The sequence below is a fragment of the Molossus molossus genome, unplaced genomic scaffold, assembly GCF_014108415.1.
Source record: "Molossus molossus isolate mMolMol1 unplaced genomic scaffold, mMolMol1.p scaffold_m16_p_2, whole genome shotgun sequence".
Taxonomy (NCBI): domain Eukaryota; kingdom Metazoa; phylum Chordata; class Mammalia; order Chiroptera; family Molossidae; genus Molossus; species Molossus molossus.
The window spans coordinates 17,206,323-17,278,411 of record NW_023425355.1 but is presented as its reverse complement, the minus strand read 5'-3'; the positions used below and the strand labels follow the sequence as shown (position 1 = coordinate 17,278,411).

Sequence of the window (72,089 nt, the reverse complement as noted above, 5' to 3'; positions counted from 1 at the left end):
AGACTATTATGGTCATTATAGTCCATATATAAGTGAGCCATGTGGTATTTGTCTTTTTCTGCTTGGCTTGTTTCACTTAAGATAATACTTTCCAGGTCCCTCCATGTCGTCTCAAAAGATAAGAGATCTTTCTTTCTTACAGCTGCGTAGTACTCCATTGTGTATATGTACCACTGCTTTTTTTATCCATTCATCTACTGATGGACACTTGGGCTGTTTCCAGATCTTAGCTATTGTAAATAGTGCTGCTATGAACATGGGGGTACATATATTCTTCTTGATTGATGTTTCAGGCTTCTTAGGGTATATTCCTAGAAGCAAGATCGCTGGGTCAAATGGAAGTTCAATTTTTAATTTTTTGAGGTAACACCATAGTTTTTTCCATAGTGGCTGCACCAGTCTGCATTCCCACCAGCAATGTACTAGAGTCCCCTTTTCTCCACACCATCGCCAACACTTGTTGTTTGATGATTTGTTGATGGCAGCCATTCTGACAGGTGTGAGGTGATACCTCATTGTTGTTTTAATTTGCATCTCTCTGATGATTAGTGATGTTGAGCATTTCTTCATATGTCTCTTGGCAATTTGTATGTCCTGTTTGGAGAGGTGTCTATTCAGCTCCTCTGCCCATTTTTTAATTGGGTTCTTTGTCTTCCTTTTTTTGAGTTGTATGAGTACTTTATATGTTTTGGAAATTAACCCCTTATCTGATGTATCATTCATTGGCAATGATGTTCTCCCATACAGTGGGTTGCCTTTCCATTTTGATGATTGTTTCTTTTGCTGTGAAGAAGCTTTTTAGTTTGATGTAGTCCCATGTGTTCATTTTTATCTATTGCCTTAGTTGATGTATAAGTGAAAATTCTGCTGCGTATGATGTCCAAAATTTTGATGCCTACATTTTCTTCTAGAATTTTTATGGATTCACGGGTCACATTTAAGTATTTTATCCATTTTGAATTTATTTTTGTGTATGGTGTAAGTTGATGGTCTAGTTTCATTTTTTTTGAATGTAGCTGTCCAATTTTCCCAACACCATTTATTAAAAAGACTTTCTTTACTCCACTGTATGTTCTTGCCACCTTTGTCAAATATTAATTGAGCATATTGCCTTGGGTCCATTTCTGGGTTCTCTGTTCTCTTCCACTGGTCTATATGCCTGTTCTTGTGCCAGTACCAGGCTGTTTTGATTACAGTCGCTTTGTAGTATAATCTGATATCTGGTATTGTGATCCCACCTACTTTGTCCTTCTTTTTCAAAATTTCTGTGGCTATTTGGGGACTTTTTTGGTTCCACATGGACTTTTGAAGTATTTGTTCTAGTTCTGTGAAATATATTGTTGGTATTTTGATGGGGATTGCGTTGAATCTTTAGATTGCATTTTTCATACATACTTAATATTAATTACACAGATGTGTCTACATAAGTAAAAACGGGTCAACTAATTTGTGAAATTTTTAACATGCACATGTGTAAAATCTACTTTATTATATAACGAACTTTTGGCTTTAACCAACACCCCGTCACCCAAATTAGTCCATTATATTGAGGTTTTACTGTATCACTACCTGTGACTTACCCTAATCCATTTGCTGCCTGGTTTTTGATATCATTACCTATTTTTGCAAAATATGATGCAGTTTCGGTACTATGTCTGTGTCTTACTTATCAGGCAGGCTCAGAAATGTAGGTTTTGCCTTCCATGGTGGGAGGTGGTTTTTGCCTTATTAGGTGAGAAATTTCCAAATCATGCAAAAAGCATTCACAAGTATTGAATATTCAAAATGAATTATATAAAACCAACACAGCCTTCAATGTTTTCTCCCCAAATTTTATAGCCCTCAGCAATGGGCACTGATCTGGATAAATAAGCCAATATGGACTATTGTCAATGATGCATTGTTGTAAATTCATCTGGATAAAAGAATATCTTAAGGACTAAGATACACAGTTTGAAGGGATATCTAAGAAGACTAATTTTCAGAGTAAACTTCTAACACATAATTTTTTATAGTGCATTTCAAAATCAAGGTTTTTTGAAGTTGTTTTGTTTTTAGTTCTACCAGATGGGAAACATAATGGTAGAGGGTGGTCTCTAATAACAAAATTATTAACTTTTTTATTTGCACCATTGGTTTATCAAACACTGTTACTTGTCATAGACTAAGACAGGAAATAAATGCATTCCATGAAAAGCACATTTTAAAAACATGATTTTATTATTACCATTGATATCCTTTTATCTCTTCTTATTATCATGCTTTTATATTTTCAGTCCATGCTAGTGGTGATGCATACAAATTACATCATGGCTGGTGTAGTTCCTATCAGTCTTCTTCTGAATATAGAAGAAAGCTAAGCCCTATCTTTTCATTTTTAAAATTTTCTATTTGAAATGCTAAAGCAAGTGATGTTGAGACTGTCTCATATACCCAATGTCTATGTCGTTACCAGTCTGTGAATATCTTTGAAGATACGACTTCCTGGTTGGCAGATTATCCAAACTTAGGTTTATTAAGAGAATTAAAATTTTTTCTACCAGATTTCCTGGCCTATTTCTTTTTAATCTATTGCCAAGATCAAATATATGAGTGTGTTAACCATGCTTCTATGGTAACAGTCAATAATGCCTCAACTACTTCTGTTCAGCTAAGCATGGAGAAAGGGAAAAGCTGTCATAGTGTGAACACTACCAAGAATTGTCCAGAAAGGAGTTTTAATCTTTCTCTTATTATATAGTGTATGGCATAAAACTGCAATGTTATCATTCTTTCTGAAGTCTCAGCAGAAATCTTTGCATTTGTTATTCTGCTTTTGTTCCTAAGGTACCTCTTTATTTCATGTACTGGGAAAACTGGTATCTCAAATAAATTATACATGTGATAGACAAAGATTACATTGGAAACCTAGCCAGTTAATGTAAATTAATGATAAAATCAACACACACACACACACACATCACTTAACATACATAGAAAGAAGGGGAATAGTGAAGAGATGTAGTAGAAAAGGGGAAAAAAGTAAAATGTTAGAAAAGTTTTAAAAAGTGTAGATTTCTACCCGGCCGGTGTGGTTCAGTGGTTGAGCCTCGACCCATGCACCAAGAGGTCACCAGTTCGATTCCCGGTCAGGGCACATGCCCAGGTTGTGGGCCCGATCCCCAGTGGGGGGGCATGCAGGAGGTGGCCAATCGATGTTCTCTCTCATCGATGTTTCTAGCTCTTTCTCCCTCTTACTTCCTAGCTCTTTAAAATCAATAAAAGAAAATAATTTTTTAAAAGAAAAGCTGTTATATTACTTAAAATGAAGAAATAAATTTCACTTAGGGTTCAATGTCAGTGAGACATCATGTTCACAAATTTGAAAAAAATTTTTGTAACAAATCAAAGAGGAAAAAATGTTATGAACATTTTTGAGTTCTGAGTTATACATCAGTTATTGATAGAATTATTTCTGTTAATAGTTGACAATTAGAAACGACTTCAGTCTGTCCATATAAAAAGTTTTCGATCATTTACCCATTGCACAAATAGTTATCACATGCCCATGTTGTGGAAATCATTATGGTAGACAACAGCCTGGAGCTAGTCCTTGGTTTCAAAAATAGACATAATCACAACATAGGAAAGCTAACTTCAAACTCTCTACTCATGTGATATCAGTCAGTGTAGATGGTTGATGAGAAAGCATGAAACACTCACTAACTAGCATTGTAGCAAAGGAATACTGCCCCGAAAACTGTCCTCAAACAAAGCTGAAGTGCCCTGGCTGGCTTGGCTCAGTGGTTAGAGCGTCAGCCTATAGTCCGGAGAGACCTGGGTTCAGTTCCCACTAAGGGCATGTACCTCAGTTGCAGTTTGTCTGCGGCTCTGGTTGGTCGTGCGGGTGGCAGCCACTTGATGTGTCCCTTTCACGTCGATGTTTCTCTCTCTCTCTCTTCCTCTCTCTCCCTCCCACTCTATCTGAACAAAAAATGGAAAAAAATGCCCTCGGGTGAAAATAAAAAAATAAAATAAAAAAGAAAGGCTGAAGTTAGAAGAACCAACTTTGGAAAAACATTAACAAAAGTGGTAAAAATAAACTGAGCACAAAAATTCTTTAACAATTCGCTATAATAATTTTGCATCATACTATTTTTTCTTTTTTTTAATTCAATTTTTTAAAAACCCTATCCGGAAGTTATTTCTTCATTTATCCTCAGACAGAGTGGAGAAAGAGAGAGAGAAATATCGGTGCAAGAGAGACACATTGACTGGTTGCCTCCTGCATGATCCCAATCAGGGCCGGGGAGGAACCTCAACCGAGGTATGTGCCCTTGACCAGAACCATCCCGCGACTCTTTGGTCCCTGGGCCAATGCTCTAACCACAGAGAAAAACTGGCCAGGGCATTTATTTTTTTCTTTTTGAAATGAATTGTGAAAAAGTATAAATCTATGAAAGAAGGTAAAAATAATGATGATGATGATGATATAAAGAATGTCTTTGTATGTAACACTCAGTCTAAAAATTAAACTTTACAATGTTATTGAAGTTTATAGTACACATACCCTGTTTATAACCCCATTCTTCATTAGAGATAACAACTCTAATATTATTATCACTGTCACATCTTTCTCCATATTTCATTGAATTAACATGTGTCTCTAAACAATAGGTAGCATGTTTTGCGTCATTTGAAAAGTGTATGTGTAAAAGAGCATGTGTATTTTTCTGCAAAACATTTTTAAAGTCAGCATTATGTTCGTGAGAGTAATATAACATTTATAGTACAGAATTATTTCATTCACTTAAATTGTTCAATAGAATTTAATTTTAAAATTTATTGATTTTTTTCTTTATTGGTGTAGATTCAGGTAATTTTTAGCTATTTGTAAATATCAAAAACTGAAGTGGACATTATTGAATATATATTCCTGGGTATGCATTTGAGAGTACCCTAGGACTGGAATTGTAATGATAGGTACATTGTATACTCAACTAGAATTTGCCTGGTTATTTTTATTTTTTATTTAATTTTTTTTCTTTATTGATTTTAGAGAGAGTAGAAGGAAGAGGGAGAGAGACATAAAAACATTGACAAGAGAGAGCATCATTGGCCGCCTCCTGCATGCCCCCCACTGGGGATTGGGCCCACAACCTAGGCATGTGTCCTGACCAGAATTCAAACCGGCGACCTCTTGGTGCATGGGTCAATGCTCAACCACTGAGCCATACTGGCCTGGCTGCCAGGTTAGTTTTTAAATTTTCAAAACTAATTTACTTCTCCTTAGGAATTTCTAAGAACCTTTTTATTAATTAATTTTTGTTACAGATGTTTCTCCTTTTTCCCCCACTGATGCCCCCCTCCCCCTACCTCCCTGCCCTTTCCCCAGTTTGTTGTCCATGTCCACTGTTCATGCATACATGCATATAAGTTCTGTGGTTTATCTCTCCCCCGCCACCTCATCTTCTGGGGATTGTCAGTCTGTACCCTACTTCCACGTCTCTGGGACTACCCCATTCCTCAGACTGTTATGTTCATTATATTCCACAAATAAGTGACATCATATGAAACTTGTCTTTCTCTGTTTGGCTTGTTTCACTTAGGATGATACTTTCCAGGTCCCTCCATGTAGTCTCAAAGGATAAGAGATCTTTCTTTCTTACAGCTGCGTAGTACTCCATTGTGTATATGTACCACAGCTTTTTTATCCATTCGTCTACTGGTGGACACTTGGGCTGTTTCCAGATCTTAGCTATTGTAAATAGTGCTGCTATAAACATGGGGGTACATATATTTAAATTTTTTTTCCTTTATTGTTTTTGCAGAGAGAGGAAATGAGACGGAGAGAGACAGAAACATCAATGAGAAAGAACATCGATTGGCCACCTCCTGCATGCCCCCCACTGGGGTTTGGGCCCACAACCGGGGCATGTGCCCTGACTTGGAATTGAACCAGTGACCTCTTGGTGCATGGGTCAATGCTCAACCACTGAGCCAAACCGGCCGGACTCTAAGAACTCTTTTAACTTCACATTATGGCCAAGACTTGCATTTGAGGTTTTCAAAAGTAAGTTTTATACTCACATGGTTCAAATATCAAAACAATATAAAAATATATACATTGATGTATTAGTTGTTAATAGCTTAAATGCAGAGCTCAGGACAAGCCAATCATTGTAATAGATTATGTGGGAATTGAGTCCATTAGACAGCAACGAGAGAGCAGTGATAGTATCCTTCAGGAAAAGATCTTAAAAAATGTAAATGGTGCATTATTATTATTATTATTATTATTATTACTAATTCTCACCTGAGGACACTTTTGCATTTATCTACAGATAGAGCGGGAGAGAGAGAGAGAGGAAGAGAGAGAGAGAAACATTGATGTGAAAGAGACTCATCGAGTGGTTGCCACCCACACAGGGCCGGGGACAAACTGCCACCGAGGTACGTGCCCTTAGCGGGAACTGAGCTCAGGACTCTCTGGTTCGCGGGCCAACACTCTAACCACTGAGTCAAACCAGCCAGGGCATTATTGAACTGATTACTGGTGTAGGCTACTAGAACTCACTCCTTGTGGGTGTCATATGATGTACCAGTGGAATATGCTTCAATATTGTTGAATGGATGATTCGGAGCAGTCTCTGGGGACATGAACTGCTCTAATCCTGAGCTGAGGTATCTGATAGGGTTTCATAGAAAATCTCCAGTGGTAAGATACAGGCCTTAGGTGGGACTCTCTCAATTTGCACAGAAGCTCTCCAAACAAGTTCAAGCTGAAATCAGAGGTGGGTTGAGGTGGTATGGCATCGGATACAAAGCATTTATAACTACACTGACTCCCTTTCCATATCAAAAGCATTTCCTAATCCCTACACATCACCATCCTTAATAGTGTTCTGTATATCGTTATAAAAAATTGTATACATGATCAAGCAAAGGGAATATATATTCTGTTTTCCCCCATTTCTCTAGCAAATCTTTCTACAGTACAACATATTTTGTATTTTTTCCCATTAGAACCTGGCAAGATTTCTTATTCTTTTTAGCAGCTGCATTGAGTAGATATGCTATAATTTTTAACTGGTGCTTTACAGATGTTCAATTGGGGATTTTACACATTTTTCTATTATACTATTGCAGTAAATAACCTTATTCATAAGATGTTTTATAGGCACACATGTAAAATAGACCCTCAGTAGTGAATTACTTGATCCAAGGATAAATGCATTAGCAATTTGGACAATTATTTTTAAAATTGTCTACTAAGGGTTCATATCATATCATACTGCATAAGGAAAGTGTGAAAGAACCTGTTTTCCTACAGCTTCATACACATTACATATTGTTATGCTGATATATTTTTGCTAATCTCATGGATTAAATTGTTATGTCAATGAAGACTAAATTGCTTATCTTTTATTATGGACAATGTGAAATTTCACATCTGCTTTATGTGTTTGAAAAACAATTAAAAAATTAACCTCTGTGTCTTTGCCTGTATTTTTATTAAATTGTTTCTATTTATTTGCTTATTTTTCTGATACATAGAAAAAATGGAGAGATAGGTGGGTATGAAGATAGGCAGGTGATAGATGATAGATAGATAGATAGATAGATAGATAGATAGATAGATGATAGATAGATAGATAGATAGATAGATGATAGATAGATAGCTGATAGATAGATAGATAGATAGATAGATAGATAGATAGATAGATAGATAGATGATAGATAGATAGATGATAGATAGATAGCATATAACCTCATATTTGTATGAGTTGCTGTTTGGGTTGGTCTCAGCCTATAGATTGTAATACTATCAGCTATAGATGCCTGGGGACATTCCTCTGGGCTCCTACTTTTGAAGTTTCCACAGACTTGACTCCATTTGGAGCCAATATTGTAACTGGACTGGACTTTGTAGTTCTTATCATGATTGGAAGATGCACCTCAGCAGCCACCATCGGGGAAATTTGAAAAAGCAAAGGTTATTACTCACAGGTCCTGTAGGGTACACTGCACACATGTAGCCACACAGTGAGGTCACTGGCGTTGAGAGAGAGAAAGAACAGACCTGGGGTTCCACCTTTATTGGAATCTAGGGCATGGTGCCTCAGGTTTGGTTCCCTCCTTATTGTGAATTTAAAACATAAGAGCAAGAAATAAAGCACAGGAAGGGAAAAGCAAGTGGTCAGTCAAACAGTGAGTTATCTAAGCCACCCAGGGCTTTCAAAACAGGGCAACTTCATGACTGGAGTGGACTGCGTCTTTGCTAGTCGCATAGCTGCCGATGAAATTATTAGAAACCATGTCTCTGAAGTGGATGACTTAACAATCAAAAGTTTAATATCTGAAACTGGCAGTACAGTAAAAAAGCTACCTGTCGAGCACTTACAGCCAAGTTTCACAAAATAGCATTTGTCTTTTGACTTTTTGCTTTGGTGTTTTTCACCGTGGAGAAATTGCCATTATTTTTATGTAGCTGAATGTATTAATTATTTTTTATATATTGAGTCATAATTAGAAAGACCAGAATTTCAAAGAATGTTCCCTTATTTTTGTCTCATGCATTTGCAGGCTTCTTTCGGTTATATTCGTATATTTTCTCTAGTGGAATCTTTCCTTGTGTACAGAAGGTATAAATCCAACTGGTTGTCCCAATATTATTTATTAAAGTGTCCATCTTACCCTTCAGGAAAATGCATAAATCACTTTTCTTATTCCTTGAGTAAGTAGGTATACTGGATATATACTGCTGTATAACATATTACCACAAACTTAGTGGCTTAAAACAACACACATTTGTTACATTACAGTATCTATGATTCAGGAATCCAGCATGTTTACACTGGGTTCTATTCTCAGAGTTCCACTGGAATAAAGTCAAAGTGTTAGCTGGACTATGTCCTTATCTGGAGGCTCAATTAAGGAAATGTCTGCTTATAAACCCTATCAGGTTTTGTTTTTTAACTTTTCTTCTTTATTGATTTTAGAGAAAGAGTAAGGGAGAGGGAGAGACAGAAACATTGATGACAGAGAACATCGAGTGGCCGCCTCCTGCATGCTCCCCACTCGGGATCGGGCCCACAACCTGGGTATGTATCCCAACCAGGAATCGAACTGGCGACCTCTTGATGCATGGGTCGATGCTCAACCACAGAGCCACACCAGCCAGACCAGAAATTATTTTCTTAGGATTGTAAGGCTGAGGTTTTCATTGTTATGCTAGCTGTTGATGGGAGCTGCTCTCAGCAACTAGACCACTATCGGGTGCTTGCCATATGGTTCCCTCCATTTCAGCAATGAAGAACTTCCCATGCATCATGTCTCTTGAATGCCTTGAATATCCTTACCTCTTCTGCAACTAGCTGGACAAAAGATAATCTCCCTGTCTTAAGCTCAACTGATTATTAAGCTTGATTTCATTTGCAAAATCCCTTTAGCCATGCAGCATAACATAATCACAGGAAAAACACCAGAGGTTGGAGATCAGAGAGACACATTAAATTTCTGTCTATCATACTGATACTATTGTAATTAGCTAGTCGTTAATAATAGGGGAGGAGCAAAGGCAAGACAGACGTTATAGGCATGTTATTTGGGCAGCTTCACCAGGAAACTGCAACTTTGCACTCTCCAAGGAACCACCAGCCTATTCCCTGTAAAACACTGGGGGAAGGAATCCAACAAAGGGAAGATAGATGCATGCCCAGTAAAGTTGGGGTAACAGAGGGAAAGTACTTGCCTGTCAGTTAAACCTCAGGAAAGAGTTCATTGGCCAGAATGGGTGTGGCCACTGCAAGCATTTGAAAATTTAGGAATACAAAATCTCTGAAACAAATGAGTTCTCTCTCATACTCTTGGTTTCTCTTGCCTGATGGGTGTCTGTTGTTGTTGCCTTTTTTTGTTTGTTTGTTTGCTTGTTTTTTTTTTTGTTGTTTGTTTGTTTTTTGGTACCTGCTCATAGTGGGAACCGAACCCGGGACTCTCTGTTCCGCAGGCCAATGCTCCAACTGCTGAGTCAAACCGGCCAGGGCTGGAGCTCTATTATTTTGCTCCTGCCTGTGTTTTGTCCACAGCCATGTGGCCCTGTGGATCCCACATGCAATGGATAATGAGCTGTAGTGGGGAAAAACATGTTAAGCCAGCCTGATGCTAGATTGGACGGTGCAGACATGGAAAAGAAACTGTGGACACTGGCTCTGATTTTACTTCTACTCAGATTATACCAAAGCTTCAGCTACACTTGTATGACTAGGCAAAGGGAAATGGGAACTTGGAAATTCAGGGATTTAATTCCATGGAAATAACATTTTCTGTGATACCTCATCTTCTGGGAAAATTATTGTTCTTGGGATACTGCAAAAAATTCACCCGGAATAGCAACTAGGAGAGATGAGGATCTCTCCCTTCCATTAAAAATACTATTTTGGTCCAGCTGGTATGGCTCAGTGGTTGAGTGTTGACCCATGCACCAAGAGGACACCAGTTCGATTCCCAGTCAGGGCACATGCTCAGGTTGTGGGCCCGATCCCCAGTGGGGGGCATGCAGGAGGCGGCCAGTTGATGTTCTCTCTCATCAATGTTTCTATCTCTCTCTCCCTCTCTCTGTAAAATCAATAAAGAAAAAAATTTCAAAAAATTAAAGATTCACTTTATTTTTTGACCATGAAATTTTGTCTTTTACTTTGGTAAAACTGTAGCTATACATTTAATTATGTTTCTTTGTTTCAACTGAAACTTCTAGTCTTAGAAACCTTTTGTTCTGGTTATCTATTTTACTATAAGGTACAACTCAGGACACTCAATTATGCTCTTTGATTTCCATTATTATCTGGATTATACAAGTTTTTGAAAATACATTACGTTAGCAATTTCACAAAATTCACATATGTAGTTATACCAGTTTTAGTGGCTGATGTCACCAGATTTTATTTGTAGATGATTGTATATTTGTTTTGCAGTCGGCAATTCAAGCCCACTTTTTTTCTCATATTCAAGCATTTTCATATATATGAAAAAAATACTTTGTAGTAGAGAAAAAAGTGTCATTTCAGGTGAGAAAAATAACTGTGTTATTGCAGACACACTGAGAAGCAGGTTGCCAGTTATATCATCTCAGAATATTTTCAACTTAGGAGCCTTTTGGAAAACACAGTAGCTGCCACACAGGGGCACACACACTAGCAATTACTATGGGGCAAAGCATTTCCCAGTTTTATCCTATCAAAATACTCATTTGTGTTTACAAGTAACGGGGCTAAGTGGTAGAAAGTGAAAACAGTTATTTGGGTAATAATTACAGCTACTCTATGAAAATGTGCTCATGTCTCATGTTGAACAATTTAAAATCACTATTTTTATACTTTAATGGATATCAATGATTGGAAATTTTATGTGGGTTAATATACTTAATATAGTTACTATAACATCCAGTAAACATTTATTGACAAAGTAGGCATCTTCTTTTATTTTAATAGAGACTACGGTGTTTTATAATGATAACAACCTATTTGATTGTTGTATCTATACTATAATAAAACATTCATGTGGCATGAAATATTCAAACAATTCTCTGGATATCATATCTACCAGAAAAATAACATTATCTTTGTTTGTGTTTTTTTTTTTTTCAATATTTGAATTATATTTAAGACTTTAGGATAAACTTGACCAAATATTATTTTGGGTTCTGATGTGCTGTCTAAATAATTTCTGGTCTGGCCCTGGCAGGTTTGGCTCAGGGATTAGAGCGTCGGTCCATGGACTGGGGAGTCCCGGGTTCAATTCCCACTAAGGGCAGCGACCTCGGTTGTAGTTTGTCCCCAGCCCTGGTTGGGGATATGTGGGTGTCAACCAATCCATGTGTCTCTTTCACATAGATGTTTCTCTCTTCCTCCTTCTCTCCTTCCTGCTCTATCTGAAAATAAATGCAAAAAAAAAAAAAAATCCTCCAGTGAGGATAAAAAAATAAATCAATAATTTCTGGTCTGTATTTTGTGGGCCACAATTCTAAGACCATTTACCAATCCTAAATCCAGGTAATACAAATCTGTTTTTGTTTTTATAGTTTTTATTTTATTTTATTTTTTTATTAATTTATTTTTGTTATAGATCTTTCTCTTTTTTTCCTCATTGACACCCTCCTCCCCATTCCCCACCAACCCCGTCCCCTGCTTTGTTGTCCATGTGCATCGGTTATGCATACATGCATATAAGTTCTGTGGTTTATTTCTTCCCTCCCCGCCACCTCCTATTCTGAGGGTTGTCAGTCTGTAACCTACCTGCACGTCTCTGGGTCTACCCTGTCCCTCGGATTGTTATGTTCATTATATTCCACAAATAAGTGAGATCATGTGGTATTTGTCTTTATCTGCCTGGCTTGTTTTGCTTAGGATAATACTCTTCAGGTCCCTCCATGTCATCTCAAAAGATAAGAGATCTTTCTTTCTTACAGCTGCATAGTACTACACTGTGTATATGTACCACTGCTTTTTTTACCCATTTGTCTACTGATGGACACTTGGGCTGTTTCAAGATCTTAGTTATTGTAAATAGTGCTGCTATGAACATGGGGGTACATATATTCTTTCTGATTGGTGTTTCACGCTTCTTAAGGTATATTCCTAGAAGTGGAAACTCTGGGTCAAATGGCAATTCAATTTTTAATTTTTTGAGGTAACACCATAGTGTTTTCCAAGGTGGCTGCATCAGTCTGCATTCCCACCAGCAGAGTACTAGAGTCCTCTTTTCTCCACACCCTCGCCAACACTTGTTGTTTGATGATTTGTTGATGGTGACCATTCTGACAGGTGTGAGGTGATACCTCATTGTTGTTTTCATTTGCATCTCTCTGATGATTAGTGATGTTGAGCATTTCTTCATATGTCTCTTAGCCATTTGTATGTCCTGTTTGGAAGGGTATCTATTTAACTCCTCTGCCCAATTTTTAATGGGTTCTTTGTCTTCCTTTTGTTGAGTTGTATGAGCACTCTATGTATATTGGAAATTAGCCCTTTATCTGATGTATCATTGGCAATAATGCTCTCCCACACAGTAAGTTTCCTTTCCATTTTGATGGTTATTTCTTTTGCTGTGCAGAAGCTTTTCAGTTTGATGTAGTCCCATGTGTTCATTTTTTTCCTTTGTTTCTGTTGTCTTAGGTGATGTATCAGTGAACATTCTGCTGCATATGATGTCTGAAATTTTGTTGCCTACATTTTCTTCTAGGATTTTTGTGGATTCGCAAGCCACGTTTAAGTCTTTTATATATTTTGAGTTTACTCTTGTGTATGGTGTAAGTTGATGGTCTAGTTTCATTTTTTTTGCATGTAGCTGTCCAATTTTCCCCACATCATTTATTAAAGAAGCTGTCTTTACTCCATTGTAAGCACTTGTCACCTTTGTCAAATATTAATTGAGCGTAATGTCTTTATTTCATTACTGGGTTCTCTGTTCTGTTCCACTGGTCTATATGCCTGTTCTTGTGCCAGTACTAGGCTGTTTAGATTACAGTCGCTTTGTAGTATAACCTGATATCTGGTATTGTGATCCCACCTACTTTATCCTTCTTTTTAAAGTTTGCTGTGGCTGTCCGGGATCATTTTTCATTCCCTATGAACTTTTGAAATATTTGTTCTAGTTCTGTGAAATATGCCATTGGTATTTTGATGGGGATTGCATTGAATCTATAGATTGCTTTGGGTAGTATGGACATTTTAATGATGTTAATTCTTCCAATCCATAAACAAGGTATATGCTTCCACTTTTTTATATCTTCCTCTATTCCTTTTTTCAATGTCCTGTAGTTTTCTGCAAAATAGACTCTTTCCGTCTTTGGTTAAGTTTATTCCTAGGTATCTTAATTCTTTTGCTGTGATGATAAATGAGATTGTAATTTTAGTTTCCCTTTCTGTGAGTTCATCATTGGTGTATAAGAATGGCATCGATTTCTTGACGTTAATTTTGTATTCTGCTACTTTGTCAAATTCATTTATTAAGTCTAGTAGATTTTTGATGGAGTCTTTAGGGTATTTTATGTATAATATTATGTCATCTGTGAATAATGACGGTTTCACTTCCTTCTTTCCAATTTGGATCCCTTTTATTTTTTCTTCCTGTCTGATTGCTGTGGCTAAGACTTCCTGTACTGTGTTAAATAAGAGCGATGAACGTAGGCATCCCTGGCTTGTTCCTGTTCTTAATGGAACTGCTTTTAGTTTTTGCCCATTGAATATGATGTTGGCTGTAGGTCTTTCATATTTGGCCTTTATTATGTCAAGATATGATCCCTCTATTCCCACATTGCTGGGCGTTTTTATCAGAAATGGGTGCTGGATTTTGTCATATGCTTTTTCACCATCTATTGACATGATCATGTGGTTTTTATCTTTCATTTGGTTTATATGGTGTTTAAAATTTATTGAGTTGCAAATATTTTACCAGCCTTGCATCCCTGGGATGAATCCCACTTGGTATGGTGAAGAATTTTTTTTTTATGTATTGCTGGATCCAATTTGCTAGTATTTTGTTAAGAATTGTGACATCTATGTTTATCAGGGACATTGGCCTGTAGTTTTCTTTTTGTAGTGTCTTTTTCTGGTTCTGGAGTTAGAATTATGCTGGCCTCATAAAATGAATTTGGAAGTCTTCCTTCTTCTTGAATTTTTTGGAATAGTTTCAGGAGAATGGGTGTTAGTTCTTCTTTGAATGTTCGGTTAAATTCCCCTGTGAAGCTGTCCGGGCCTGGGCTTTTGTTTCCTGGGAGAATCTTGATTACATCTTCAATTTCTTCTGCTGATATTGGTCTGTTCAAGTTTCCTATCTCTTTCTGGTTCAGTTTTGGGAGACCATGTATTTCTAGAAATGTGTCCATTTTGCTTAAATTGTTCAATTTGTTGCCATATAATCGTTCATAGTATTTGTTAATGATTCTTTGTATTTCTGTGGTGTCAGTTGTTACTTCTCCTCTTTCATTTCTAATTTTGTGTATTTGGGTTCTCTCTCTTTGTTTCTTGGTGAGTCTAGCTAAGGGTTCACCAATCTTGTTTATCTTTTCGAAAAACTAGCTCTTTGTTTCATTGATCCTTTGAATTGTTTATTTGGTCTCCATGTCATTTATTTCTGCTGTGATCTTTACTATTTTTTTCCTTCTACTTGCTGTGGGTTTTTGTTTGTTTGTTTGTTTGTTTGTTTTCTCTCTAGTTCTTTAAGTTGTGAGGTTAGATAGTCAATTAATTTTTTTTTCTTGAGGTAGGCCTGTAGTGCTATGAATTTCCCTCTCAGAATTGCTTTTGCTGCATTCCATAGATTTTGTGGTGTTGTGTGTTCATTTTCATTGGTTTCCAGGAAGTTTTTAATTTCTTCCTTGATCTCCATGGTAACCTATTCATTGTAATCTGAGAAGATGTTTGATATGATTTCAGTCTTCTTGAACTTGTAGAGACTTAGTTTGTGTCCTAACATGTGGTCTATCTTTGAGAATGTCCCATGTGCACTTGAGAAGAATGTGAATTCTGCAATTTTGGGGTGTAATTCTCTGTAAATATCTATAAAATCCATTTGATCTAGTGCTTCATCTAGAGTCTGTGTTTCCTTGTCAATTTTTTGTCCAGATGATCTATCTAGTGATGTCAGCCGGGTGTTGAAGTCTCCTGCTATGATTGTATTGCTGTCAATTTCACCTTTGAAGTCCACCAGAAGATTTTTAATATATTTTGGTGCTCCTATATTGGGTGCATATATGTTTACCAATGTTATATCTTCCTGTTGGATAGATCCTTTCAATATTAGGTAGTGACCTTCTTTGTCTCTAGTTATGGTCTTCATTTTGAAATCTGCTTTATCAGATATGAGTATTGCTACCCCAGCTTTTTTTTTTTTTTTTTCTGTTTGCTTGGAAGAGTTTTTCCATCCTTTTACTTTCAACCTATGTGCGTCCTTTGTTGTGAGGTGGGTCTCTTGTTAACAACATATATGTGAGTCATGCTTTATATCCAATCAGCTATTCTGTCTCTTTTTATTGGAGCTTTCAATCCATTTACATTTAAGGTGATTATTGATATGTACTTATTTATTGCCGCTTTTGTTTAGTGTAGTTCTATTTTTCTTCCTATTTTTTCTGCTAATCACAGCAATCCTTTTAACATTTCTTGCAGTGCTGGTTTGGTGCTAATTTATTTCCTTAAACTTTTTTTTTTTTTTTTTTTTTTTTTTTTGTCTGGGAAGCTCTATTTTGAATGATAGCTTTGCTGGATAGAGTAGTCTTGAATTCAGATTCTTATTTTTCCTTACCTTGATTACTTCATGCCATTCCTTTTTGGCCTGTAGTGTTTCTGTTGAGAAGTCAGATGATAGTCTTATGGGGGTTCCTTTGTAGGTAACTTGTTGCTTATCTCTTGTTGCCTTTAGGATTTTCTCTTTGTGTTTAATTTTTGATGTTTTCATTACTATACGTTTTGGTGTGGGCCTGTTTGGGTTCTTCCTACTTGGGGCTCTCTGTGCTTCTTGAACTTGAATGCCTTCTTCCTTTATCAAATTAGGGAAGTTTTCTGTCACTATTTCTTCAAATATATTCTCTAACCCTTGCTCATTTTCTTCCTCATGGACTCCTATGATGCAGATAGTATTATGTTGCTAGTTGTCCCACAGTTCTTTTAAGTGTTTTTCTGTTTTTTTAATTGTTTTTTTTTTTCCTTTTGGTTTTCTGATTGTTGATTTTTTTTTCTTTCCTGTCTTCTAATTCACTGATCCGGTTTTCAGCTTCCTCTACTATGCTGTTTAGTCCTTCCAATTTATTCTTTATTTCTAGTATGGTTTTTTGTTTTTTTTTTTCATTTCTTCTTGGTGGTTTTCATTTCCAATTGGTTGATTTTCAATGTTTTTATATCTTTGTTCATGGTGTTGATGTCTTCACTCATGCTGTTGAGCTTCATCAAGATCATGGCTCTCAACTCTACCTTTGATAACTTGCTTAACTGCAGTTCATTTATTTCATCTTTGGTAGAGGCCATTTGTTCTTTCATTTGGGATTTCTTTATGTCACCATTTTGGCTATCTCAGTGGGTTTTGGGGCCTGCTAAATTGTCCCTGTGGGTGTTGGTGTTCTGCTGTTTGTGGCTCCTTCTACTGGGTTTGGATGAGTGTGGGAGGACCCACGTTAAACACCATTGTTAAGTTTCACTTTCCTTGGTAGATTTTCAAGGCCAGGAAAGGTTCAGTTTTCCTGTAGTTTTTTGCCTGGAGGCTATTAGTTTTATTTACTTGAAGAGACTTGGGTTCCTAGTTGAATGAAAAACTCACTCAGGTGTTCAGTGTAAGAGGATTTCCAGAGGGTGGAGCAGATGCTGGTTGTTATTGAGCCTCAATTTGCATTTCTTTGGTCCAGGTGGGTGGAGTTGAATCTCTGAAGGAGAGGTTGCTGCTTCCCCAGAGCTCTGGGAAGGAGCAAGAGGGCCACCATCCTGTGTGGCCGCAACTCAGCAAAAACTCTGAGCGCCCTCCAAATCCCAAGTGTCTCTACACAGTTCCAGTCCAGTCCACCCTCCCTCTGCCAGAGCCCAAGGTGAGTGGCTGTAGCTAATTTAGCACTCTGTGCCTGCCCTCTGCACTGTGAAGCTGGCTTGAGATTTTAACCCCGAGGGAGCTGCTCACAGCTAAGACCTCTGCTGTCCGTGGCTTACAGTCCACATCTTGCACTTTTGCAGATCTACCAGGCTCGATTCAATGTCCCTGGTTATATTGTCCTCTCAAGCTGCTTTCCTGTTGCTTTTTCCCCATGATTTGTTTTTATTTTAGTTGGAAATCCAATTTGGTCCTGGTAGATCATCTGTGTAGCTTCCATTCACTCTGTTGCCGTTGTGGAATCTCCACAAATCTGTTCTTTTACTTTTTTTTTTTTGGCACGTGCCCCCAGCAGGAAATGAACCTGGGACTCTCTGGTCACAGGCCGATGCTCCAACTGCTGAGCCAAATTGGCCAGGGCTTACAAATCTTTTCTTTAAGCTAAAGGTCTTCGTCTGTAGCCCAAAGTCACAAGGATTTTTGTTTGTTTTTAGAGGATCGTGTTTTGCTTTAGTATTTCAGATTTTATAATCATAGCCCTACAACATTGGGAAAGCTACAATTACTCTCAGGTTTTTCCATCATGAATAAGGTGAATTGTTTGGACAAGTTTATACTTAAGGTATGCTGGATTCTAATACACTGTGGATGCATGGCTATTTTTTTTCTTTTTTTTTATTTTTATTAGTGTTAGAGAGGAAGGGAGAGGGAGAGAAAGACAAATACATGGATGAGAGAGACTATCAATTGGCCACCTCTGGCATACCCCCCCCAACTGGGGATTGGGCCAACAACCTGGGCATGTGCACTGACTGGGAATCAAACTGGTGACCTCTTGCTGCAGGAATCCATGCTCAACCACTGAGCCACACCAGCCTGGCTGCGTGACTATCTTTACAATACATTCTATACCTGGGGAAAAACAGTTGGGTGATATATCTTAATGCATGTAAACCTACATATTTGTCAAATTACAAAATATAATTATCATCTTTTATTCTTTCATGGTCCTTTACCCACAAACCAAGCTCTTGTAGCTTCTAAAATAAAGCTTCCATACATACAAACTCATCAGGCTAGTGATATGCAATTAATGTAGGTTTTTTATAATAGGATCATATAGCACCTCATATTTTTCCTACTTAGTACTTCAATGCTTACCATAAAGTAATTATTTGATGACTCTCTTTCAAAGGTCTTTTTGTATTTAAAATCTTTATATAAATTGGCAACTTTCTGTGTAAGGGTTATATAATTGTTATTTGTCACGCTAATGAACACAAATATATTTCATATTGTAAAAGCACACACATATAATCAAATGAATTAGCCATGAATGTGTGCTTTATTTATTCCTAAGTGAAGTATTTCCTTTTGTAAAAAGTTAATTGAAAATATTTTCATTCACAATAGGTGGTTAAGTTTTGAAATTGTGCACTTATAATTAAATAGAATCAAGATAACATTTTAAAAATAACATTTCAGATATTTTGTTCTCTCATTTGTACTTTGTATGATACTACAACGGAGCACATAAACTCCTATTATTTGTGTATCACTTTATTCCCTTCATTAAAACCATTATTTGCAATAGAAAAATTAAATTGCCCAGTTGTTGCAAGAGAAATGTTATTTTTAAAGGTGTCTTAAGGTATACGGTTACATCCCATATGTTTCTAAAATAGTTGTATTTAAACAGCATAATTACCAAACCGATTTGGAAGGAACTATTTCCATATGTCATCATTTCTGATAATAAAGGGGAGTTAGCCTAGGCCTGCATGGCCAAGGTTTACCTGGACATGCTCATGCACTTTAATGTCCTATGTCCTGTAATAATGTATGGGGGTGGATATTATTTTAAAAGTTTTTTTTTTTAATATATATATATACACACACACATTGAAAATGCATCTTGAGGTAATTGGCAGTAAATTTACAGGTAAGGAAAACTTTTTTTTTTTTTGCATGTTTCAAAAAAGAACTAGGACTTTATGTCATGTATACAGTATTAATTATTCCTTCCAATTGGAGTAATAGAATAGTATGTTGTTTGTGAATCTGCTAAAATGGCCCTCTTTATTGGTCTGTCATGGTTCTTTATAGTTTCTAATAAGTAGGATTAAAAATAGTTTCAGCCTGGCTGGTGTGACTCAGTGGATAGAGTGTCAATCCATGGCCTGAGAGGTCCCAGTTCGATTCCTGGTCAGGGCACACACCCGGGTTGTGAGTTCCATCCCTAGCAGGGCCGTGCAGGAGGCAGTCGATCAATGTTTCTAGCTCTATTTTCCTTCCTCTTTCTCAGTCTCAATGTGACTTCTTCTTTAATTTTGTAGTTGCAGGACTTTTATTCAGTTCTATTTCAGGTGGTTCTGAATGATGGTTGTGCTGTAGTTTAGTTGTAATTTTGATGTGGTTGTGGGAGGAGGTGATACCACATTTACCTGCGCCGCCATCTTGACCGGAAGTCCAAAGAAAATTTTTGTTAGTCATATTCTCTCTCTGAAAAATAACTCATCTGAAACTATAACCCTTAGCCTAGAATAGAGGGCTATTTTTAGAACAAAACAGGGAAGTAGTTATTTACTCTTGAGGAAGATGAAGGTAGAAGGACTAAGGGAGAGTTTCATTCCTCAATCAGAACTTAAAGTCACATTTGATTCTGGTTAATTCCTTTCACACTAACTGCTATAAAGTGGTAATGGATGGATAAACTCTCAGTGTTATAATTCTGAGAGACTTATATCGGCATAAATTGCAACATAACCATCTTATGACATGTACACATTTCGCATATATAATACTGTACATAAAGTGATAACATATTTTGTTCAAATACACAAAATAAAGGGCACCAGAAACGCTGCTGATCTGAAGAATTAATTTATTTTCTGTAACACTGATCCACGGAATTGGAAGGAAAAATCTAACTGCTCTGGAGGGCTCTGGGCTCAAACATTAGACTCTTCAGATTATAATTTTCAACAAATTAGCTGTGTGACCTCGGCCAAGTTAATTATCTTCCCTGTGTCTTACATTATACAGAAATATAAAGTAATAAGGGTGTACATCGGGTTGTAAGAATGAAATGCATCTGTGAGTATAAAGCCTATAAAGCATTTCCCAATACTTGAAAATAAACATCAGCCAGTATTTTTCTATCTGTATTAACATACCTGAAGATGGTAAAATTCAGTTAATTATGTGAATGGGAGCAAAGCAAAGAAAGAAAGAAAGAAATACAGAGACTAATGTGGGCATTATCCATCAAAGCATTCCAAAGAAGGACTTGAGGCCAGTAATAGACCCTGAGTACTTTCTTTTTTTTTTTTAATCCTCACCCGAGGACATTTTTTTCCATTTTTTGTTCAGATAGAGTGGGAAGGAGGGAGAGAGAGAGAAAGAGAGAGAGAGAGAGAGAGAGAGAGAAACATCGACGTGAAAGGGACACACCGAGTGGCTGCCACCCACACGACCAACCAGGGCCGGGGACAAACTGCAACCCAGGTACATGCCCTTAGCGGGAACCAAACCCTGGTCTCTCTGGACTGCAAACCGACACTCTAACTTCTGAGCCAAACCGGCCAGGGTCTGAGTACTTTCTTTTTTGTCCTATTGGCAGGGGGGGTGGTAGAAATATATACACATCAAGTGATTAAAGCCGAGTAACATTACATATTTGAGTCCTATGTGACTGGATGGAGTTGGAAACCCCATGAGACATATTTGAGAAGTAATTGAAGATCTACCTGTAGGACAAATTACTAGGCTTTTGTTTTGATGACTGTGCTAGCTGAAGCTGGGAATTAAATGATTTTGATATATAAACTGGTAATTTAGAGGATCTATGAAGGGAAAAAGAAAGAGGAAAAAAAAAAATAAGGCTCCTTTGAGGTAAACAGAACCAGATTTTTTTTTAAAAGAAATTTTGGAAATCATTCCTATTTTGTTTATGATGTACAATTTTTTTAAAGTCTCTCATCACAAAACATTCTTTTTCTATTTATTTATTGATTTTAGAGAGAGGAAGGGAGAGGGAGAGAGAGACAGAAACATCAATGAGAGAGAATATTGATTGGCCGCCTCCTGCATGCCCCCCACTGGGGATTGGGCCCACAACCTGGGCATGTGCCCTGACCAGGAATCGAACTGGCGACCTCTTGGTGCATGGGTCGATGCTCAACCACTGAACCACACTGGCTGGGCTCACAGAACATTCTTAAAAAATATGTATGGCCCTGGCCAACTGGCTCAGCAGTTAGAGCATCGGCCCGCAGACCCAAGAGTTCCGGATTCAGTTCCCACTAAGGGCACATACCTCATTTGTCGTTTGTCCCTGGCCCCGGTTGGGGTCGTGTGGGTGGCAACCAGACGATGTGTCTCTCTCACATTGATGTGTCTCTCTCGCTCTTCCTCCCTTTCTCCCTCCAGCTCTATCTGAAGATAAATGAAAAAAAAAAAAATGTCCTCAGGTGAGGATAAAAATAAATTAACAAATATGTATGTCTTATGAATATAACGGGAAGTTGGATCTACTTTAGGGCTGAATCAGTGTTGAATCCATCAATATGAGTCAGGTCAGAACTCACTCTGCCCTTGTAGACATGGCAGTTCTGAGTCATGTCTCTACCTAATTTGTCTTGTTCAGAGTCTATGCTCCAACAAGGCAACATTCTTATGACGTTGAATTTTCATGTGGATATTTCTGCTGGAATAGTATGTGCTATTCATGCAATTTAACTATTCTGGTCTATATTATATTTTTTATTTTAAATGAATAAAGCATCATCTTTTTTTTTTTTTTTAATCCTCACCCAAGGATATTTTTTCCATTTATCTCTAGATAGAGTGGAAGGTGGACGTGAGGGAGACAGAGAGAGAGAGAAACATGGATGTGAGAGAGACACATTGACTGGTTGCCTCCTGCAAGACTCCAACCAGGGCCGGGGACGAACCGCAATCAAGGTATGTGCCCTTGACCGGAATTGAACCCCCAACTCGTTGGTCAGCGGGCCAATGCTCTAACCACTGAGCAAACCCAGCCAGGGCAATAAATCATCATCTTAATTTGACATGTCTATCTCTGTGTATTTACATAATGGAATATTACCCAAAAAGATGTATTTGTTCTGTGTTCTAAAAACAAAATAAGATCTACAATGTTGAAAACAAAGCAATGGCCAATCTCAAATTCATGCAAGTAGATTCTAGGAGGGAGGACTTTGGGTGGATACCCGAGAAGTAAAACCTTAACCTCACAATGAACATTTTCACTCTTATTTATAGGAAATATATGATAGATATAGCTTGCAGAAGTAGAGAAAATCAGAGAACACAATAATATTTATCAATATCATAGTAGACTAATGAGATAAAGTTATGAGCTGAAGACAAAAGTAATAATATATGCATTTATCATGTCTTTGTTCACCATGCTTAACTTAAATCTATATATTTGTTTATATATATTTATTATATATTTATATATAATATTGCATATATATAATACCAGATGTCACAAATCATAAGGCAGAGGTGTATCTCAGAAGAGTTTCCTTAGGCTTATAACAGGACTCTCCCTCAAACACATGAAGGTGTGAGAGGCTGTCAGAAGAGCAAAATACAGACTATATGACATGTTATACCATCAACACTTTGGGAAAGGAATTAAGTTTGAGGGGATCTATCATTTTATGGAAAATAAATAATCTTCAGCAAATGCTTTCCTTTTAAATGTGTTATCATAAATCCATTGCTTTTTATCCTGTTTTCCTTAAGTCATTTTTTTCTTTACCAACTCTTTTATTGTCTATTTGATCATCAAATGAATAATTGCTTCAGTGACACATACTGGAAACTAAATTTTGCTCCCAGAAAACTGTCTGTAGAATTAATCTTTTTATTACAAATAATTCATAATGCTGAGGTGAGCCTCTGGCAATCTTAGAAAAAGGAAGGCATGATTGTGAAATTTTGTACTCTAATACAATATTCCAAGTCATCTTATGATACTCAGAATGTTACTCTAAGAAACCAGTTTATCCTAGCTTTATGTTAGTCAAAAATGTTTTATAAATCATGTCCCTATATGCTCTTTTGATCATTAGCAGTATATAAAATTCAAAAGCTTCAGAGAACAAAGATGCTGTGGGGACATAAATAATCTCTTTTATTAAATGTATTGGCCCTTTGGCATTAGTTATTTAAGTGATGGATGCAGAAGATAAGGTGCTCAGTACTTCACTTCTAAATATAGTACATTTCCTTTTAAGAGCAAAAGAAATTATAAGGAAAAAAAACACAAAAATAGAGATTTGAGATAGAATATATACACATATATATTTGTATATGAATTTATGTATATATAATATACATATGATTATATATAATACACGTATGATTAGATATACTATATCATATAATACTATATGAAGATTAAAACTGGAGCAAGCCAGAAGACTCCTGGGACATCTAGATTCTATTGACAGGATTGTTTTCATTCTTAGTAGCTTCTCTTAATCCTCATTCAATGAATGAAACCATCTGTCTGAACAGTGCATGTCAAAAGCAAGTTTTTCTCTAGCAGAAGAATAATCTTGTAGAAATCATAATATGGAAATGACAGAAAATTACCACGATTTGCATGGTTTTAACTGGAAAAATTCAATGGGATATTTATTTATTTATTGTTGTTGATCCTCACCCAAGGATATTCTTCCATTGATTTTTAGATAGAGTGGATGGGAGGGAGGGAGAGAGAGAGAGAGAGAAACATTGATATGAGAGAGACACATTGATTGGTTACCTCCCACATGACCCCATCCAGGGCTGGGGATTGAACCTGCAACCCAGATATGTGCCCTTGACCAGAAATCAAACCCACAACCCTTTAGTCCACAGGCCTACTCTCTAACCCAGGGGTGTGGAATGTCCAACCCATGGGCCATATAAGGCCCTTGAACTCAACACCAGCTAACATCATGCACCTCACCAAATTAGCCTGACCCAATACAGTAGGCTAAATTTTAAGTTGATAATTGCATATGCCCGTGAATGATGGTATAAATATTCAAATGGCTCTTGGCAAGAAAAAAGGTTCCCAACCCTGCGAGTCTAACCTCTGAGCCAAACTGGCCAGGGCTACTTATTTATTTATTTATTTATTTATTTATTTATTTATCCCTCACCTAAGGATACTTTTTTAAAAAAATGTCATCAGGTAGGGTAGGATGAAGAGAGAGGGAGAGAGAAACATCAATGTGATAGAGCCACGTCTACTGGTTGCCTCCCACATGACCCCAACCAGGGACAGGGACAAACCACAACCCAGGTACATGCCCTTGACCAAAATCAAACCCAGGACTCATTGGTCTGTGGGCCAAGGCTCTAACCACTGAACCAAACCAGCCAGGGCTTATTTATTTTTTTACTGATGAAATATACATGTGGCATTTCCTATCTTTGTGTTCATATCTCCTCCTCAAACCTACAAAAGGAGGGTAAGCACTTCTGCCAGATCCTTTTCATGGGTAGCAATCAACAGAGAGCTTCCCACACAAAAATTGTCATGGACTAAAGCAGGGTAGGGCTGCTGCCCTGAAATCCACTGCTGTGTTTGCATGGAGGCCATGCTTTCCACAGGGCCACTTCCAGTGACAACTGAACTCAGCTTCAATATTAAGGTTGTCTTGTTCCAAGGTAATGGGGAACTCCTCTGACAGGCAACTCTGGCCCTAAGACACCCTCCTCATCTTGGTGATCTTTCCTTAGAATTCATTATAATCTAAGACACTTTTTTTTTTCTTTATTGATTTTTAAAGAGAGAGGAAGAGAGAGGGGAAAGAGATAAACACATGGATAAGAGAGAACATCGATTGGCCGCCTCCTGCATGCCTCCCACTGGGGATCGGGCCCACAACCTGGGCATGTGCCCTGGCTGGAAATCGAACCAGTGACCTCTTGGTGCATGGGCTAATGCTCAAACATTAAGCCACACTGACCAGGCTAAGACACTCTTACTTATGCTTCTTTTCTTCCCTCCCTTCCTTCGCTCTCTACTCCAAGTAACGGCTTAAATAACGCCACCACAATCCAACCTCATGCCCAGACTCCCTCAGGTCCTTCCCCTTTTTCTTTCACTGGCATTTCCCTGATTCAACTGACTGCACATGGATAGCATTCTGACGTCAGATTTTCAGAGCACCCGGACTAAAACTTTCAGTCCGTGATGTAGTAAGATGAGATCTCTAACCCACACTTCCTCTATTTTTTTAAAATCATTTTTATTAATTTATTTTTGTTACAAATGTTTCTCCTTTATCTCCTATTGACACCCTCCTCCTGACACCCCACACCCCCGCCCTGTCCCCAGCATTGTTGTTGATGTCCATGGTTATGCATATATGCATATAAGTTCCATGGTTTATCTCTCCCCCACCACCACGCCCTCCTCTGAGATTTGTCAGTCTGAACCCTACTTCTATATCTCTGGGTCTATTTTGTTCATCAGTTTTTTTGTTCATTATATTCCACAAATAAGTGAGATGATGTGGTATTTGTCTTTCTCTAATTAGTTTGTTTCACTGAGGATAATATTCTCCAGGTCCCTCCATGTCGTCTCAAAGGATAAGAGATCTTTCTTTCTTACAGCTGCATAGTACTCCATTGTGTATATGTACCACAGCTTTTTTTATCCATTCGTCTACTGATGGACACTTGGGTTGTTTCCAGATCTTAGCAATTGTAAATAGTGCTGCTACAAACATGAGGGTACATATATTCTATCTGATTGGTGTTACAGGTTTCTTAGTAACCCACACATCTTGATTCTCCAGAGCACATTGGACTAAACAGATAGGTACATGGGAATCCAAAGCTACAATCTCTAGCAGAGTTTATTCATTCTTAACTACATTCTTTTTACATGTGAGGGTGACAGTTACCAGCAACATACCATTGCCAGTTGCCCTAGATTTTTTTGCCCTAGATTTCATTCAGTTCCATCTGATGTATTCTGGGATGTTTAGATGTTTCTGGGAGCTAAAACAATTGAATAAGTACAATAATATGTGTTTCGGGGAGAGAGTGTTGGGCAGGGATTGAGGGAAGTAGTACTCTGGCTGACTCAAATAACAATGCTCATTACATGCAGAAATGGACATTAGTTTTTTTTTTTTTTTTTAATTTAATTTTTTATTGATTTATTTTTGTTACAGATGTTTCTCCTTTTTCCCCCATAGACACCCTCCTCCCCATGCCTCCCCCCACCCCATCCCCAGCTTTGTTGTCTATGTCCATCGGTTATGCATACATGCATATAAATTCTATATGGCCATTAGTTTTTTTTTTCTTTTTTCTTTTTTTCTGTTTTGACCTCTTTTCACTCTTTTTTTTTTTTTATATATAAGACTTCATTAAAAAAAATTTTTTTGGCCTTTATTGATTTGAGAGTAAGAGGAAGTGAGAGGGAGAGAGAGAAAAAAAAACATCAATGAGAGAGAACATCGATGGGCCGCCTCCTGCATGTCCCCCACTGGGGATCAGGCCCACAACCTGGACATTTGCTCTGACTGGGAATCGAAGCGGCAACCTCTTGGTGCATAGGTTGACACTCAACCACTGAGCCACACTGGCCAGACTTTCACTCTTTTTTTCCCCCTGCCCTACTGCCCCTGCCTCCGTTGGCCTCTGGAAATCACCAATCTATGAGCTTGTTTTTATTTTCATCTTAGACTCTTTGGGTATTTGTCTTTCTCTGGCTTATTTCACTTAGTAAAATGCCCTCAAGGTCCATCCATATTGTTACAAATGGCAAGATTTCACTGCCTTTTATGGCTGAATGATTTTGTTATATATGAACTACTATTTCTTTCATTTATTCGACCATCAGTGGACACTTAGATTGTTTCTATATCTTGGCTATTGTAAACAATGCTGCCATGAGCAGGGGGGCACATATATCTTTTCTATGTAGTATTTTTGTTTCCTTTGGGTAAATACCCACAAGTGGAATTGCTGGGTTGGATGGTAGTTCTGTTTTTAATTCTTTGAGAAATCTCCATACTGCTTTTCACAGTGGCTGCACCAGTTTACGTTCCCAGCAAGAGTTCACAAGTGTTCTGTTTCCTTCACATTCTCACCAACGTTTATTTCTTGTCTTTCTGATCATAGTGATTCTATAATAGGTATAAGATGATATCTTATTGTGGTTTTGATTTGCATTTCTGTGATGATTAATGATGTTGAGTGTTTTTTCATGTACCTATCTATTGATATATATATATATATCTATATATATAAACATATATATATTTTTTTTCCTTTATTAATTTTTAGAGAGAGAAGAAGGGAGAGGAAGAGGGAGATAGAAACATCGATGAGAGAGAACATCGATTGGCCGCTTCCTGCACACCCCCCCACTGGGGATGGGGCCCACAACCTGGGCATGTGTCCTGACCAGGAATCAAACCAGCAACCTCTTAGTGCATGGGTCAACACTAAACCACTGAGCCACACCAGCCAAGTGAGATCTGGTCCTTTTTAAATCAGTTTGTGTTTTTGCTATTGAGTTGTTTGGGTATTAAGCCCTTATCAGATATATGATTTGCAAACCTTTTCTGCAATTCAGTAGATTGCCTTTTCATTTTGTTAATGGTTTCCTTTGTTGTACAAAAGCTTTTTAGTTTGATGTAGTACTGCTTACTTATTTTGCTTCTAATTATTTTGCTTTTGTTAAATTTTTAAAAATCATTGACAAGACCTATGTCAAGAAAACTACCCAGGATTTCTGTTAGGACTTTAGAAATTTCCAGTCTTACATTCAAGATTTGAGTTCACTTTGAGATAATTTTTATGTATGGTGTAAGATAGTGATTAAATTTCATATTTTGCGTGTGGCTACCCAAGTGTCCCAGCATCATTTATTGAACAGACTGTCTATTTCCCAGTATATATTCCTGGCTCTTTTATCATAGATTAATTGACCATATATGCATGGGTTTATTTCTGGGGCTCCTATTCTGTCCCATTGACCTATGTGTCTGGTTTTATGCCAGTACCATCTGCTTTCATTGCTATAGCTTTGCAATATAGTTTGAAATCAGGAAGCAAAATGCCTCCAGCTTTGTGGGTTTTGTTTTGTTTTTTTGTTTTTCTTTCTCAAGATTTCTTTGGCTATTCAGGGTTGTTTTTTATGGTCAATGGGTTATTTAATCAGTGAACAAATGGCAACCGTGTTTGAATTATGGTTATGCTAACATTTGTTTTCTTTCTTTTATGTGGAATTAAAATATTATTAGAAACAAATTTTATAAATTCCAGGGAATCAATACATTTATAAATCATATATTAAGGAACGAAATATATATATAACAAAGATTTCTTCCTACAAACATTGTTTATACCTAATATCAGTGGAGATTTCATTAATTCATCTTAGATTTAAAGGCCTTGATCAAAATTCACTCTCTGCCTATTTCAGCAATACTCAGGTAAAATATGTATTCTTATAAGTGATCTTCTATAGTCTTCTAAAAATAATTATCTATTCTCATCGAAATCTTGAAATAATATATTTTATTCTTTATTGATTTTAGAGACAAAGGAAGGGAGAGGGAGAGAGAGATAGAAACATCAATGAGAGAGAACATCAATTGGCCACCTCCTGCATGTCCCCCACTGGGGATCAGGCCCACAACCTGGGCATGTGCTCTGACTGGGGATTGAACCAATGACCTCTTGGTGCATGGGTCAGCGCTCAACCACTGAGCCACACCGACCGGGCGAAATCTTGAAATAATGTGTCAAAAACAATTAATTAACTGTCCAAAGAGTTCAAGAGTCAAAGTTAGAACAAAGATTTTTTTCTGATGTTGAGTAAGATATTTTGGCTTATTTAAAAGTTTTTGAAGCCTTTGAGCTCAAGAAATTTTCCGTGCTTTTTAAAGAAACCAAATCAGTTTAGAGACTTCCTTTTTAAGGAAAACTCATGAAGGATATTTGGTACAACAGAAAGAAAGATAGAAGGGCAAGAACTGATTTTCTAGGTTTTAAAGGAATAGATATTCTGTATGACGAACTGGCAGAATTTACCCTATAATTGTAGTCCCATGTATAGGTTTAACCAAACTAGAAATCTGTCTGTCTATCTGGTTATTGATCATTGGAGTATAAATATTCTATCTCAAATTTTTTCAGTGTATGTTTTTTTTTTTCACAGAACATATTACATATTTATAAGAATTACTTCAAAATTTATATGTGTGAACACCATAGAACACACAAAACAGTATATTGGGGCAGGATAAAATATTAGAACTGCTCATGCTTCCCATTTATGTAACCATAATTTTACTTGTGTGTACATCTCACAATGTATATAGGATATAAATATAAATATGCATGTGTAATATTTATGAATAACTTGATATACATATATTGGTAGCAGTTTCTCAGAAATGCATGGAATGAAGGTTCATCAAATTTTGTAGACCATAGATCTGTGGAACCAGAAAATGTGATAACATTTTCTGGGTCCTGTCTGACCCAGTTTATGTTGAAACTTTGTTGCTATTTGTTTTTTTTTGTTTTTGTTTTTTTAGGAAAAATCATTGGAGGAAAATGCCATGTATGAAGGTAGGTACAGTTACTGAAGTACCATAATTTCACTGAAAGATTAGTGAAAGGAAATTGTAAACATCTCGCCCTTCATTTTAATCATGAATCAGCTTATTCTATGTGTATTTTTTTTTTTTAGAATTAAGATCATGTGTATTAGGTAACATCACATTGATTTATACAGAGGACATTATGTGGACTTTAATGACACAATATTCAAAGATAATATGTACATTATTGTGGCTCAGATTTTTAAAAATATGCTTATACAAAATTTTTAGGAGTTCTTCTTTATTTTTTAATTTTTTTATTAATTTATTTTTGTTACAGATGTTTCTCCTTTTCCCACCATTGACACCGGCCTCCCAATCCCCACCCCCACCCCATCCCCAGCATTGTTGTCTGTGTCCATGGTTATACATACATGAATATAAGTTCTGTGGTTTATCTCTTCCCTCCTCCCTACCCCCTCTTCTGAGGTTTGTCAGTCTGTACCCTACTTCTATGTCTCTGGGTCTATTTTGTTCATGAGTTTGTTTTGTTCATTAGGAGTTATTTTAAACAATGAAGGTGTTGCAATAACTGTGGATTTTACAATAACATTACAAGTGGAAAAATAAATTCTTTAAAATTGAAAAAAAAAAAAAGACAGTATATGTTGCCACAGAGTTTATCCTCTCGAAATAAAAGCAGTTCAAGTGTAAACTTTAAAGGCAAAGACTCTGGGTTTTTTGTTCTGTTCTACCTGCTTGGAAAACAGTAAGAATTACATATCGACTAAATAAATGACAGACTCTACCAAACTCTAATATACGTTGTTTTCTGGGAATTCAGAAAGTGACAGGCAAACAAACAAACAAAAAATAAATCAAGTGATGCAGGACTTCTCTGGGCTTTACCTAGAGTGATTGGGATGAAGGAAGTAAAATGATACATATCCAATATCTCCGATTCTGCTATCGAAGCATCAGTCCATTATAGCCTGCCTTTCTTGCTGTTTATAACGGAAAACCCTCAACAAATTACAAAAAGCAAATGCCAAAGTCTTTGAAAAATACCAAAATAATTAAAAACAGGAAGGTTTGACTAGGAGTCAAAATATAAAAAAGCAATTCACACAATCATGAATTACTTGTATTTTTTGTTGTAGTTTTCCTTCTGCATATTTTTTAATTTATTTCCTTGTATTAGTCTTACACTTTAGGTGTATTATTTGTTAGAAAGACCTTGGAAGGCTGGGTTAGGATACTTCCCACTCTCTATAACAGTTTTTTTAAGGAACACTCGCTTAACATAATTTAAAAATAAAATTTAGGATATGACGTCTTTGTAAGCAAGCTTCCTGCCCAAAATCTGTATTCATAGTGTCTAGCTCAATGTCACTGTGAATGCTGGTTCACCCAAATGTAAAACAAGGAGTAAATCTTTCATAGACACATTCATTCCTAAGAAAGATGCATATGAAATTTGTCTATTCCTAAATCATTCACGTTAGGCAATGCTTTAGTCTTTCTCTTATTCGCAATTGTCCATACAGCCCCTCCTGCTCTGAGGAGCACAGACTCAATAATCACTATAGTCTGCCAGTGTGTGTGGATTTCAGTCTGTGTTTTGTTTCATTACAGCATCTTGTTTCAATTAGAGCTGGCTTTCAGGTTTCTTGTGGCTTTTATTCCAAGCTGACTCGTGCTGAAAGCTGCCTGTCTTTTTGCATTTTACTGGAAGTGTTCAAAAACCCCTCCCAGTATTCTTTATTTTTGTGGTTTGCTTTTTGGGTTCATAAGGGAACACTCAGTTATGGATCTGGGTGTTGGAGCAATGGTGCAATATGTTTAACAACAAACAAACAAACAAAAAACCCTGTTTTTGGTCAAAACAACAGGGAAAGAGGACCCCTGATGTCCAAAGAATATGGGAGAATTGCCAGAGAAAAAATAACTTGAGAAAGAAACCTCATAACTGTATCTAGAGTTTTGAGATCACCCCTGAGTTGTGCATATCTGGGACAGATACAAAGAAGCATGGCCAGAGCTTTGGGAACTGAAGCGAGATTGGAAAAGCAGGCACAAAAAGAAAGACAGAACTGGCAACTGCCAACTATCTGCTTCAATTGCTGCTTTTATCTCAGAAAAATCTTGACACATTGTAATTTTTTTCTTTTTTTATGGCCAGTACTAAAAAAACAAATGTTTCTTACTTTCTAACCATTTTTTCCAGGTTTATTGAAGTATAATTGGCAAATAAAAAATGTAAAATGTAATGATTTTATGTACATGCACATTATGAAATGATTACCATAATCAAGCTAATTAACGCATCCATCATCTTACATAGTTACCATTTTATTTTCTGGTAGAAAATGTAAGAATTGCCTTCTTAGCAAACTTTAGGTATACAGTACAGCATTATTAATTATGGTTAGCCCTGGCCAGTGTGGCTCAATTGGTTTAGTGTCATTACATGCAACCAGTGGTCATGGGTTCGATTCCCAGTAAGGGCACATGCCTGGGCTTGATTCCCAGGAGGAGGCACACAGGCGACAGCCAGGTGATCGATGATTCTCTCTCATCCACAGTTCTATCTCTCTCTCCCTCTCCCTTCCTTTCTCTGTGTAAAATCAATAAAAACATATTTTTAAAAAATAACTATAGCCCTGGCCAGTTTGGCTCAGCGGTTGGAGCATCGGTCTGCAGACCAGAGAGTCCCGGGTTCGGTTCCCGCTAGGGGCACGTACCAAAAATAAATAAATAAATAACTATAGTTAATATGGTGTATATTAGATCTTCAGAACATATTCATCTTATAATTGAAAGTTTATACCTTTTGACAAACATCTCCCAATTTCTCTCACACCCCAGCCACTGGTAACCAGCATTTCACTCTCTGCTCTTATAAGTTCACCATTTTTAGATTTCACATATAAGTGAAATACATACATTATTTGTCTTTCTCTATCTGGCTAATTATTTAGCATAACACCTTCCAAGTTCATCTATGTCATCACAAATGGCAGGATGCTGTTCCTTTTTTTATGGCTGAATAATATACCATTACATATAGTCCTCAATTTACAATCGGGTTACATCCTAATAAACCTATTGTAAATGGAAAATACTGTAAGTCAAAACTGCATTTAATGCACCTAACCTACCAAATGTCATAGCTTAACCAAGCCTACCTTAAACACGGTCAGAACACTTACATTAGCCCAGAGCTGGGCAAATAATCTTGCTGTTGCCCAGTGTCATGAGAGGGTATCGTACCACATATCATTAGTCCAGAAAAACAATCAACATTCAAAATTCAAATGACAGTTTCTACTGAACGTGTATTGTTTTAACACCATCATAAAGTTGTAAAATCCTAAGTCAAAACATTGAATGTCAGAGACCCTCTGTCTATATAGAATATCACATTTCTTTTCTGTTTATTACAATATTATTGACTATATGCCCTCTGCTGTACTTTACATCCCATTGACTATTTTGTAACTACCAATTTGTACTTCTTAATCCCTTTACCCTTTTCACCCTCCTCCTTCCCCTCTGGCTACCATCAATCTGTTCTCTATATCTATGAGTGTGTTTTACTTTTGTTTGTTCATTTATTTATTATTTAGGTTCTACATAGAATGAAATCATATGGTACTTGTCTTTCTCTGACTGACTTATTTCACTTAGCGTAATACCCTCTAGGTCTATTATCCATGCTGTCCCAAATGGAAAGATTTCATTTGTTTTTATAGCTGAGTAATATTCCATTGTACAATATGTATCACCACTTTTTTTTATTTACTCCTTATTGATAGCCACTTGGGTTGCTTCTATATCTTGGCTATAGAAATTAATGCTGCAATAAATATAGTGGTGCAAATACTCTTTTAAATTAGTGTATTGAGTTTCTTTAGATAAATTCCCAGAATAACTGGGCCATAGGGTAGTTCCATTTTTTAGTTATTGAGGATCCTCCATATTGCTTTTCCCAGTGTCTGCATTAATCTGCATTCCCACCAGCAGTGTACAAGCGTTCCTTTTTCTCCACACCCTCGCCAACATTGGTTGTTTGTTGATTTATTGATGATAGCCATTCTGACAGGTGTGAGGTGAAACCTCATAGCTGTTTTTTGTTTTTTATTTATTTATTATTGTTTAGAGAGAGAGGAAAGTGAGAGAGAGAGAGAGAGAGAGATGGAAACATCGATAACAGAGAACATCAATTGGCTGCCTTCTGCATGCCCCGCACTGGGGATCGGGCCCATAACCTAGGCATGTGCCTTGACCGGGAATCGAACTGGCAACCTCTTGGTACCTGGATCGACACTCAACCACTGAGCCAACCGGCCAGACCTCATAGTCATTTTAATGGTAATTTCTCTGAGCATGTTTCCATAGGTCTTTTGGCCATATGAATGTACTCTTTGGAGAAGTGTGTATTCAGGTCTTCTGCCTATTTTTTGATCGGATTGTTTTTTGGTATTTTTAATTTTTTTTAGTGTTGAGTTCTGTGAGTTCTTTATAAATTTTTTATGTTAACCACTTATTAGATGTATCATTGGGGAATATGTTTTCCCATACAGTAGGCTGTATTTTTGTTTTGTTAATGGTTTCCCGTGCTGTGCCAACGTCTTGTAGTTTGATGTAGTCGCATTTGTTTAGTTTTCCTTTCTGTTTCCCTTGCTTGAGAAAATGTATTAGAGAAAAATATTGCCATGAGAAATGTCAGAAATTTTACTGCCTATGTTTTCTTCTAGAAGTTTCATGTATGTATACTTTATTTTTTATCCATTTATCAGTTGAAGGATGTTTTGGTTGCTTCCATATTTTAGCTATCATGAATAAAATTGCAAAGAACATGTTAATATGATTATCTCCTTGAGAACTTATTTCCTATGGAAGAATTCCTAGAAGTGGGATTGCTGTGTGATATGGTAATTCTACTTTTAAGTTTTGGAGAAACTCTGCACTGTTTTCCACAGTAGCTGAACCAATTTATATTTCTAGCAAATAGGTACAAGTGTTTTGTTTTCTCCATATCCCTGCCAACACTTGTTATAGCTTGTTTTTTTTTGTTGGTTTTCTAAAGCTTTATACTCAGATTTATTTTATTCATAGGACTCATAATAATAAAGAATGTTGTATCCAACAATAATAAACTGGCATATTTCAAATGACATTCTGCAGAAATGAAAACGAAGATGGCAACAAAAGCAACCAGATAGGTGCACCGCACAGTCTTTATACAAACAGCCCACTCTCAACAGTAGAATTAAGTACAGACCAAATGCTTTTAAAAGTATTTATGCCCAGCCCAGCCAGTGTGGCTCAGTGGTTGAGCGTCGACCCATGCACCAAGAGGTCACTGGTTCAATTCCCAGTCAGGACACATGCCCAGTTTGTGGGCCCGATCCCCAGTGGGGGGCATGCAGGAGGCAGCCAATCAATGTTCTCTCTCATCGATATTTCTCTCTCTCTCCCTCTCCCTTCCTCTCTCTCTAAAATCAATAAAAATAAAGTTACAAAAAAAGTTTTATGCCCAGATAATGATACAGAACATAGTATTTTTAATGATTTTAGCACATTTAAAAATCTTCAGCCACTCACTGGGTTCTCAGATCAGATTGGCAATGGAAATTGCACACCCACCTGGGCTCATTTGGCTAAGTTCCCTATCCCAAAGAGCTTTGCAAACATTTTAGCAGCTTCATCCAAGTCATCACAAGCAAGAATTTTAAGTCCCCTGTCCATTATCAGTGCCTTTGCATAATCAGCTCTTGGACCTTGTAATTGTACCACAATAGGTATTTTAATATCTAAATCCTTTACTGCCATGACTATACCCTGTGCAATGACATCACACCACACGATTCCTCCAAAAACGTTGACCAGCATAGCCAGTATCTTTTTATTTATTTATTTATTTTTTTTCCCTTTATTGATTTTAGAGAAGAAGTGACAGGGAAAGAGAGATAGAAACATCAATGAGAGAGAACATCAATCAACTGCCTCCTGCACGCACCCCATTGGGGATCAGGCCCACAACCTGGGCATGTATCCTGACCGGGAATTGAAACAGTGACCTCTTGGTGCATGGGTCGATGCTCAACCACTGAGCCACACCGGCTGGACTACCCAGTACCTTTTTATCTGAAGTGATAAACTTAAATATTTCCGTTACTTGATGGACCGTGGCACCGCCACCAACATCAAGAAAATTGGCTGGAGTCCCTCCATGAATTTTTATTATATCCATTGTGGCCATAGCCAAACCAGCACCATATACTAGACAGCCTATATTCCCATCCAGGCCCATGTGGTTGATGTCTTCCTTCACTGCATCTTCATTCTTTTCATCTTCCTGGGGCCAGTCCTGGAGCTCAAAGATTTTCTTCGGGCGATAAGCTGAATTCAAATCAAACTTGATCTTTGCATCCATATACAACACAGCCCCATCGGAATTCTCTACCATTGGATTTATTTCTACCATGGTTGCATCATATTTCAGAAAAAGGTTGTAAAGCTTGACTGTGTTTTCTGCTGCAGAATCCACAACCTTAGGTGGAAATCCTATCTCCTGTGCAAGCTGGACTACTTGTTCCTTTTCGAGCCTTCTGCAATATCAATAGGTTCTTGAACTATGGCTTCAGGAGTCTCTGCAGCAACCGCTTCAATGTTGACACCACCTTGAGAACTTCCTATTAATACAGGACCTTGAAATGACCTTTCCACTGTTATTGCAAAGTAGTCTTCTCTCCTGGGATATCTTCGCTTGCAGACCAACACTTGATTGCAAATTCTGCCCTTTTCTCCTGTTTGCTTGGTAAACAACTTTTCCGCAATTGTTTATGAGGAAACAGCTTTTGCTTCTTCTGGAGAGAAAACTGCTTTCATTCATCCTTTGAGGCCACTTGAAAATGTTCCTTTTCCTCTACCACCAGCTAAAACCTGTGCCTTTATCACACAGCATCTTTGGAAATGAGGCAGGTGGCTCCTAAGGGTAGTAGCAGCCAATAGCATATTATCTTGTATTTTTGATGACAACTGTTCTAACATACGTGAGGCTGTATCTCTGTGGTTTTGCTATGTAGTGTCCTAATGATTATTGATGTTGAGCACATTTTTATATACCTGTTCATCATTTGTATATCTTTTTTGGAAAAATGTCTTATGAGATCCTTTGACTATTTTAATAGGGTTATCTTGTTTTTTTTTGTTTTTTTTGTTTTTTTTGTTTTTTTTTTTTTATGTTGAGTACTATGAGTTTTCTAAAAATGCATTTTAAATATTAACTTCTTATCAGTTATGTGGTTTGCAAATATTTTTTTCCCATTCCATAGATTACTGTTTCATTTTTTATTTTATTTTATTTTATTTTTTTTACTTTATTGATTTTAGAGAGAGAGGAAGTCAGAGGGGGAGAGAGATTGGCCACCTCCTGCATGCTCCCCACTGGGGATCAGGCCCACAACCTGGGCATGTGTCCTGACTGGGAATCAAACCGGTGACCTCTTGGTGCATGGGTTGATGCTCAACCACTGAGCCACACTGGCCGGGCACTGTTTCATTTCTCAAAGTGTTTTCTTTGCTTTGCAGAAGCTTTTTAATTTGATGTAGCTCCACTTGTTTGTTTTTGCCTTTGTTACCTGTACCAGTGCCGAGGAGCTATTACTTTATATTTTATTCCAAATATTTTACAGTTTCAGGTCTTAGATTTGAGTTCTGTGTATTCCAAATTAATATTTGTGTCTACTGCGAGACATGGTTCCAACTTCACTTTTCTCCCCAAGAGTATGTCGTTTTCCAAAAAGCATTTATTGAAGAGACTATCCTTTCCCCAATGTGTGTTCTTGGCAACTGTGTCAATGATTCGTTGACTGAATCTGTTTGGGTTTACTTCTGCACTTTCTATTCCAGATATGTGTGTCTGCTTTTACACACTGCCATGTTGTTTTGATCAACATAACTTTTAATAGTTTGAAGAAAGGAAATGTGATGTCTCTGGTGTTGTTCTTCTTTCTTAAGGTTTGTTTGGCTATTTGGAACCTTTTATAGTTTCATAAAATTTTTAGAATTATTTTTATTTATGTGAAGAATGATATTGGAATGTTGATAGAGATTACAATGGAATATGTAGATCACTTTGAGCAGTATTTTTTTTTTTTTTTGAGTTTTTTTTAGAGAGAGAGGGGAAGGGAGAGAGAGACAGGAACATTGATGTAACAGGGAAACATCAATGAGCTGCCTCCCGCATGCCCCCTAGGGGTATCGAGCCTACAACCCCGGGCATGTGCCCTGACCGAGAATTGAACAGGGACCTCTCAATTCATGGGACAATACTCAGTCCACTGAGCCACACTGGCTGGGCCATTTAAGCAGTATTTTATTTAGTATTTTAAAAATATTAAGTTTTCCAATTTATGAACATGGAAGGTCATGCCATTTATTTGTGTTTCTTCAATTTCTTGTGTATTTACTTTACAGGTCTTTCACTCCCTTGGTTAAATTTATTCCTACATTTTTAATTATTTTTGATGCTATTGTAAATGTGATTGTTTTCTCCATTCTTTTTTCTTTTTTTTTAGATAGTTCATTCTTAGTATAGAAATGCAACCGTTTCTGGCTGATGTGGTTAAGTGGTTGAGCATCAACCCATGTACCAAGAGTTCAGTGGTTTGATTCCCGGTCAGGGCACATGCCCAGGTTGTGGGCCCGATCCCCAGTGGGGGGCATGCAGGAGGCGGCCAATCAATGTTCTCTCTCATTGATGTTTCTATCTCTCTTTCCCTCTTACTTCCTCTCTCTCTAAAAAACATCAAGGAAAAAAAAAATTTTTTAAAGAAATACAACTGACTTTCATATATTAATTTTCTATTCTACAACTTTAGTGAATTTATTAATTTTAAAAGTTTTTTTTTAATTTGCCTTAAGTTTCGAAAGTATTACAGATGTCCTTTCTTTTTCCCCATTGTCCCCCTGCACCCTGCTCCTGCACCTCCCCAGGCCTTCACCACACTCCTGTCTGTGTTCATGGGTTATGCATATATGCATATAGGTTCTTTGGTTAATCTCTTTCTGCCTTCCCTCCCACCTTCCCTCTAAGATATGTCAGTCTGTTCTACACATCTGATAAGGGGTCAATTTCCAAAACATATAAAGTACTCATACAACTCAACAAAAGGAAGACAAATAATCCAATTAAGATGGGTAAAGGGCCCTGGCCGGTTTGGCTCAGCGGTTGGAGCGTCCGCCTGCGGTCCGGAGAGACCCGGGTTCGGTTCCCGCTAAGGGCACGTACCTCGGTTGCAGTTTGTCCCCGGCCCTGGTTGGTCATGCGGGTGGCAGCCACTCGATGTGTCCCTTCACATCGATGTCTCTCTCTCTCTCTCCCTTCCTCTCTCTCCCTCCCACTCTATCTGTACAAAAAATAGAAAAATATCCTCGGGTGAGGATAAAAAAAAAAAAAAAAAAGATGGGTAAAGGACCTGAAGAGACACTTTCTCAAGGAGGACATACAAATGGCCAAGAGACATATGAAAAAATGTTCAGAGTCACTAATCATCAGAGAGGTGCTTGCTTTTTTATTAGAGGAGTCCGTATATATTAAGATTTTTCAATGATCCCTATTAAGCTCCAATTTCAGTAAACTGTTGCATTGCAACATCTAATTTTGGATATTTAACAAAAAGGAGGCTATATATTCAAGTGTTAGAATAGCAATAACTGGATCCCCTATGTTCTCTATTGCCATTTTTGGATCAGTGGCACAAGGCAGAAGGTTTATGTATAATGTTTGTTTAACCATATCATTGAAAATAAGTGCTACACTGAGCAGGAATCCTGGTCAGTTTAACTACTGCCAAGGTGAGAAAAGCCACCACCAACGTAAGTCCACCAGGTTTATGACCCTGATATAATAAGTCTGTGTTTTGTTACTATGAAGAAACAAAGTAATTTAATTCTACCCCCAAGGCCCTGGCCAGTTTGGCTCAGCGGTTAGAGCGTTGGCCTGTGGTCCAGAGAGACCCGGGTTCGGTTCCCGCTAAGGGCACATACCTCGGTTGCAGTTTGTCCCCGGCCCTGGTTGGGTCATGCGGGTGGCAACCACTCGATGTGTCCCTTTCACATTGATGTTTCTCTCTCTCTCTCTCTCCCTTCCACTCCATCTGAACAAAAAAAAAGGAAAAATGTCCTTGGATGAGGATGAAAAAAAAAAAAAAAAGAAAGAAAGAAATCTACCCCACATGTTATTAGTATCCTATATATTCTTACACTTTTTATAATTCAGGTCAAGCCTCTCTCTGGAGACATTATAAAACATTGAGCTGGTGTAATTAGCAAGGTCACAGTTATGACTAGAATCTCATCCCTTGAGAAGGTTCAGAGACTGGATTTTGTGAATTGAAATTGCTGTTTTAATTTATTTTTAATTAATCTGAGTGCATTTAGAGATGTCCTTGTTTGCTACTGCTTCTATGATAAATGTTTGCTATGTTGGCTTCCTCCAGAACATATAAAGGTTATAGTATTACATTTATTGTATTACATTTATTTATCTATTTATTTAACCTACTGAGGCAATCAAGGTTGAGAAAGACTTCTTAGTGTGCTTCATGTGCCTTGTTATTTATAATCATATCTCCATATTTGTGCGGCCTAATATATGGCCTAGTGATAATAAGTAATGATTTGGTTAATCCTGAAAAAAAAAAAAAAGAGTTTACAGACAAATTTGATTTTAGAATAGTATCATTTTAAAATGCAAGAAAGAAAGAAAAAAAAAAAAAAAAGAGGGAATTCTCCATGTACTTGTTGCCTAAAATACTGAAAAGAAACTTTCCTTCATCTTGAAATCCCAGCATGGGCTGGTTTTAAGGATTAGAGTACATTTATAAAATCTGACTCATTCTAATGATCGCCACAGAATCCTACTCTAATTTAGAATGGTGCTTTTATAGACTTTGGAATTGCTAGCCCTGGCAAAGCCTTTATATTGGAATATCCGAAACTTCGTAGAGATGTGATTTCTGTAGATGAAGAAGAAAATGGGCCTTCCATAGACACACATCATTGATAATGTACCCTGTCACAGCAGTAGCTCTTTGGCACAACATATGGCCACAGAATTACCTTTGTACTACCCAACTGAGGGGTATAATATATCCAGGCTGAGGAACTGTTCTGACAGGTAATACATTCAGTGCTGCACATGTTCTGCATCCAAACACACGGGCTCTATGTTCAAGAGCTGACTGTAACAACACAGCTCTGTTGTAACTGTAACTGATGAATCATGAGCTTTTCCTTTTATAGCAAAAACAGCATTATATGCTACCATCACAAATGACAGAAACAGGTTTAGAATAGCATTAGCTCTGACGGACAGTAGGGAGAAGAATCTCAGCTTTGTAGCTGCAAGCAGCTAAGATTTAGAAACTACCGATTTCATTATAAAGTCCACTTATATTCTTTGAATATCGGGATATCAGGGAAGGAGGAACCATGTCTGACTTTAGGTATGACTATAGTTAAGTCTGAAGCATAGACAAGATTTATCAAAGGCACATATGTATGAACAGGTAATTAAGTTGCATAAGAATTTTCTTTTTTTTTTAATTTTTAATTTTTATTTATTTTTTATCCTCACCCGAGGATATTTTTCCATTTTTTTGTACAGATAGAGTGGGAGAGAGAGAGAGGAAGGGAGAGAGAGAGAGGAAGGGAGAGAGAGAGAGAAACATCGACGTGAAGGGACACATTGAGTGGCTGCCACCCGCACGACCAACCAGGGCCGGGGAAAAACTGCAACCAAAGTACGTGCCCTTAGCGGGAACCGAACCCGGGTCTCTCCGGACCGCAGGCCGTCGCTCTAACCGCTGAGCCAAACCGGCCAGGGCAAGAATTTTCTTTTTTTTAATTTATTTATTTTTTATCTTCACCCAAGGGCATTTTTGCATTTATCTTCAGATAGAGCAGGAGGGAGAGAGGGAGGGAGAGAGAGAGAGAAACATCAATGAGAGAGACACATCTGGTGGTTGCCACCCACACAACCCCAAATAGGGTGGGGACAAACTGCAACTGAGGTACGTGCCCTTAGCTGGAACCGAACCCGGGACTCTCTGGTCCAGGGGCTGATGCTCTAACTGCTGAGCCAAACCTGCCAGGGCGCATAAGAATTTTCTTATAAAAGCTACACAATTTTCCTAATTACTCTATAGAATGATTGGTTCATAATGTGTTTATACTTTGTCATGTTATAGTTAGCACCTTACGTTAATTTACTAGTTTCCTGTATCCAGTCAGTTGGTCCCATAATCAAATAATATCCTGACCTTTTTCTTTTAAAATTGTATGATTTTAAATCATATGACTAACCTCAGAGGGAAGGGGGTGGGGGCAGGGAAGAGATAAAACAAAGAACTTATATGCATATGTGCATAACCAATAGACACAGACAACTGTTAGATAGAAACATTGCTGAAAGAGAAACAGTGATTACCTGCCTCCTGCACGCCCCCTACTGAGGATCGAGCCCACAATCCAGGCATGTGCCCTGAGCAGAAATCGAATTGGGACCTCTCAGTGTCCATAGGATGACACTCAATCCACTGAGCCATACCGGCTGAGTTTACTGGAATATCTTTATCATAGTACACAAAGTATGCCCTTGCAGGCTGGAGAGATTAGCAGAGAGATTAAATATATTCTTTGCCTTAGTCTTCACTGAATAAAATATCCAGAAGAATCTCACTCTCATGTTTTCCCTTGGATAAGATGCATTTACATATATTATAGCACATTATAAAAATGTGCAAGGCATTTTAGACTTCATAAATAAATAAGCTAAAGAAAAACTCCTGATATTGAAAGTTGTACTCTTGAGACATGAGAAAGAACACGAGGGTGAATACATTTGTTATGACTAAATTGTTTAGAAATATGCTCTTATACCAGAGAATTAAGATACATTGAGCCCGGCCGGTGTGGCTCAGTGGTTGAGTATGGACCCATGCCCCAAGAGGTTGCCAGTTTGATTCCTGGTCAGGGCACATGCCCAGGGTGTGGGCCTGATCCCCAGTGGGGGGCATGTAGGAGGCGGACAATAGATGTTCTCACTTATCGATGTTTCTCTCTCTCTCCCTCTCCCTTCTTCTCTCTCTAAAAAATCAATAAAGAAAAAATATTAAAAACAAAACAAAACAGAAGACACTTCCTTGTCCAGACCCCAGAAGATGTAACAAGTTCATTTTCCACTGAGTCAGAAAAAGTGCCCAAGAAGTCCCCAAACCTCTTGGACATAAAAGTTAGGCTCTGCCGGTGTGGCTCAGTGGTTGAGCGTCAACCCATACATCAAGAGGTCACGGGTTCGATTCCCGGTCAGGGCACATGCCCAGGTTGTGGGCCTGATCCCCAATGGGGGGCTTGCAGGAGGCAGCAATCGATGTTCTCTCTCATCGATGTTTCTAACTCTCTCTCCTTCTCCCTTCCTCTCTCTCTCAAATCAATAAAGAAAAAAAATTAAAATAAAAGTTAGAGGACAAAATAGTAGTTAGAGTTCAGAATTGTACAGACCGAGCCTAGAAATCTTCCTACTCAGATAACAAGCTTCCCTTTCTCTATAGGAGATAAAAAGCCTCCTATGCTTTTATCTAGAGAAAATGGCATAAATGAGGGACTATGAAAGAAAGTGGCCTGGGAGCTTTATAGAATATTTATCAGCCCTCCCCAGTAAGATATAATCAATATTTTTGCCCTTCTTTCTTCTAAGCCCACCTGGATCCATTCATACTTTAGAAACTGCAATTTACCTTAGTCTATGTCCTGTTTCCTTCCTGGTAAAATGCAAAATTATAATATCAAGTAATAACCTGTGATTGTTGCTTAAGATGTTTAAAGAAGGTGGAGTGTCTTGTATAGAAAATTGCCAGTAATTAGATGTCAATATTACAAAAAAAAAAAAAAAAATGAGGGTTGAGAAACGGAGACCAAACATAATGTAATTCATTTTAGGGTAGGAGCAGAAACGGAGGCTACAGTCCAATTTCTAGCCCCAGATTCCTCAGGTTTTAGATCACCCAGATCAGAGAAGCTACATTACAGCTTTCTGGAGGAATAGCTCTTGTTCTTATTGAAAATCTGCCTGTACTTGAGGCAGTGAGATTTACCTCTACAGGACAATAGGATTAGTTACATGTAGGAGCTGCCTGCTGCTTTTGTCATTCCCACTTCCATCCCTATGGATCTGAAAGTTTAATTTATTTCATTTGGATATGTTTTTATTGTAGAGAGGGAGGTAGGGAGAGAGAGACAGAAACATCGATGTGGGAGAGAAATGTGTATCGGCTGCCTCTTGCACGCCCCCTACTGGGGATGGAACCTGAAACCAGGGCATGTGTCCTGACCTGGAATCCGGGACCTCTTAGTCCATGAGACAATGCTCAACCCACTGAGCCGCACTGGCTGGGCAATTCAAACTTTTTTTTTTTAATTCAAACTTTTAAATAAATAAATAAATAAATAAATAAATAAATAAATAAATAAATAAATGTATTTAAAAGGTTAAACCAAACCCAAACAAATAATAAAAAAAAAAATAGATTATTTAATTCTACTTTTTTCTCACAAAATATTAAAGATGGATTCACTTTATTTATTTTTTCTTATTTTTATATTATCTTCTTCTGTTTCTTCCTGGAACCTTTGGATCAATTTTTCTACTTTATATTTTTTGTTGTTTTTACCTTTTCCTCTCTAATGCTGAGAATTAACGCTAATAAAGAATATTCTCTTCCACAACATGTAAATATACTTAACATTACTAAACTGTATATTTAAAGTAGTTAATACAGTAAATTTTATTATGTGTTTTTCACCACTTTTTTTTTTTAAAAGAGTACACTAATTGACATGACCAAAAAAAAAAAAAAAAAATTCTCTAAAACCAACTCTCCAGTAACCAACATCAGAAAATTACTATTTGGAATTTTCAAATCTTTATTGTGTACTTTTCACTGGTGAACAAAATAATAATTCAACCTTTATCTGCATTGTGTTTATTAATTCACTGTATTTTATCTCTCATGCTTATTCCCCTTTAAAAATGAATTACCTACTCCTTAAAATTGTCAATAAACAGTACCAAGGAAAACAGTTGAACATTTCACAAAATTGTGATGTTAAAATGAAGTCAGTGCCATGATCACCTTTTAGAGACCTTTATTTTCCATCATTCATAATAATAAACAAGCAAAGTTACAGAGAGAGGGATAAAGGGGGATGACTTTTAATCTCAGCAGCCTTGGGACCAAAATGTCTGGTTAGAAGAAACCAAAACAGTCTTTTCTGAAGCTTATGTAGTCTCAGATGAATTGGTTTGATTGTCTAAAGTCTTTAAGTCCAGCAGGAAACAGAATAAATGAGAAGAGATGGTCGCTGCAGCGTTCATCATGATGACACGTTAACATTTTGCATCTGCAAACACTGAAGGATGTAGCAAAATTGAGTCCCAATAGCAATCAGTGGTTTTCCTAACACCCCTAGAAGGAACAATGTCTCTGTAAAAGGTCAAACTACAAATGAGTTGGGGGAACATATAGGGATCTATCACAGTTGACAAAGGACTGACAATCTGTGTTTTTTAAGGATGGGGGAATTCAGGGATTGGGCTCTTGCTTCTTCTGTAGCTCCAGTTCAGCAGCCTTTTGTACAGCTACATCGACCAACAGCTGTAAGCCACTGAAGTCCGAGTATTCCTCTGTCCCCGTGGGTTCAGGAGAAGACACACACCAGGGCGAGCAGGTGGAAATCTGGACCTTTTCTTCTGACCGGGCTTCGATCTTCTGGTCTCGGGCTGCCTCTGGATCCAGCCGCTTTCCCTCGGACTCCTGGGCCGTCGGCAGAGGGCTCGGGGGCAGGCATCGCACCTCTTCTGGGTCTGTGGGGCCTACCTGGGCCTGTGTCGATTGATCGATTTCCCCCTGGTGTATCACAGTCGCATTTCTGCCTTTCTGGTGGTGCGGGCTGATTGAGGCGAAGGCTTCTCCATCGTCTTGGAACATTTCTGGAGGAATGTGTCTGCGGACATTCATGGCCCTTTTGGCGATCAGCATCTTAGACACACTGATCCGCTCCGACCGCATTTGTGCCTCTACTTCCCAAGGGTGGAGCTGAAAGCGGTGTTCTGACGGCCCCTTGCGGAAGATCTTCTCCGACTCGGTTGGCCACATCCCTTTCCTCTTCTCGCCCCCTGCTGGGGCCTGAACTTCATCCGCACTAGTGTTACCACTTGAAACTCTGGAAGTGTCTTGGGGTGACCCTTGGGACGTAGAGCCCTGGTTTTCTTCGCCCTCCTCCATTTCCGTCTTCTGTATCTTGGGGATCGCGATTGAGGGTGGCTGAGTTAGGACTCACCGAAGTCCCAGAGACCCAGCGAAGAAGGCTTGTGCATGTCTCCTAGGACAAGTCTCAACTCTGCTTCCCAGACAAGTCAAGTGTTGCCAACTGCTTGGAGCCAACGGCCTTTGTGACGTCACATCATTTCTGACATCAGCGCTGCCCTTCACCGCCCCTCCCCCCCCCCCGGCTTTCTGGGAAGAAACCCATGAGTTTTGAGTCAAAACACCTGACTTTATTTCATACTGTAACAACAGGAACACTGAATAAACCTGTACTAACTTTCTTCAAGCTTTGGATGATGCGAAATAGGAATTATGAGCATCTCTAAGAGAGGTGGATTGCTTCCACCCGCCCACTTTAAATAAAACTTCCAAGGACCTCAGATAATCTAAATAGCTTTTATCAAATTTTATTTTTCTTCACTTCTTCTTTTTCCATAAAATACTAGGGGAATCTACTTAAAACATTGTGTTGTATATTAATATGCATCAATTTATTTACATATGACTCTGAAAACTGTCATCTCACAGTTATATAATGAATTGACATGGCATTATACTATAATGTGCACCTAATTCTCAAATTATTTAAGTCCCTGACAAGATGAAGTTTTTTTTGTTTTTGTTTTTTTGGTATATCTTATGACTTATTTTTTTTTCTAGTACTCTATTTATAATTTGAATATAAGCTTGAGTATTCTACACTTCTAATTATATTAGTCTATTTGCAGAGTTAAGAAGATGAATAAAGAAAAGCTTATGGTTTGAATTCCAATAAAGGGGGTAGTGCAAAAGCAAATTAAAAAAACATAATAAGCAAAAAACAGCTCCTCAGACAAAGCACAGTAACTTAGAGAAGCAATAATTGATGATGCACTAAGGGGACTTGGCCAACTTAGAGAAAGTTAAGTGCATAGAATTTATTATATTGTAAAGTACCCGGATGATTTCTGCCAGATATTTTGTGCTTTGAAATAAATTGAAGGAACATGAGGAAACCAGCACTAAACTCTGCTATTTGAAGGAGTGGTGGCAAGTTATGTCTAGGAAGTGTACAAAGTTCAGGCAGTCCATCCAGTGTGGCTTAGTAGATGAGCTTCAACCCATGCACCAAGAAGTCACCAGTTTGATTCCCGATCAGGGCACATGCCCAGGTTGTGGGCCCGATCCCCAGTGGGGGACATGCAGGAGGCGGCCAGTCAGTGTTCTCTCTCATGGATGTTTCTAAAATCAATTTTAAAAAAAATTGTTTTTTTTGAAACTTTTCTATGTCATATGATTTTATGTAACCTCAAATGCATATTTTTAAGTAAAAGAAGCCAACAGAAAAGACTCCATACTGTAGGATTCCAAATATGTGACATTCTGGAAAAGACAATTTATTTTATTTTTTTTATTGATCTTAGTGAGAGAGGAAGGAAGAGGGGAGAGAGATAGAAACATCGATGAGAGAGAACACTGATTGGCTGCCTCATGCTTGCCCCCTACTGGGGATTTGACCCACAACCTGGGCATGTGCCCTGACTGGGAATAGAACTGGTGACCTCTTGGTGCAGGGGTCAACGCTCAATCACTGAGCCACACTGGCCGGCCAGGACTGGCAATATTTTATGGTATTACTGATATGTGAAATCTTCTCTTTAAAAAGCCAGTTGCATAGAAAAAGAGAATCAAACAGTTGTTGCTGTGGTAGGGGGGAGTGGAAAGGTGGGTGATGCAGGTCAAAGGGTACAAGTTTTCAGTTATAAGAAAAATAAAGTCTGGAGACCTAATGTAAAGCATAATAACTATAGTTATAATACAGTATTGTATACGCAAAAGTTGCTGAGAGTAAATCTGCCCTGGCCGGTTTGGCTCAGTGGTTAGAGCATCAGCCCACAGACCAGAGAGTCCTGGGTGTGGTTCCCACTAAGGGCACGTACCTCGTTTGCAGTTTTCCCCCAGCTCCGGTTGGGGTTGTGTGGTTGGCAGCCAGTCGATGTGTCTCTCTCACACCGATGCTTCTCTCTCTCTCTTCCTCCTGCTCTATCTGAAGATAAATGCAAAAAAAAAAAATGTCGTCGGGTGAGGATAAAAAAAAAAAAAAGTTGCTGAGAGTAGATCTAATTCTCACCTCACCAAAATAAACATGTCAACTATGTGAAGTGATAGATGTGATAATTATCCTTGCTAATCATTCCAAAAGGTCTATATGAATGAAGTCATTACATTGTATGCTTTATATACAATTATATTTGTCAATTATTCATCAATCAAGTTAAAAAATAAATAAGAAAATTTGAACAAATTTGAAAGATACAAAAACAAGTGGAAATAGTATTATTGAATTTAAAAATAGAATGGAAAAAGTCTGCTTCTTATAACTGAGAATTTAATTGCCATCGAACTCATTTCTTTTTTTTTTTTTTTTTTAATCCTCACCCAAGGACATTTTTCCATTTTTTGTTCAGGTAGAGTGGGAGGGAGAGAGAGGAACAGAGAGAGAGAGAGAGAAACATCGATGTGAAAGGAACACTTCAAGTGGCTGCCACCCGCACAACCGACCAGGGCCGGGGACAAACTGCAACCGAGGTACGCGCCCCTAGCGGGAACCAAACCCGGATCTCTCAGGACCTCAGGCTGACGCTCTAACCGCTGAGCCAAACTGGCCAGGGCACCATCGAACTCATTTCTTAAGACCAACTAAATGTGTTTAATGTAATTCACTATAAAGTGTACTCAAAGGTAACATAGATCTTACACATAGAGAGGAAATATTTAACCAAAATCCAAAAGGAGATAGGAACCATGGTGTGTTTTTTTTTTTGTTTGTTTTGTTTTTTGTTACAGATGTTTCTCCTTTTTTACCCAGAACCATACATGGTATTTTTTTCCCCTGAGGATATTTTATAATCTTGCAAAAACAGCTGATAAAGTAAATTGTGCTTTTGATGGCCTTACAAGACTAGTGACATTAATCAAAGCCTAGGGTCCACCAAAGTATTAAAGTCTAAGACAACCCTACACTTCAAGCAGTTACCCCAAAGAGCTATAAATCCTGGTAAGGGAGAGCTGCCAATCAATAATCCTTCACAAAACCTTGTAGTCCATCTTCACATTAGCAAGATGCTCTGGATCAGTAATGCTGGCAGTAGTGAGACATTTCTGGAGGAAAATACAATCACCCTAATTATTTCTATAAACATATTATTTCTGTAAATATATTTTTATTTATTTATTTTTAAAATATGTTTTTGTGGATTTCAGAGAGAGGACGGGAGAAGAAGAAGAAAGAGGTGGAAATGTCGATTGGCTGCCTCCTGCACGCCCCCTACTGAGGATTGAGCCTGTAACCCAGGCATGTGCCCTGACTGAGAATCAAACCAGTGACGTCCTGGTACATGGGTTGATGCTCAACCACTGAGCCACACTAGCTGGGCTCTATAAATAAATAAATATATATATATATATATATATATATATATATATATATATATATATAGTTGTTATTAATCCTGGCTTGAAGATATTTTTCCATTGATTATTATTTTTTTAAATAGAGTGGAAGGGAGGAAAAGAGAGAGAGAAACATCGATGTGAGAGAGACATAGAATAGTTGTCTTCCACACGACCCTGACCTGGGGCTGGGTATCGAACGTGCAAGCCAGGTGCCTGCCCTTGACCAGGAATTGAACCCGAGACCTTCAGGCCATAGGCCGATGCTCTAAACCCTGAGTCAAACTGGCCAGGGCTATAAATATATTTTTATTTTTTATCTTCACCCGAGAACATTTTTTTGTTTGTTGTTCAGATAGAGTGGGAGGGAGAGAGAGTAAGAGAGAGAGAGAGAACCATCAACATGAAAGGGACACATTGAGTGGCTGCCACCCACATGACCAACCAGGGCCAGGGACGAACTGCAAACAAGGTACATGCCCGTAGAGGAAACCAAACCCGGGTCTCTCTGGACCGCAGGCTGACACTCTACCACTGTGCCAAACCAGCCAGAGCTATAAATATATTTTTAAAAACACATGTTCCGGTGGTACAGAAGATGGTTGCAGGCAGGACCGGAGGGAGGGTGAGTGTGTGAGAGAGTGAGCGAGTGTGTGAGTGGACGTGAAGGTGGATGACCAAACCTGAGCAATGCAGAGACGTGGAGCAGAAGGTTCCTGTGCCGTGGACAGAGCAGCCGGCTACCTCCGTAAGTGGCCCATCAGGGTGCTTCTTCCTGCACCGCGGAGAGGTCCCACCATTTTGGAAGATCCTGGGTCTTCCCTGGGAGGAGGCAGTGGGAGCAGCTAGGGCCCAGCAACCTGAGCCCACCAGCGCACCTGGCACCATCAGACCAGTGGACACCCTGTGTCAACAAAGACGCATGCACAATAGTGGAGCTCCCAAGGTGCTGGTCATGGAAGCCACAGACAGCCAGGAACTCAGCACCATCCCCCATAGTAGCAGCCCCATCAGAGTCTAGATATACCCCCAGGAACAGAGGCTGGGGAGCAGACATCCATCCCCAGGCAACAGAAGCACAGACCAGCAACAGAAGCACAGACCAGCAGCTGAGACACATACCCAAAAACTACAGCAAAAGCTGAGCAGGGATTGAGCCCCACAGGGCAGCAGTGCTCCCCAGCCACCTGCAGCAGGACCTGGGGCTCCACAGAGGTCTGTGCTGTCCAGCAGCTCACAAGAGCAGTGGGAAGCCCAAGCCCCAAAGAGACTGGTGCAATCCAGCTGCCCGTCCATGGGACCTGCAAGGTGAGGGGGCACTACAGAGGCCTCGGCGATCCAGTAGCCCACAAGAGTGGTGGGAAGCTGGAGCCCCGAGAGGGACTGGTGCGATCCAGCTGCCTTCCCACGGGACCTGCAGGGTGATAGGGCACCAGAGAGGCCTGTGCTACCCAGAAGGGACTATGCCATCTAGTTACCTGCAGGCCGCTGAAGCACCAAAGAGGCCTGCACCACACAGCACTGGCTGTGCCATCCAGTTATCTGCAGGACCTGCAGTGTGTGGGGCACCAGAGAGGCCTGCGCGACCCAGCACAGCTGCGCACAAGATAGGCATAGAGGATGTGAAAATGGAGGCAGAATGAATGGAAGCTACACAGATGATTGTCTGGGACCAAACGGGAATTACAACTAAAATAAAGACAAATCCTCAGAAAAAAAACAAAAGAAAAGCAGCACAAGAACATATAATCAGGGACACTGATAGGATCTGCGGAGGCATGAGAAGGTGGTGAGCTGGGAGCACAGCAGCAATCTTAGCTCTGAGCAGCGCCCTTGGGGAATAAAACCAAGCCCACTCCACAGCAGAGAGAGCCAGGACAGAGCTCTAATATAGCCACAGCCACTCACCAGGGGGCTACGGCAGAGGGAGGACAGACTGGGCTGGAACTCTTTGGGGAAAACAGGGATTTGGAGGGCACTCAGAGTTTTTGCTGAGTTGCGGCCACAAAGGACAGTGGCAAGTGTGCTCCTTCCCAGAACTGTGGGGAAAAGCAGCAGCCACACCCCCTCGGAGATTCAGCTGTTCCCAGGTGAGGCAAAGAAATACAAATTGAGGCTCATTAACAACCAGCATCTATCCCACCCTCTAGAAATCCTCTTAGGCAGAACACCAGGGCTACATTCCAAGGCACTGAGTAACTGAGACTACTAGCCACCAGAAAAAAGCTAGAGGATAACTGAACCTTTCCTGGGCTTACAAATCTACACAGGAAAGTGAGACATGACAGTGGTGTTTATTGTGGGACCACCCAGGCTCATCCAAACTAAGTAGAGACAGCCACAAACAGAAGAACTCCAACACCCACAGAAAAAAATTGGCAGCCTCTGAAATCCATTGAGATAACCAAAATGGTGAAACAAAGAAACAAATCCCAAATGAAAGAACAAGAGAACTCTATTAAAGATGAGACCAATGAAATGCAGCTAAGCAAATGATCAGAGGTAGAGTTCAGAGTCATGATCTTGAGGAAGCTCAGCAGCATGAGTAAAGACATCAGCACCATGAGTAAAGATAGAAACATTGAAACCCAACCAAGCGGAAATGAACAATGACATAGCAGAAATTAAGAACACATTGGAAGGACTAAACAGCAGAGTAGAGGAAGCTGAGGACCGGATCACTGAATTAGAAGATAGGGTAGAAAAATCAACCAATCAGAAAACCAAAAGGAAAAAAATGATTTAAAAAAGGAAGATAGCTTAAGAGAACTGTTGGACAACTGGAACGTAATAACATTCTCATCATAAGAGTCCCTGAAGAAGAAGAAAATGGGCAAGGGTTAGAGAATATATTTGAATAAATAGTGACAGAAAACTTTCCTAGCTTGGTGAAGAAAGAAGGCATTCAAGTTCAAGAAGCACAGAGAGCCCCAGTAAGAAGAATTCAAACAGGTCTACACCAAGACACATAGTAATTAAAATGCCAAAATTTAAAGACAAAGAGAGAACCCTAAAGGCAGCAAGAGATAAGCAACAGGTTACATACAAAAGGAAACCTCATGAGGCTCTCAGCTGACTTCTCAACAGAAATGCTACAGGGCAGAAGGGAGTGGCATGAAGAAAGCAAGGTCATGAAAAACAAGGATGTGAATCCAAGACTACTCTATCCAACAAGGCTTTCTTTCAAAACAGAAGGTCAAATAAAGACCTTTTCAGACAAAAAAAAAAAAGGCTAAGGAAATATATTAACACCAAACCAGCACTGCAAGTTATGCTAAAAGGACTCCTGCAATTAGTAGAAGAAATATGAAGAAAAATAGAATCACATTAAACAAAAATGGCAATAAATACATATCAATTATCACCTTAAATGTGAATGGTTTGAATGCTCCAATATAAAGACACAGAGTAGCTGACTGGACAAAAAAGCATGACTCATATATATGTTGTTTACAAGAGACCCACCTCAAAACAAAAGACTCACATAGGTTGAAAGTGAAGGGATGGAAATAAATCTTCCAAGCAAATGGAAAGCAAAATAAAAAGCTGGGGTAGCAATACTCATATCTGATAAAGTAGATTTCAAAATGAAGACCATAACTAGAGACAAAAAAGGCCACTACATAATATTGAAAGGATCTATCCAACAGAAAGATATAACCTTGGTAAACATATATGCACCCAATATAGGAGCACAAACATATATTAAAAATATTCGGGAGGACTTCAAAAGAGAATTCAACAGCAATACAATCATAGCAGGGGACTTCAACACCCCGCTGACATCACTGGATAGAGCCTCTAGACAAAAAATTGACAAGGAAACACAGACTCTAAATGAAGTGCTAGATCAAATGGATTTAATAAATATCTACAGAGAATTACACCCCAAAAGTGTAGAATTCACAATTTTTTCAAGTGCACATGGGACATTCTCAAAGACAGATCACATGGTAGGGCACAAACTAAGTCTCTACAAGTTCAAAGAAGTTTGAAATCATATCAAGCATCTTCTCAGATCACAATGACATGAAACTAGAAATAAACTGCAACAAGAGAACATGTAAAGATATTTGAACACATGGAGGCTAAATAGCATGTTATTTAACAACGAATAGGTTACCATGGAGATCAAGGAAGAAATTAAAAACTTCCTGGAAACCAATGAAAATAAACACACAACACAAAATCTATGGGATGCAGCAAAAGCAGTTTTGAAAGGGAAGTTCATAGCACTACAGGCCTAACTCAAAAAACAAGAAAAATTTCTAATTGACTATCTAACCTCACAACTTAAAAAACTAGAAAGCAAACAAAAAGAACCCCAGAGCAAGTGGAAGGAAATGATTAATATCACATCAGAAATAAAAGACATAGAGACCAAAAAAACAATTCAAAGGATCAATGAAACAAAAAGCTGGATCTCTGAAAAGAGAAACAAGATTGATGGACCCTTAGCTAGACTCACCAAGAAACAAAGAGAGAGAACCCAAATACACGAAATCGGAAATGAAAGAGGAGAAGTAACAACCGACACCACAGAAATACAAAGAATCGTTAACAAATATTATGAACGATTATACAGCAACAAATTTGACAATCTAAGCGAAATGGACAAATTTCTAGAAACACATAGTCTCCCAAAACTGAACCGCGAAGAGATAGAAAACAAACAGACCAATAACAGTAAAAGAAATTGTAGATGTAATCAAGACTCTCCCACCAAACACAAGTCCAGGCCCGGACGGCTTCACAGGGGTATTTAACCAAACATTCCAAGAAGAACTAATACCCATTCTCCTCAAACTACTTCAAAAAATTCAAGAAGGAAGACTTCCAAACTTGTTTTATGAGGCCAGCATAATTCTAATTCCCAAACCAGAAAAAGACAATACAAAGAAAAAAAACTATAGGCCAATATCCCTGATGTACATAGATGCCAAAATCCTGAACAAAACACTAGCAAATCTAATCCAGCAATATATCAAAAAATATATATATGTATATTCACCATGACCAAATGGAATTCATCCCAGGGATGAAAGGCTGGTATAATATTTGCAAATCAATAAATGTGATACATGACATAAACAAAATGAAAGATACAAACCATATGATCATATCAATAGATGCTGAAAAAGCATTTGACAAAAACCTGCACCCATTTCTGATAAAATGCTCAGCAATCTGGGAATAGAGGGATCATATCTCTACATAATAAAGGCCATATATGAAAGACCTACAGCCAACATCATACTCAATGGGCAAAAACGAAAAGCATTTTCCTTAAGAACAGTAACGAGAGAAGGATGTCCACTTTCGCCACTCTTATTTAACATAGTACTGGAAGTCTTAGCCACAGCAATCAGACGGAAAGAAAAAATAAAAGGGATCCAAATTGCAAAGGAGGACGGTAAACTGTCATTATTCCTAGATGACATAATATTATACGTAGAAAACCCAAAGACTCCATGAAAAATCTACTAGACTTAATAAATGAATTTGGCAATGTAGCAAGATACAAAATTAATGCCAAGAAATCGACTGCATTCTTATACACCAGTGATGAATTCACAGAAAGAGAAATTAAGAAAACAATCCCATTTACCATCGTGGCAAAAAAATTAAGATACCTTGGAATAAACTTAACTAAAGAAATAAAGGACCTATTTACAGAAAACTACAGGTCATTGAAAAAAGAAACAGAGGAAGATATAAAAAAGTGGAAGCACATACCTTGTTCATGGATGGGAAGAATTATCATTAAAATGTCCATACTACCCAAAACAATTTATAGATTCAATGCAATTCCCATCAAAATACCAACGACATACTTCACAGAACAAGAACAAATACTTCAAAAGTTTATATGGAACCAAAAAAACCCTGAATAGACACAGCAATCTTGAAAAAGAAGAACAAAGTTGGAGGGATCACATTACCACATTTCAGGTTATACTACAAAGCCACTGTAGTCAAAATAGCCTGGTACTGGCACAAGAACAGGTAGATAGGTCAATGGAACAGAATAGAGAACCCAGAAATGGACCCAAGACAATATGCTCAATTAATGTTTGACAAAAGGGACAAGAGCATACAGTGGAATAAAGACAGCCTCTTTAATAATTGGTGGTGGGAAAATTAGACAGCTACATGTAAAATAAAATAAAACTGGACCATCAATTTACCCCATACACAAGAATAAACTTAAAATGGATAAAAGACTTAAATGTTACTCATGAATCCATAAAAATCCTAGAAGAAAATGTAGGCAATAAAATTTCAGACATTATACGCAGCAGAATTTTCATTGGCACATCACCTAAGGCAACAGAAACAAAGGAGAAAATGAACACATGGGACTACATCAAACTCAAAAGCTTCTGCACAGCAAAAGAAACAACCACCAAAATGGAAAGGTAACCCACTCCACGGGAGATCGTAATTGCCAATGGTACATCAGATAAGGGGTTAATTTCCAATATGTATAGAGTGCTCATACAGATCAACAAAAGGAAGACAAAGAACCCAATTAAAAAATGGGTAGAGGAACTAAATAGACACCTCTCTGAACAGGAGATACAAATGGCTAAGAAACATACGAAGAAATGCTCAACATCACTAATCATCAGAGAGATGCAAATTAAAACAACAATGAGGTTATCACCTCACACCTGTCAGAATGGCCGCCATCAACAAATCATCAAACAACAAGTGTTGGCGAGGGTGTGGAGAAAAGGGGACTCTAGTACACTGCTGGTGGGAATGCAGACTGGTGCAGCCACTATGAAAAACACTGGTGTTACCTCAAAAAATTAAAAATTGAGCTTCCATTTGACCCAGTGATCCCACTTCTAGTAATATACCCTAAGAAACCTGAAACACCAATAAGAAAGAATATATGTACCCCCATGTTCATAGCAGCACTATTTACAATAGCTAAGATCTTGAAACAGCCCAAGTGTCCATCAGTAGATGAATGGATAAAAAAGCAGTGGTACATATACACAATGGAGTACTATGCAGCTCTAAGAAAGAAAGATTTCTTATCCTTTGAGATGACATGGAGGGACTTGGAAAGTATTATCCTAAGTAAAACAAGGCAAGCAGAGAAAGACCAATATCACATGATCTCACTTATTTGTGGAATATAATGAACATAACAGTCTGAGGAATGGGGTAGTCCCAGAGACGTGGAAGTGGGGTACAGACTGACAATTCCCTGAAGAGGGGATGGGGGGAAGATATAAACAATAGAACTTACATGCATGTGTGCATGAACGATGGATGTGGACAACAAAGCTGGGGACAGGGCAGGAAGGGTTGGGGAGGGGTGTATTAGTGGGGGATAAAGGAGAAACATGTGTAACAAAAATAAATCAATCACTTAATTTAAAAAAATAACCCACATGTTCCAGTATAAAATCACAAGCAAGGCAGTTTGAAAAAACAGAATTATAGGCGGGAAGGCTATATAATTTTTGGGGTGGGGGCCAATTATCAAGAATTTCAAAATGGCAAATGTGGGGCTCTTCTAAGTGTACACCCTCAAAGCTGGTCCTAGCCATAGACAGTAAGGTTACATACAATTGAGCTACCAGAATAGTGAAACACAAATTATAAAACAATCCTTTTTTTTTTTTTTATCCTCACCTGAGGACATTTTTGTATTTATCTTCAGATAGAGCGGGAGGGAGAGAGGGAGGAATCGAGAGAGAGAGAAACATTGATGTGAGAGGGACACATCAAGTATTTGCCACCCACACGACCCCAACCGTGGCTGGGGACAAACTGCAACCGAGGTACGTGACCTTAGAGTAAACCCAATTCGGGACTCTGGTCCACGGGCTGACACTCTAACTGCTGAGCCAAACCAGCCAGGGCCAGATTATAAAACAATTCCATTAGCCATGTTTAAATAATTATAGGTAAAGATGGAGAATTTTGATCATGACCTGCAGACTACAAAAGGTGTCATAAAAATATTTGACAAAGTATCATGTAGGAATTTGATCACTGACTACGATAATGACTACAACAAAGGATAAGGCTTAATAAGTTTGTACAGGGTTTTAGAGAAAACTTTTGATACATATCATAGGTCAGAGGAATTATTCAAAATGTACAATTGAGAAAGGAAAAAATAGAAAATACAGATAATAGGTCAATAGCTATAGAGGAAAGAGCAAGAGGATGTATTCTGTATTTAATTGTAATGCCAGGTGAATGCGAGAAGATAATAACATGCAGGAAATAATTTGAGAGCAAAAGCTAAAATATTCCCACAACACAACGATATGTTTATTCAAGAAGCCAAATGAATCCTAAACAGGGTAAAGAGAAGTTTATATTGTTCTGCTTAATCATGGTGCACAAAACACTACCTCAAACTTTAGTGGTTCCATAAATTTATTGAGTTGCTTCAAATGAGGTCATCCATATAATGTACATAAACTAGTACCTGGCACATGGTTAATGTTCAAGAAAGTATTCACCTGTCATTCAACATTTCAAACATGCTTCTTGAGTCCGTCGTGAGGTCATAGCAAAAAATTCTCAGTTCTGCCCAGCTGGTGTGGCTCAGTGGTTGAGCATCGACCCATGCACCAAGAGGTCGCTGGTTCAATTCTTAGGGCACATGCCCAGGTTGTGGGCCTGATCTCTAACTGGGGTTCCATTCTTAGGGGCTACAAAGTATATGCTTCGATCACACCCATTATCTTGCTCCCGTATTCTAGGACCAGGTACTAGACAAGTAGGGAAAACTCCTGTGCCCTAGAGATCACACAATTACTCAAATTAGCCAATCCACAGGGAACTTGAAAAATTGCTAAACAGATCCTGCTAGCATGCCATGCATCAGTTGCTCTTTGTAGTTCCACCTCTCCATTACTCTGTCCGGGTGGGCAGCTGCCTGTGTGATCCTGCATAACAGATGTCTCTCATTCGGAGTCACATAAGTAACCAAGAGCTCTGTCTTTAATGGGAATGTCATTATGTTGTGTCCTGTCATGAAAATCATTTTACATCTAAAACAACCTCTTATGAACATGATTTGAGTCCATACCCATAAATCATATTAAATGGTGTTCTTATGGCCTAGATATCAAGCAGGTCTTGGATTTGGAAAGATTACCTAGGGGTCTAATTACATCAAGAAAATAAAATATTACATATCTAGTTTTATAGACATGTGTAATAAAGTCATATTTCACTTCTAGTCAGATTAGTAGCTCTTTTGAGATAGCCCTAGACATTTATGTAATTCAGGTAGGACTGGAGAAAGATAGCAAATGGGGAGATATTTGTCTGAACTTAAAATCTTCTTTACTTATTACTAAACTGAAGTTCTGAGCTGAACAAATTATAAGAGGCATGGAGTATAAGCTTTAAAACAGGAATTTGCAAAGACAGTGTATCTATTATACCTTGATTTGATATCCAACTTCGGTTGGCATTGATTTATTTTGTCATTTTAGGGCAAATTCAATGCATTTGTTTTTTGATGTGTCCTTTCGCTTTCTTTATATGATTTCCCTATCCTGTTCATTGAAGAAAAAAATGAAGCATGTCTTTTAATGAAATAAAAATTGTCCGTTGTAAAAATAATTGGGAATATCTACTAACTGATTTTGAAAAGGAAAAGGCAGTGAAAGTCAGAAAAAGAATAGTATATGTATGGATGGCTTTTATAATAGGAAACTGGAAATCCATCATGACCAAATTCAGCAAACACTCTTATGACAGGGAGGATTCTAAAATGAAGTTACTGTGCTTCCAATAAGCCAGTGCATGTGAGAATTTTAAAAATTTTACAAATCTTTATGCAGAACATGACACCTATGTCCCCTTATTTCATTTAGGATCAAATATTTTTAAATTTTTATGAAAGCATTTCTTATCTTTCTCAAAAGTAATGGATGAACTAAATTAGTCTTCTGTCTTATCTTAAATTTATAGAGTGTTCATACAACTCAGCAAAAGGAAGACAAAGAACCCAATTAAAAAATGGGCAAAGGACCTAAATAGACACCTCTGCAAACAGGACATACAAATGGCCAAGAGACATATGAAGAAATGCTCAACATCACTAATCATCAGAGGGATGCAAATGAAAACAACAATGAGGTATCACCTCACACCTGTCAGAATGGCCCCCATCAACAAATCATCAAACAGCAAATGCTGGGGATGATATGGAGAAAAGGGGACTCTAGTACACTGCTGGTGAGAATGCAGACTGGTGTAGCTACTATAGAAAACACTATGCTGCTTCCTCAAGAAATTAAAAATGGAAGTGCCATTTGACCCAGTGATCCTACTTCTAGGAATAAATCCTAAGAAGCCTGAAACATCAATCAGAAAGAATATATGTACTCCTATCTTCATAGCAGCACTATTTACAGTTGCTAAGATCTGGAAACAGCCCAAGTGCCCATCAGTAGATGAGTGGATAAAAAAGCTGTGGTACATGTACACAATAGAGTACTATGCAGCTGTACGAAAGAAAGAACTCTTACCCTTTGAGACAACATGGAGGGACCTAGAGAGTATTATGCTGAGCAAAATAAGGCAATCAGAGAAAGTCAAATATCACATGATTTCACTTATTTGTGGAATATAGTGAAGAAAATAAGCTGATGAACAAAATAGACCCAGAGACATAGAAAGGAGTACGGTTCAGACTGACAGACCTCAGTGGAGGGGGTGGGTGGGAGGGATGAGATAAACCAAAGAACTTATATTCATGTATGCATAACCAGTGGACATAGACAACAATGCTGGGATGGGGGCTGGGGAGGAGGGTTTCTAGGGGGAAAAGAGGAGAAATATCTGTAACAAAAATAAATTAATAAAAAAAAAAAAGAGGGAATATGGCAGTATGTCATTCAAAGTAAACTCAGCCCTTATTTGATTTACTGATTTATTAAAGGGGATGCAAGTGATTTATTCTCCAGGAGCTAAACAAATAAATAAAGATATAAAATCAGTAGACATACTTTCAAATGCAACAGGAAAACATTTTGGGCTCTCCATGTAAAAGAAAACAATGATCCTTGCTACTTAGTATACAAAACCCTAACATGAGCTGATATTTTTCAGAGAAGTATGGAGAAGCCTATATAATAAGAGCCCTAGTCAATTTTCCAGTTTTCTGGCATAAACAACCCCTGGAACCCAGTCTAGTCTATTTATCCAGAGACCACTAAAGTGAATTTGAGCACTGGCCATTGAGTTGTTATTAGTCACTGATTAAACACACATCAGGCATGTCCCCATATCAATGACAGAAGAGAGAAAAAAAAGAGAGTGTTGTTTTATTTTCTTTGTTTTCAATTTTTTTTTCTTTATTAATTTTAGAGACAGAGGAAGGGAGAAGGAGAGAGAGATAGAAACATTGATGAGAGAGAACATTGATTGTCCACCTCCTGCATGCCCCCCACTCAGGATCAGGCCCACAACCTGGGCATGTGCCCTGACCAAAAATTGAACTGGCGACCTCTTGGTGCATGGGTCGATGCTCAACCACTGAGCCACACCAGCTGGGCTGTGTTGTTTTTCTTAAACCACTGCTACAGAATGTGTGCTCTTTCTCTCTCTCTCTCTCTCTCTCTCTCTCTCTCTCTCTCTCTCTCTATATATATATATATATATATATATATATATATATCTTTTATTTTATTGAATTTATTGGGGTGACATTGGTTACAAAACCTTATAGGTTTCAAGTGTACAACTCAAAAAGACACCATTTGCATACTGCATTGTGTGTTCACCACCTAAAATCAAGTCTTTTTGTCCCCCATTCCCCCTTTGCCCACTTCCACCTCCCCCAATTACTTTCCAGTTGGCTATCACAATACTGTTGTCCCTGTCTATGTGTCATCTATCTATCTATATTTTTTTCCTTTCTTAATTCTTTCACCTTTTTCACTCAGTCCCCAAACCTTCTCCCCTCTGGCCGCTGTCAGTATGTTCTCTGTATCTGTGTGTCTGTTTCTATTTTGTTTGTTAAATTATTTGTTGATTAGTTTCCACATATAAGTGAGATAATGTGATACATGTTTTTCTCTGACTGGCTTATCTCACTCAGCATAATACTCTCCAGGTCCCTCCATGTCGTCTCAAAGGATAAGAGATCTTTCTTTCTTACAGCTGCATAGTACTCCATTGTGTACATGTACCACAGGTTTTTTAAGCACTCATCTGCTGATGGACACTTGGGCTGTTTCTAGATCTTAGCAATTTGTAAATAGCGCTGTGATGAACATAGGGGTACATATATTCTTTCTAGTCGGTGTTTTACAAACCTTAGGGTGTATTCGTAGGAGTGGGATCATGGGGTCAAATGGTAGTACAGTACATTTTGTACTTACAGATTTTCTAAGTTCATGCTTATAAGCAAAAAGCAATAAAACCAATATGTATTTAGTTATAATTGTGTGACATATATTGTTAGGAGTTTTCACATATTTACAATGCAAGTAAATTAGTATGTGGAGAAAAGGTAAGAAATATAAACAATAGAATATTATTTGGAGAGAAACACTTAGTATAATTAGTTATCAGAATATCCAAGGATGGAAACATCATAGTCTAAATACCTGCTTTATTTGCCAATTAGTATGTCTTAAACTTGGCTCAGCAGTTGATAGTTTAAGGCAGTGGTTCTCAACCTTCCTAATGCTGCGACCCTTTAATACAGTTCCTCATGTTGTGGTGACCCCAACCATAAAATTATTTTCGTTGCTACTTCATAACTGTAATTTTGCTACTGTTCTGAATCGCCATCGGAAATATGTGTTTTCCGATGGTCTTAGGCGACCCCCAAAGGGATCGTGACCAATAGGATGAATCTGTCCCATTCTGCACACTAACAAGCTGATTCATAATGTATTCATGCTGTGGTTGGATAGCATCATTATAAACTCACCATCTCTTATTTTAGCTTGGGTAGAGACTGGTTCTCAGCAATCACAGTAATAGAAAGAATATCATAAAACCTTCACAAGAGAAATGGACAATTTTTCAAGATATTTTTAATTTCTCAAAGTTTGGAACATATATTTTAATACATTTAGTTTTAGAATATTTGAGGTTTACAGAAACATTGTGAAGATAATACAGGGTTCCTCTATACCTCTCACTGTGTTCCCTGTATTTTTTTCCTTTAGAGATTTTTTTAAAATATGTTTTTATTGATTTTGAGAGAGAAAGAGGAAGGGAGAGGGTGAGAGAGAGAGAGAGAGAGAAACATCAATGTGAGAGAGAAGCATCAATTGGTTGCTTCTGTACACACCCTGACTGGTGTGCCACCTGGGCATGTGCCCTGATGGGAAATAAAACTAGCAACCTTTGAGTGCATGGAATGATGCTCAACCAACGGAGCCACACCAGCCAAGGCTGTTTCCTCTATTCGTAACATCTTACATTACCTTGGTACACTTGGCAAAACTAAGAATCCAGTAATGGTATAGCACTATTAACTAAACTTCAGACATTTTGCATTTCATCAGTATATTTTTCATCAATGTCCTATTTCAGTTTCTAGATTCAATTCAGAGTTCCACATTGCATTCAGTTGTCAAGAGTGTTTTTTTTTTCTCAAAGTGATTAATTGAGTCCTTGAAATTTAATGAGTTTTTAAATGGGAAAGACAAATGAATCTAATATTCCCATTTCCTGTCTTACTAATAGGCTATCCAAATGACCAAAAAACTATTCTGCAATTCTATCAGTACATGAACACTTATTTTTTAAATTTTTTTACATTAATAAAATATATATATATATATATATATATATATATATATATATATATATATTCTGAGTTGTGTGATGTATTTTATTCAACACATTCTGTTCTGGATATCAATGAAAATACCTAATCCTTCTCCCCTAGGTTATTCATTTTATACTCATTAAAGGTTCACAAATGAATTAATGCTATAATTGGCATATTGAGTTTCAGAAAGCAAATGCAGTGTGAGATTTGGGAATCCCCATACATTGATCAACAAATTACTCCAGGGCTCTTTTTTTTAATCTTTATTTCTTAACACTGTTATATTTCATTCACGAACTATATATTTTTTTCTCTTTTGGGGAGTTTTCTTTTGAGTAGTGAGGATTTTTGTCATTGGAGATGCAGTCTTCTTGTGTATTATAATTAATATAAGCTGATAAACTAATGGCTGTTTGAATTCATTGCTATTTTAAAATATTTTTGCATGTAAGTAACATTCTTTCTAATTTCCGCAATTAGTGTAAGTAGTGATTTTTCTGGTGCCATTGAGTAACAATTTTTATTTTCTTTCTTTTTTAAAAAATTTTTTCCTCTATTTATTTTAGAGAGAGAGGAAGGGAGAGGGAGAGAGGGATAGAAACATTGATAAGAGAAAACATCGATTGGCCACCTCCTGCATGCCCTCCACTGAGGACCAGGCCCACAACCTGGGCATGTACCCTAACCGGGAATCGAACCGGCAACCTCTTGGTGCATGGGTCGACACTCAACCACTGAGCCACACCGGCCATGCTTTTATTTTCTTATCTTTTCACTTTAGTGAGTTTTAAAGGATATATGTCAAGGAATACTCATCACACAAACTATTGATAATCAAGGAATAGCTAGATTGTATCCCCTCACTTTCTATGACTTCAGTTAAAACTTCTGTAGGGAATTTAAAAGTGATTTTTAAGACAAAAGTATGACATAGTTTGAACTTTACATGTTTAAAATTTAGGCCCATTATATTACTACATATTTGCATTGAGATAAAGATAATTTGTTTGCTCCAAACAGCATAATATAATATCAAATAACATCTTTGTATCAGCATAATGGTTTCCATTCCAACTTACTGATTTTGAAGTTACTACATTGTCTATTATAAATAAGGGGAGCATTTCAACTAGATTTTCTATTTCCAATACTGATGATGCCAAACCATATTAAACGTTACTAGATAATTTGATTAAGCGGTAAATAGAGAAGATTCATGTCTTCTTTTTCCCCCCACTTTTTATTAATTTACTTTTGTTACTGATGTTTCTCCTTTCTCCCCCTAGATACCCTCCTCCCCATCCTGCCTCCCCACTCCACTAGCATTGTTGTCTGTGTTCCATTGGTTATGCATACATGCATATAAGTTCTTTGATTCATCTCATCCATCCCCTGTGCCCCCTTCCTCTGAGGTCTGTTAGTCTGAACCATATTTCTTTCTATGTCTCTGGGTCTATTTTGTCCATCAGCCCACCTTGTTCATTATATTCCACAAATAAGTGAGATCATGTGGTATTTGTCTTTCTCTGATTGGCTTATTTTGCTTAGCATAATGTTCTCCAGGTCCCTCCCTGTCGTCTCAAAGGATAAGATATCTTTCTTTTTTACAGCTGCATAGTATTCCATTGTATATATGTACCACAGCTTTTTTATCCACTCATATATTGATGGACACTTGGGTTGTCTTGAGAGGACTAAACTGGTTTCAGTAATTCCACTGATATAATGCAGAAGTCCTATTTTAACCAATGCATTTATTGAATACAGGATTACTAGCATGACTGAGTAGGACTCTACACAAAATTGACCCCAAATTAACACATTTCTCCAGAATAGCATAATATGTATTTAAAGGAATTGGAGACTTAAAACTTCTGGGAGATGATAGAATTCTAGCTGAATTTATATCAATAATACACACCAAAAAAACAAAAAAAAACCTGAAAAAATTTTTCACCACTAGACTTACCTTACAAGAAATGTTAAAGGGAGATCTTCAAATTGAAAATAAAAGACATTAAATAACAGCATGAAAACCTGTAAAAGTATACAACTCTCCTGTAAAAGTAAATAGTCAAATTCACAATACTCTAATACTATTACTGTAGGGTGTAATCACTTTTTAATTTACTATGAAAGTTTAAAGACAAAAGTATTAAAATAACTATAGCTGTAATAATTTGTTAATGAATACACACTATAAAAATGTAAACTGTGATCAATAGCACACATGTGAGGAAAAAGAAGTAAAAATGAACAAGTTTATATATAATTAAAGTTAGCTGAAAAAAGATTGTCATAACTAAAAGATGTTTTGTGGAAATCTTTTGCTTACGACAAAACAAAAACCTATAGCAGATACACACAAGATCAATAGAAAGGAATCAAAGCACAATATTACAAAAAGACAATCAAGAAACCACAAAGGAGGACAGCAAGAGAGAAAGAAAAGAACAAAGCAATTACCAAAAGGTAAGAAAAGTTTAACAAAATGTTGATAGCAAGTTTGTAACTATCAGTAATTACTAAAAATGTAAATGGATTAAATAATTTAATAAGAGGGCACAGAATGACTGAAAGGATAAAAAAATAATATCCAACAGTGTACTGCTGACAAGAGACTCACTTAGGCTTTACGACACAGACTGACTGAAAGTGAAGGGATGACAGAAAATCCACGCAAAGGGTAACTAAAGACAGTAGAGGTGGCTATACGTGTACAGGATGAAAGAGACTTTTAGTAAAAATCTGTCACAGGAGACAAAGAAAGTCACTATACAAAGATAAAGGATTCAATAGATCAATAAGATATAATACTTGTAAATATATATGTAGGAAAACACTGGGTGGGGCAAAAGTAGGTTTATTACAGAAAATAATACAATAATTAAATAATAATAATACAAGAATAAACTCTCTGTATTTCACCTACTCACAACTGTAAACTTACTTTTGCCCAACGCTATATATAAAGCAAAGATAAACAGAATTGAATGAAGATATATACAATAACACAATATAGCTGGAGATATTTCAAAATTCTACTTTTAACAATGGACAGAATATCCAGACAGAAAATAAATTAGAAAATTTTAGACTTGAAAAAAATAAAACAATAGGACAAATGGACCTAAAAACATACACAGGACGTTCTATCAATAGCAATAGAATGCACAATCTCATTAAGCAAACACAGAACACTCTTCATAATAGATTATATGTTGCGTCAAAAAAGTAGTCTTAACAGAATTAAGGAGATTGAAGTCATATTAAATATTTTTTCTGATCTTTTGGTGCCTTTGCTTTTGTTCTGAAATCCCCCCCAAAAAAAAATTATTGCTAAGAAGCTTAATCCCTATGTTTTCTTCTAGGAGTTTTACAGCTTCAGATGTTATATTCAAGTTCATTTTGAGTTTTCTTTTGTGTGTATGATGAAAGATAGGGGTCTATTTTCATTCATTTGCACTTGGCTGTCAGGTTTCCCAAGCACCATTTATTGACAAAACTACTGTCTTCACTATATATTTGTGACTCTTTTTTCATAAATTAATTGACCAAAGAAGCATAGGTTTATTTCTAGGATGTCTTTTCCATTTTGTTGTTGTTGTTGTTCTATGTGTTTATTTTTATGCCAATACCACACTGTTTTGATTACTATAGATTTATAACATACTTTGAAAACAGGAAGTATGATGTCTCCGACATTCTTTTTTCTCAGGATTGCTTTGCTATTTTGGGTCTTTTATGGTTCCATATGAATTTTATAATTATGTTTTCTATTTCTGTGAAAAATGCATTTGGATCTTAAAGAGGGGTTGTATGAAGCTATAGATTGCTTTGTGTAGTATAGACATTTTAACTATATTAATTCTTCCAAAACATGAACACAGAACATATTTCCATTTATTTGTGTGTGCTTAAATTTTTTTCATCAATGGCTTATAGTTGTCACTGTACAGGTATTTTGCTTCTTGGTTTAATTTATTCGTACATATTTTTATTCTTTTTGATATAATTGTAAATGGGATTTTTTCCTTAATTTTTCTTTCTGAAATTTTATTGTTAGTGTTTAGAAACACAACTGATTTTTGTATATGGATTTTGTATCCAACAACTTTACTTAGAGTTTATTAGTTCTAACAGACTTTTGATGACATGACGTCCTTCAGGTTTTCTATATATTTATGTATTTAATATGTGATCTGCATATAGAGAGTTTTATTTCTTTTTTTCCAATTTGTATGCCTTTTATTTATTTTACTTGCTTAATTGCTCTAGCTAGGACTTTCAGCACTGTTGAATAGAAGTGGCAAAAGTAGACATCATTGTCTTGTTCCTGATCTTAGAGGAAAGTCTTTCAGCTTTACCCATTGAATATAATATTAGCTGTTGGCTTGTCAAATATGACCTTTAGTATGTGTAGTATATTTCCTATATAGTCAGTTTATTACGAGTTTTTCTGATATATGAATGTTGAATTTCGGAAAATGCTTTTTCTGCATCTAATGAGATGATTATATGATTTTTATCCTTCACGTCATTAATATAGTGTATCACATGGATTGATTTCATATGATAAACTATCCTTGCATCCCTGGAATTATTCCCACTTAATTATGGTATATAATTATTTTAAAATATTCTTAATTCAGTTAGCTAATATTTGGGTTTTTCTTTGAGAATTTTTGCATCAATTTTTTTTGCAGTTATTGGCCTAGAATTTCCTCTTCTTTTCTTCTTCTGAAGTGTTCCATCTTCATTTATTTTAGAAATAGTTTTTACTTTAAGCACTAAATTATCTTTTAAAGGTATTTAAATAATATATAAAAAACACAAGTAGTTCCCATATTGTTATATTTTTTCAATGTTCTACATTCCTTAGTGTAGACCTGTGATTTTTGTCTGCTATCAGTTTTTGTTTTTTTTTTCTGGATAGTTTTTCTTTAATAGTTCTAATAATGAAGAACTATTAGATAGTTCTTTCAGCTTTTGTATATCAGACAAAGTCTTTATTGTTCCTTCATTTCAGAAAAAAATATATATATTTGTGCATATAGAATTCCTGGTTGAAAAACTTTTTTTTAATTATTCAACACTTCAAAGGTCAGTCCACAAATATTCCTCTGTATGTAACATCTCTGCTTACTTTTTAACATTTTCTCTTTATTAGTGTTCTGAGCAATTTTATTAGAATGTGCTTTGGTATAGTTTCCTTCACATGTTTTGGATTCATGGACTTTTAAAAAAATCTCTGGCTTAATCATTTTCTTCCAATTTGGAAAATTTGGGTGATTATTTTCTTTTTATTCTAATTTTTCTTAAAATGTATTTCCCCTGTTTTTTGTTTGTTTGTTTTTTTCATCAAATAATCAAATTCCATATCCATTAGACACATCCTAGTAGTTTCATAGCTCACTGATATATTTTTTTAAAAAACCTTTAGTTCTCTATATTTCAGCTTTTGAATAGTTTTGCTCTCCATATCTTCAAGTTCACTATTTTATTTTAATTCTGCATTGTCTAATCTGTAGTTGATAATATCCAGGTGTATTTTACTGCCAACATTATAGTTTTCATCTCTGTGGTATCTATTTGATTGATTTCTCATTTTCTTATGTGTTATATTTTCTAGCTTTTTTGAATTCATGGTAATTTTTTATGGGTTTCTAGACATTGAATCTTTGATGTTTTCTGGATACTTTATTTTTTCATCCTTATAAATATATTGGCATTTTATTCTTGGGTGGGGTTATGTTATTCAGAAAAAGTTTGATCCTTTCTGGTCTTGCTTTGAATTTTTATTCTATTGGGCCAGATCCACAATCAGTTTTTAGCTAACTTTACCCAATACTGAAGCAAGATATTTCTAAAAATTCTATGCAATGCCCCATGAATTATAAGGTTTTCCAGTCTGGCTGATGGGGACAGGTTCAATTCATGGCTCTGTTTTTATACCAGTCATTGCTCCCTGCCCCACTCAATCCTTTCAACTTGTCTTTCCCACACCTTTAATAATTTATTCACAACCGATGGTTGACTCTACTCAGTTGAAAACTCTAATTGGTCTTCAGACCTCCTGGGTTATTCTATGTAGCAGTTTTATCTCCAGTACTTTGGTCTGAACATTAGCTACCTTGGCATCTCAGACGTCCAACTCTGTCTCCTAAACTCAAGGACTACAGCTGCTTTTGCTGGGTTTCTCCATCCCTGAACCACAGCCTGGAAACTCTAACCAGGCAGTCAGAGGGAACAGTTGTTGAGATTACCGCAGTTATACAAAAGATCGCTGTTCTTCGTTGCTTGTTTCCCATTATATTAAAACTGTTTCAAATACCTAAAAATTGTTTCAAGGGGTTAATAAATCTGACCCCCTATTTCCCTATCTTGGCCAGAAGTCAAGTGTGTTTTTTCTTAAAATTTTTACATAATTTTCTCAGTGACAATTCAATCATCAAGTTTAACTATATGCTAATATAAAGGTCAGCTTTACCTTGGATAGCTTGATATCAGGGTGTTTGTTTCAAAAAATAAAACTTCCAGGCAATCAGTATTTATGCTCCATGCATGCTTCTGCTTTCTATCAGATAATGATCTTTTATATATTGATTTTCACCTTGCTTTTCATAGACACCATTTCCTAGTAGAACAAAACATGAAGTCAGCCACTGTTACCTCTGCTGCAGCTTATACTTTTTGCCTAGGTATTTTCTTTCTTTTTTTTTTTAATCCTCACCTGAAGATATTTTTCCATTTATCTTCAGATAGAGTGGGAGGGAGAGAGAGAGAGAGAAACATCGATGTGACAGAGACACATCGATTGGTTGCCTTCTGCATGACCCCAACCTGGGCCAGGGACGAACCACAATGGAGGTCTGTGTCCTTGGCCAGAATCGAACCCAGGGCTCTTTGGTCCACCAAGGCTCTAACCACTGAGCAAAACTGGCCAGAGCTCCCTAGGTATTTTCATCCTGCTATTCCTGTTTCTATAATGGTACCAGCCTTTCATTTCCATTATGTTCTTCCATCTATCAGTCCTTCAAGTAACTTTCCCAAAATAATTTCATCAAATAATTTTCAATTCATTTCTATACTATAAAATCTGGCAACTGCCTTAAATTTTTCAGCAATATTAATATATGTGCATTTTGTTTCTAAAGTTATATTGTCACATCTTTCAAGGCAAACATGAATCAACTTTTTTATTTGCTCCTGTATAACTAAAATATATAATATGTATATATTTACTTTTGTGAGTAGACTTTATTAAATAATAGGATCTTATAAGAAGTAATATATGGAAATTTCCTATTTATTAGCCTTTATGAATACTCAAGTTTTCAGTAGGGGAGTGGATAAAGAATCATCTATTAGCCAACACCTTATTTGTAAACTGTTACTTAAAATGCATAAAAATAAATAGCCCAGCCAGTGTGGCTCAGTGGTTGAGCATTGACCCATGCACCAAGAGGTCGCCGGTTCGATTCCTGGTCAGGGCACATGCCCAGGTAGTGGGCCTGATCCCCAGTGGGGGGCATGCAGGAGGTGACCAATCGATGTTCTCTCTCATTGATGTTTCTATCTCTATCGTCCTCTCCCTTCCTCTCTAGAATCAAAAAAGGAAAAAAGATTTGTTAAAAGAAAAGAGAGAGATGCCTTACAAGTGCGGGTAGGCTTTAGAGAAAATAGCAAGTGATTGTGAATATCCGAAGGAGGTTTGCAACATGAGTAGCCATTACTACAGCTAGTCTTGAAGGGGCGAATAAAGCCTGTGATTCTAGGAGAGAGGGCCCTTGCAATGATTCATTTAGGGGAACTGTGGACTTTGGTAAGTGGTGAGGAATTTGTTCACATACAGGCATGGAGGGAGCTAAGCAATACGTGTTCATTTCATGTCCCTCTCTGGTTCCAATCTCCTGCCAGTATTTCCTAGCAGAAAAAGAACAAGTCTATATAGCAAGGCAGCCTCTTAATTCATGTCATATAAGATACCCTTTGGGAGCAGAGTTCAGGGTGGAGAATACAGGAGAGCAGATCTGGAATGAAAAATGGAAAGTATCTGGCATACAAGTACAATAAAAATGTTATCAGTTTAACACAAAAGTCGGTCTTGTTCACACACACTCTAAAATGGTTATTACTAATCATGAGTTGTTTTTCTTGAAGTGTGATTCAAAGAACTGGGACCCTTCCATCTTCTGGCCTCTCGACATGTAGTTTCTAAGTTTTTATTTTATTTTATTTTTTTCTTTATTGATATCAGAGAGAGAAAGGAAGGGGAAGGGAGCCAGAGATAGAAATATTAATGAGAGAGAACAT

General features: G+C 37.5%; 1 protein-coding gene and 1 pseudogene across 1 annotated transcript; both read right to left on the bottom strand.

Annotated features, from left to right (window-relative positions):
* Window positions 1-35,777: 35,777 nt before the first annotated feature.
* On the bottom strand, window positions 35,778-37,214 carry LOC118636107 (annotated as a pseudogene).
* Window positions 37,215-45,811: 8,597 nt separating this feature from the next.
* On the bottom strand, window positions 45,812-46,513 carry LOC118636105 (homeobox protein TGIF2LX-like). The gene has a single exon (XM_036271156.1). The coding sequence runs from the start codon at window positions 46,511-46,513 to the stop codon at window positions 45,812-45,814; it is 702 nt and encodes a 233-aa protein (XP_036127049.1).
* Between the last annotated feature and the right edge of the window lie 25,576 nt (window positions 46,514-72,089).

Excerpts from the sequence above, each read along its gene's own strand:
- LOC118636105 (XM_036271156.1), bottom strand. The coding sequence starts at position 46,513 with ATGGAGGAGGGCGAAGAAAACCAGGGCTCTACGTCCCAAGGGTCACCC.